Source organism: Apium graveolens, chromosome 2 (assembly GCF_009905375.1).
Source record: "Apium graveolens cultivar Ventura chromosome 2, ASM990537v1, whole genome shotgun sequence".
NCBI lineage: Eukaryota > Viridiplantae > Streptophyta > Magnoliopsida > Apiales > Apiaceae > Apium > Apium graveolens.
In genome coordinates, this window is record NC_133648.1 from 78,240,643 (window position 1) to 78,312,731 (window position 72,089).

Consider the following 72,089-nt stretch of genomic DNA (forward strand, 5'->3'; position numbering starts at 1 on the left):
AGTCTCTACACACACAACTGAAACAATTCCAAGTGTAGAAGTCTTGATTACTGTACAATCACTTCTAGGACTGAGGGAAGGGAGTGACAATTTGAGTGAGAGGCTGGGTTGCTCCCAGGCAAAAGGAGAGATTGAGAGCTCAAATATGCATGTTATTTCTTCCAGCATGGCAAAAGTAAGTGAGAGGAGTACCACCTTAGTAGGTGAAGGTGAGGGAGTGAGTTGTGTGAGCCAGGGGGAGCCCCTGATGCAAGAACATAGAGAAAATGAGAGAAAGGCAGGTACAGCAGATATAAGGATGGATCCAGCCATTGCTAGTGAGTCAATGATTGTGAATGATGCTGAAAAGGAAAGACAATTTCAGCAACATTATAAAGTTGTAATTGATAACATTTCTTTGGATGCTGACACTTTTACTCATCCTGTTTCAGCCTATCAAGTATTGGCTGCACAGGGCAATGTGGAGGCAGGAAAGGCACTACATCTAGTACATACAACAGCATCTCTTCAAAGGGACAAAACTGCTATTAACAAGATGCCTTCAACAGCTGGTGAGTCATTTGAAGAATTTAGAGTAAATTCTGATGATAATGACTTTGTTTCTTCTGATGGAAGCATGAACTTAGGGGGAGATGAAGGCCCTAGTTCTATTCCAAATCTACCTGAATGGGCCTTCACAAAGGAGTCTACAACAGGGCAATTCAATGTCTCCTTAGTCAAACAAATCAATACTATCAAACAGGCCATTCAGAAAACTTCTCATGCTGGTACAAAGGCTATCCTTATAGCTCACTTGGACTCACTGCATCTCATGAAGTTGCAGCAAGTAAGACAGAATCTGAGTGTGGATGAACTCAGAAAGGATATTGCTGACTTGAAATCCTACAATTCTGAAAAATTGGATTCATTCATGCCCTTTGGTACAATGCAGGACATTTTGTTGAGATTGAAAAAAGAATCACATACTGAAAAGAGGCTGGCCAAATTGGAAGACAGAGTTCAAGTTATTGAAGATTCTGTGGCCACCATTCTTCACAACCAACAATCTCAAACAAATCTACTTATGCAGCTGGCAAAAGCACAGGGCTTGACCCCTCTCCTTGATGATAACAAAAAGAGGGAGAGTAAAAGGGAAGGGGAAGGAGAGCCATCTACAAAAATCCAAATATCTAAAGTGCTAGTTCCTGCCATCACTACTTCTCCAATCATTCAAATCAAAGGAAAGCCTGATGGAATTGATTTAATCCAGCTAGCAGCAACTGAAATTCAAGTGAAAGAGCAAAGGAGGAGAATTGATGAAAGGATGCAACAGCTGTTTGGCTCAATACAAGATAAATCAATATCTGTGAAACATAGCACAAAGGTTGAACCAATCAATATGGAGCACAAGCCAGAAAGGAGAAATAAGGTTGGAGAGACTTCTTTCAAGAATCTAAAACCTATGGTTCTCAAGCCCAACACCAGATCCAGCAAGGACTCCACAAAGAACCCTCTAGACTTTGCTCAGATGAAAGAAGTGGACTTTCCTCTTCCAAAGCCTGATGAAGACAAAGTTTTGGGTACTAGCATCATAAAACACAAGGAGACCATGGATGAGGCAGTAAGGAGAAACATGGCTATTATCTTTAGAGAGGGAAAGAGCATATGTGTGATGCAAGGACATCCCAAATTCTCAATAGCCAAGAGGGAAGAAACCAAAAGGTTAAAGAAAGAAGCTGAAAAACTCAAGGCTGACAAAAGAGCATAAGCAAAGCTTGAACAAAAGCTAAAGTCAAGTCTAGTTGAAAATGAGAAAGGAATTGAAGTCAGAGGTGAAGACAAGATTGCAAACTTAGATGAGGTTTTTGGGAGTATATTTGGTGAAAGCATGGAGGAAAAAGAGGAATGGCAGAAGGGAAACAGAAGAAAGGCCAAGGCACATAGAAGGAGTGAAGGCAACACTGAAGAAACTAAATCTCTACCTTCCATACCTGAACCCTTTGTTGCTGATCCCACTATAAACATCCATGGTGAACCAATCATCCCAAAAGAGGAACCTATTGATTGGGACACCATCAATTTGCCTACCTTTTTAACCACTCTTCCACTACCAAAGAAACAGAAAAGAAAATCCAAATCTACACCTCCCCTAAACTCTAAGAAATTCACTCAAAAACATAAACCTAACCCTAAGCCACCCATTTCTAAAGATGATTATGTTCACATCTGTGACATAAAAGAAATTTCGGACATTGAACTCTATCTGGATGAGCTGGAGGATGTAAGGGGAATTGCTGCTTACAGACAGCTACCAGAGAGATTGGTGTTCAGATACAAAGGAGCTGGGGAAAGAACATGGCCTCTCTACAGGATTCTGAATGAAGGCTACTCTACCTTGATCAGAGTCTTTTCAGCCATACAAAAGGATTCTGGCTTTACCAGGACTGCCAAGACTGAAATTCTCAACAAGATTGCCAACATAAGGAAAACTTGGAGGGAGCCCAATGCTTTGCCCAGAACCTTACTCATTCAAGAAAGGGGAACTACAATTCACAAATCACCTCATTGGTTGATGGAATTCAGAGATGATAAAGGAGTCAGAAGATTTTTCAGACTTGAAGACCAACTCAAGATTGCCAGCAATGAAACTCTCAAAGAAATGCAATCTAAGTTGGATATCAGTGATGAAGATGAAGCTGAATTCTTCAGACAACTCCAACTCCAAATTGAGGAAAATGACAAAGGGCTAGGAAAGAAAATCAGGGATCAAAGAAGAAAAAGATGATTTGCTCAGGCTAGTGGAGCACCCTTGGAAACACTGTAAATCTTCAATTACCTTCTAGTACATACACTTTTGCAGCACTTTTAAATTTCTACTTAGTTTCAGTTCATATATTTGTTAAGTGTTTTGTTATCATCAAGTTAACCTTGAATTTATGTCTACAATTCTTATAGACATAAATAGGGGGAGATTGTTAGGAATATATGTGCATTAGTTTGATGATATGTTTAACAAAACACTTAAGTAGAAATCTAGTGTTTGTAGCCTCAACGGATAAGACCACTTTGGCTATCCGTTGATGGTGTAGCTTTACTTAGAAATAAGTCTAGTGTTGTAGCACATTTCAGTCTCTGAATTTGAGATATAATTCTTAAATGTTGAGGGAAATTATAAGTCATGTTGACTACTAAAGGATATGCAGATAGGAAGGCCAATTGTAAATATTTCATGCCTTGTAATTTTGTATAAATGAAATGGTGTCAACGGATAACTTAAAGACCTTCAACGGATGAGAAACAAAGCTTCAACGGATGTCTCTAAAGCTTCAACGGATAACATCCTTCAACGGATGAGTGCATCAACGGATAGAGCTTCAACTGCTAACACATCAACGGATAAAGCCATCAACGGATGAAGGCTTCAACGGATGTTCTGTTAAATAGCAGTTGACAAGTGGTAGTTGTACCTACAAACAGAGGCACATGGGTTGACAGAGACAACTGAGATGTGGTAGCCTATTTCAGGAACATCAGAAAAAGCAGCCGTTCTACTCTAGCATAAAGAGGCAATAGTCAACAATGCACTGGAGTAAAATGGAGAAGAAACAAGTGGAGAACTTATTTTATTATTGTACTTTTTATCTTTGTCTTCACTTGTAAACTTGGTGTTATATAAACCAAGTAGCAGCTAGTAATTAGAAGAAAATTTTTCCAGAGCTGTTTAGAAAAATCTTGAGAAAAAATTATCTAGTTTGTACTAGGATGCAGCTGTGATCAACTTCTTGAATCACAGATTTTCTGAAATACCATCTCTGGTGGAACAACAAATCCACCAGAAAAGTTTTTAAGGTTTGTTGTGTTCTGTACTGTTGTGCTTGAATATATATCTGTCTGTATTAGCTTAAAGCAATTCACACACACTTGTTTATTTTAAACACAAAGCCTTTGAAACTGCTCAAAACTTGAAAAAGTTTTGAGATTTACATTCAACCCCCCTTCTGTAAATCTCATTGTTAGTTCACTAGGAATAACACCTTTTAAGGTGTAACGGTTTATAATTATGGAATAAAATGACTTGTGTTACTTTTGGTATCCATCTCTGAGACTATAACTTGTGGTGTGTATGTGTGAATATTGTGGGGTCACAGTACTCAGTAGTTGGTTGACTGTTAAGATTAAGTATTGATAAGGGAAATGGAACTCGTGAAAACCCGAATCCCCGACCCCAGATTTGGGGGTGTTACATGTATTTTGGCAATTGTTTGTTGGTCTGTTAGTCTGTATGGAAGAATCACAACGACATAGTTTGGAAGCAACGAGGTGTTGGAGTCTCAGAAATAGTTCATGCCGCGTTATCTATCCTTAACTAATGGAAAGTTGTTCAAGACAAGAAATTTGACTCGTTCTTGAGTTTCATAATTCTGAAAGATGGTCTAGATCAGTGGCGCTCTCCCCCGTTAAACAGTGTTAAGGTCAACGTTGATGCAGCTCTTTTCGAGGATCCAAGTCGCTACAGCCACACTATTGTTGTTAGAGATCATTCAGCTCAGCTTGTAGAAGCCTTGTCAAAATGCTCCCTTGGCGGATCTTCCCTTGACTTAGCAGAAGCATTAGTCTCAGAGAAATAGTTCATACAGCGTTATTTATCCTTAACCAATGGAAAGCTGTTCAAGACAAGAATTTTGACTCGTTCTTGAGTTTCATAATTCCGGAAGATGGTCTAGATCAGTGGCGCTCTCCCCCGTTAAAAAGTGCTAAGGTCAACGTTGATGCAGCTCTTTTCGAGAATCCAAGTCGATACAACCACGGTATTGTTGTTAGAGATCATTCAGCTCAGCTTGTAGAAGCCTTGTCATAATGCTCCTTTGACAGATCTTTCCCTGATTTAGCAGAAGCATTGGGCATATGTGAAGCCCTCATCTAGATCAAGAACAACAATGTTTCGAATGTAATAGCTGAAACCGATTGTTTCTAGGTCCTGCAACTAATTCGCAGCTCCTTCTCCGGTTATTCATATATTGGGAGAGTTGTGAACGAATACAGACATCTATTGGAGGAGTTAAAAAAATCAGAATATAGTTCTTCGTTTTGTTAAATGTTCTGCGAACAAAGTAGCTCATTATCTTTTACAGCTGTTCAATAGCTGAACATAAATGGGATGTGGGGAATGTCCAACCCGCATTTTATTACGAGCTTTGTAAAGATTTTCAAGATTAATAAAATCTTTATTTTCCGTGCCAAAAAAAAATGAGGGTTACGTGTTAGTTGTTACTCTTAGACTATTGTTTTATAATGAATTATTTATCTTATATTTAAATTTCAGTATAGTAATATTTTACAATATTAGTTATGTTGTTATGTATTAATAGATGACTCTTAACCTTTCATATGGTTATCTTAATTACTAGCAACCTTTGGCTCTCCATTTTCCTTGTAACATCCATTCTACTAGCCTATATAAGGCTTGCTTGTACTTTGTTTATGATATAGAATAACAAGATGATCTCTTTCATTATAATCTAGTTCTCTCTCAATCTCTCTTATATATATATATTATATATAACACGTTATCAGCACGATTTTCTTATAAAATAAGGAGATCAATTTTACATAAGTGTTGAAAGGAGATCATCAAAGTGTAAATAGGTGTTGGAAATTCAAGAAGAAGAATGATTCTACGTTATTTCAGTTTGTCCACCAGGTAAGTACACTATTTTTAGTTTACTTTGCTTCGGTTGTAATTGGATGATCTTTATGTGCTTGTTATATGCCTGATTCTTGTATATTTTGTATCTGATTCATTATTCATCGGAATTTATTGAGTTTATACTCGTTGTAAAGGCTTTTTGATTATCTACAATCTTTCTTCTTTGCGTTTTTCCAAAATCTGCTTATAAGTATGTCAGAATCTGCATTTTGTGTAATCTTATTGTATGATTCAGGATGATATGCAGTGACTTCTAAAATTCATGTTAAATTGAATAATAGTTCAAATATTATAAGTCATACCATTCTGAAAATCTCTTTTTGATATCTACATTTTGTCATTACATTCCATTACCATATAATGCGATTTCGATGTCTTAAATATCAAAATACTATCATAATTAGGAGCTGATCTGATGTTACAGTCCACAAATATCTATTTTCTGAATTCGTTACTTGTTCATTTTCAACGAGCTTTACCATTATGGAAAGCTCCCGGAATTTTCTACATTTTTCATGTTTTATACTTTTTCAGATAAAATCATCTTCATAGAGTAAATTGGTATTCTTTGAAACTGATCAGATTTGACTTTATCATAATTAGTCATTTTATACAGTAGATTGCATTCGATGTACCATTAGCTTGAATTCAATGCACCATCATCATATTATATTATCATGCGTTTTTAAATATTAATGCATATGTGTTTTCCTTGCATATTTTTGAATATTGTCCGAATGTGCTTATTATAAAAGTGTTAACGAAGCATGCACACGAAAGAGAACCAATTTGAGATACAACAGAAATTCATGGGCATGATTATAAATTCATGGCCATGAATTGTTTCTGATTTTTTTATTATGTTTATTATGCATGTGAAAAATGAAATTTTGGTGAACTTCTAAATTAAGATATATCATTAACTTGATATTAATGTGTATTATCCTTTCTTTTTAGTAATCAAAATGTCGAATCTTACAAAACTTGAATTCAACGCACTTCATGTCACCGAAAAATATTATTTGATATGGATTCTTGATGTTGAAATCCATCTTAGTGCAATGGGCCTTGGTGACACTATAAAAGAGGGAAATAAAACCTCTGAACAAGATAAGGCAAAAGCTGTTGTGAATATGTTGTGTACTTGATGATTACCAAAACAAAACATCTAAGTAGATTTTACTTAGTGAAATAATGTAGCACTCGACGGATAAGAATTATAGTCCCGACGGATGACTCATTATAGTCCCAACGGATGATTAACTTATTATCCATCGAGTGAGTAGCTTATGTAATAATAAGTTTGTAGCACAGTGTTGTATGCACCTTTGTATAGAATCTGGAGTAGCATATAAGTCATGTTGACTTTAACTAGATATGCAGAATAGGTTGATTAACTGTACATAAGCAATGTCTTGTAATTCTGTATAAGTGAAATGAAGTCAAGTGCCAAAATAACTACCAACAGATGATTAACAAAGCTTCGACGGATGACCAAAATAGCTACCAACGGATGCTTAACAAAGCTTCGACGGATGATCAAATGACTATCAACGGATGTTTAACATAGCAGTCGACGGATGATCAATTAAGTCATCGACGGATGATCTGAAAGTCGACAGATGATCATATCAAGATTCAAACATCAGTTGAACAGTGAAAGCTGACACACAGCCATTGAGTTGGATACAAGTACACTGTGGAAGCCCATTAACTGGGTAATAGAGGACGAAAAGCAGCAAAGATCAAGACTGTTAGATTTTATATTTGTTCAGTTCTTTTGACTTTGTAATCTTGGTAATATATAAACCAAGAGAGTAGCAAATAGAAAAATAACTGAGATAGCTAAGAAACAACAACAGAGAAATCTTTGTAAGCACTATCTTTAGCATTTCCTGTGTTCTTAGCAGTTCTATTTTTTGTAAGCAGCTGTGAGCATTTCTGTACACAGAGTCCTCTCGATATATTAAATATATCTCTGGTGGAATTGTTTAAATCCACCAGAAAGTTTTTAAAGACTCTTGTTTTTAATTACTTATGTTTTGATTCATTCAAGTTTACATTCCGCATTGTGCTAATCAAAACAAATATATCCATAATCGAGTTGAACATTTTTATTTCAAGAAAAAGGTTCAAGAATTCCATTCAACCCCCCTTCTGTAATTCTTGCTATATTGTTAAGGGACTAACAATTGGTATCAAAGCAAGCTCTTAATCTACAAAGAGTTTAAAGATCAAAACAATTCAGCAAGATGAACAAGAAAGATGTTGGAGTCAAGATTCCTTTTCTTGATAAAGATAATTACCATCATTGGAAGGTAAAGATGCATCTTCATATGCTTTCTCAAGATGAGGCCTATGTGGACTGCATAGAAAGAGGCCCTCATGTTCCAATAAGAGCTGCAACAGGAAATGAACCATCTGTTCCAAAGCCAAGGCATGAATGGTCTGATCCTGATATTGAACAAGTCAGGAAAGATAAAAAGGCCATGAACATTATGTTCAATGGTGTTGATGCAGACATGTTTGATAACATCATCAACTGCAAGACTGCCAAGGAAGTTTGGGACACAATACAGATAATCTGTGATGGTACTGAGCAAGTAAGAGAAAATAAAATGCAGCTCCTGATTCAGCAATATGAGCATTTTTATAATGAAGAAAGTGAGTCACTCACTGACATTTTTAGTAGATTCCAAAAGCTATTAAATGCTCTTAAATTGCATGGAAGAGTCTATCAGACTAAAGACTCCAATCTGAAATTTCTCAGATCTCTTCCAAAGGAATGGAAACCAATGACAGTCTCATTGAGAAACTCACAAGATTATAAGGAGTTTACTTTGGCGAGACTGTATGGCATTCTGAAGACCTATGAGCTTGAGATAGAGCAGGATGAAAGAATGGAGAGAGGAAAGAAGAAAGGAGGATCCATTGCACTAGTGGCTGAACTAGAAAAGGAGAAGGAAGTGAAGATGGAAGCTGTGGAATCAACTTCAAAGGCCTGTGAAAGCAAGGGTAAAGGGCTAGCTGCAGAAAGTGAAGATTCATTGAGTCAAGATGACATGAAGGACATTGATGAGCACCTAGCATTCCTTTCAAGAAGATTTTCCAAGCTCAAGTTCAAGAAGAACTTTGGAGCTGCCAAGCCAAATAGAAACATGGTGGATAAATCAAAATTCAAGTGTTTCAAATGTGGCTTGGCAGGGCATTTTGCAAATGAGTGTAGAAAGTCAGATTCCAGTAAGAAAAGATTTGAGTCTGTGAATTATAAGCAAAAATACTTTGATCTACTCAAACGGAAGGAAAGGGCTTTTATTACACAAGAGAATGACTGGGCAGCTGATGGTTTGGATGAAGATGAGGATGTCAGCTATGTCAATCTAGCCCTTATGGCCAAGTCTGATGAAACAGAGACAAGTTCCTCAAGCAATCAGGTAATCACTACAAACCTTGCACATTTATCTAAAGCTGAGTGTAATGATGCAATAAATGACATGTCTACAAAATTGTATCATTTGCGTGTTACACTTAAGTCCCTCATTAAAGAAAATGCTAAAATCAAATAAAACAACTTGTTTTTTAGTGAGAGGAATAATGTGCTTGAGTCTCAGTTTGTTGAGTTTGAGAAACTAAAAATTGAGTGTAGAATTGCCAAGGAGGAATTAACTGAGTCCTTGAAAAAGGAAGAAATTTTAGAGAAGCAGCTCGATCGTGAACAGGAGGTGATTAAAGCATGGAAAACATCCAGAGATGTTCATGCTCAAATCACCAAGGTTCAAGGAATTGAGTCTTTTTGTGATGAAGCCTGGAAAAAGAATAAGGAGAAACTAGAACCTATTTTGGTAGATGGATTGTTGACAGATGTAGACTCGACGGATGATGAGAACTATCCGTCGGATAATAAAAAGTGTTATCCGTCGAATGATAAAAATCCTCATCCGTCGGCTGTGAGCAAACCCATTAGCAAAGCCAAATTAACCAAGCTAAATGAAAAGTATGGGTCTGTTTCTAAGAACTTTATTTCAGGAGAGTCAAGTCAAGCCAAGAAAGGGAAGAAGGCTAATGTTGGTCACATGACTGTCAAACAGTTAAGTGACAGACTTGAGAAGATAGAGGTAAAAACAGAGACTAAAAGGAAAAATAATAGGAATGGTAAAGTAGGGATTAACAAACATAATAACTACACACCTGACAAATATGCTCCTAGAAAAATCTGTGTCAAATGTGGTAGTGTAAATCATTTGTCTGTTAATTGCAAATCTGCCATGCCTACTCCCATGTCTGTTCAGCCTCAATTCTCTAACATGAATGTCATGCATCCCATGCCTGTTAATGCTATGCCTACACAGAACATGAATGCACAGTTTGCTAATATGCCATTTGCACCTAATCCATATTATGCTGCATACAATATGCCTCAAATGCCATTTAGCATGCCTTACTAGAATAACATGTTTGCACCAAGCATGACACTGCCTGTTAGCCATAACATGCATGATAATTCTGTTGCATCTAGTGGTTTCAAAGGTCCAACCCAAATGACTAAGGAAGAATCTGAAATTCCTAAGTCAAATGAGTTAAGACCTAAGAAACAGAAGAAGAAAGCTAACAAGGCAGGACCCAAGAAAACTTGGGTACCAAAATCAACTTGATTTGATTTTGATGTGTGCAGGGAAACAGAAGGAATCTTTGGTACTTGGATAGTGGTTGTTCAAGACACGTGACTGGTGATTCTACCCTGCTCACAGAGTTTGAAGAGAGAGCTGGCCCAAGTATCACTTTTGGAGATGACAACAAAGGTTATACTATGGGATATGGCTTGATTTCAAAGGACAATGTCATCATTGAAGAGGTTGCCTTAGTGGATGGTCTCAAACACAATCTGTTGAGTATCAGCCAGCTTTGTGATAAAGGCAACTCAGTAACCTTCAACAAAGAAACCTGTGTTGTGATTAATAATCAAAACAACAAAGTGGTTCTCACTGGTGTGAGAAGAGGAAATGTGTATCTAGCTGACTTCAACTCAACTAAAGCAGAATCTGTAACTTGTCTTCTTAGTAAAGCAAGTCAAGATGAAAGTTGGCTATGGCACAAGAAGCTATCCCATTTGAACTTCAAGACCATGAATGAGCTGGTAAAGAAAGAGCTAGTTAGAGGCATTCCTATGGTGGAGTTTACAAAGGATGGACTGTGTGATGCCTGCCAAAAAGGGAAGCAGATTAAAGCATCATTCAGGAAGAAACTTGATTCAGCAATTGAAGAGCCTCTACAACTGCTTCACATGGATTTGTTTGGACCAGTCAATATATTGTCAATCTCAAAGAAAAGATTTTGCCTAGTAATTGTAGATGATTTCTCAAAGTTCTCTTGAACCTATTTTCTAAAGTCCAAGGATGAAGCTAGTGAAATCATCATCAATCACATAAGGCAAGTTAACAATCATCCTGATTTCAAAGTTAGAAGAATCAGGAGTGATAATGGAACTGAGTTCAAGAACTATGTCATGAGAGCATTTTGTGAGGAAAATGGAATCTTGCATGAGTTCTCAGCAGCAAGGACTCCACAACAGAATGGAGTAGTGAAAAGAAAGAATAGATCTCTTATTGAAGCTGCAAGGACAATGCTTGAAGAATCAAAACTACCAACATACTTCTGGGTTGAAGCTGTAAACACTGCATGCTACACTCAGAACATCTCTCTGATTAATCAAGCAAGATGCATGACACCTTATCAATTGTTCAAGAACAAGAAGCCAACTCTGAACTTTCTTCATGTCTTTGGCTGTAAATGTTATATTCTGAGAAATCAAACTGATCAAAATGGGAAGTTTGATGCTAAAGCAGATGAAAGAATTTTTGTTGGATATGCTATTGGTAAAGCATATAGAGTCTACAATCTAAGAACCAACATTGTTGTTGAATCTATATATGTTGTGTTTGATGATAAAAAGATTGAAGGACTAAAAGATGGAGATTACCATGAGAGCCTCAAATTCGACAATGTTGAGATGGTCAGTGATGAAAGTGATGATGAGAGTGATCAAGAAATAGTGTATAAGGATAATGCAGACAAATCTACTACAAATGAAGCACAAAACTCAACATCCATCGAGTTACATAATGCTTCATCCGTCGGAAGGCAATCTGTATTATCCGTCGGAAGACAACCTGCCTCATCCATCTATACTCAAAATTCACCATCCGTCGGGTTATCAAAAGAAGCAGGAAGTCAAGGCAGATCACCCATAGAAAGCACCCCAATCTCAAATCAAAGATCCACAAACTCAGGGGGAGTTTCTAGCAATCAAAACTCAATCACACATCAAGACAACATTGAGGTCTCTTCATCTAGGGCTAATCTACCTCAACCAAGAAAATGGACAAAAGATCACCCCTTTGAACTGATTATTGGTGATGTTTCTTCCAGAGTTTAAACCAGGAGAGCGACTCAAGAAGAATGTATATACAGCAGCTTCCTGTCTAAGGAAGAACCAAAGAAGGTAGAAGAAGCCTTGTTAGATCCTGATTGGATTTTAGCTATGCAGGAGGAGCTAAACCAATTTAAAAGGAATAAAGTATGGAAGCTGGTACCCAAGCATACAGGAAAGAATCCAATAGACACTAAATGGGTATTCAGAAACAAGATGGATGAAAATGGCACAGTAGTAAGGAACAAAGCAAGATTGGTTGCTAAAGGCTATTGTCATCAAGAAGAAATAGATTTTGATGAAACATTTGCTCCTGTTGCAAGACTTGAAGCCATCAGAATCTTCTTAGCCTATGGAGCCCATGCCAATTTCAAGGTCTATCAAATGGATGTCAAAAGTGCCTTTCTGAATGGAGATTTGGAGGAAGAAGTGTATGTAAGTCAACCTCCTGGCTTTGAAGATCCAAATTTCCCAGAGTATGTCTATTATCTACTGAAAGCACTTTATGGACTGAAGCAAGCACCTAGAGCCTGGTATGACACTTTATCAAAGTTCCTTTTGGAAAATCACTTCACAAGAGGTACTGTAGATAAAACTTTATTTTTCAGAAATGTGAATGGCTCTAGCATACTTGTTCAAATTTATGTAGATGATATTATTTTTGGCTCTACAGATGAGAAACTTTGTAAAAAGTTTGCCAAACTGATGCAAAGCAAGTATGAAATGAGTATGATGGGAGAACTAACTTACTTTCTTGGTTTACAAGTTAAGCAAGTTAGTGATGGAATATTCATTAGTCAAACTAAATATATTTTTGATCTTTTAAAGAAGTTTGATCTAATGGATTGCACATCTGCAAAAACTCCCATGGCCACTGCAACTAAGCTTGAACTAAACACTACTGAAAAGTCTGTGAATATTTCAAGTTATAGAGGCATGGTTGGCTCACTTCTGTACTTAACAGCTAGTAGGCCAGATATAATGTTTGCTACATATTTGTGTGCTAGATTTCAGGTTGATCCTAGAGAGTCTCATTTGATAGCTATTAAGAGAATCTTCAGATATCTCAAAGGAACACCAAACCTTGGCATTTGGTATCCTAGAGATTCTGGCTTTGATCTAACTGGTTATTCAGATGCAGATTATGCAGGTTGCAGAATTGATAGAAAAAGCACAACAGGAACCTGTCAATTTTTAGGAGACAAGCTTGTGTCCTGGTTCAGTAAAAAACAAAATTCAGTTTCTACTTCTACAGCTGAAGCTGAATATATTGCTGCTGGCAGTTGCTGTGCACATATTTTATGGATGAAAAATCAATTGCTAGACTATGGTTTGCAAGTTGAAAGGATTCCTATTTTCTGTGACAACAAATGCAATTGCCATCACTAAAAATCCAGTGCAACATTCAAGGACAAAGCATATAGACATCAAGTACCATTTCATAAGGGAACATGTAATGAATGGTACTGTAGAATTACATTTTGTTCCAAGTGAGAAGCAACTTGTAGATATTTTTACCAAACCACTGGATGAATCCACCTTTTCAAGGTTGGTAAGTGAGTTAGGTATGCTTAATTACTCTTGAATTTATCTGAATTATTTTGCAAGTTGAAAAGTAGCCAGAAATTTAACTGATTTTTAGTCTTGGATGAAAATTTTGGCTAAGTCAAAATTTGCATCTCGACGGATGACCATTATCCATCGAGTTGAGTCATCCGTCGATATACAAATTGTAAATAAAAATCAATTACTTTTCTGGAGTATTTTAAAGCTCGACGGATATCAACTTATCCTCATCCGTCGAAGTGTCTAAATCTTAACTGTTAATTCCCTGAACATTATCCATCGAGTATACTTACAGTTTGTAAGCATTACACGACGGATAATGGGCAGAATTTTTACAGTTTTTTTTAAAACGGCTATTTTAGACAATTTCTATTGGGTAATTTACTTCTCTTTATTATTTTTATCAGTTGATTTTGAGTAAAGTATAAAAGCTTATTTCATTCTAATCATTTTCTTTTATCATTCTCAAATTCAACTGTATTAATTCATTCTCTCTCAAGCAAAAATTCTCTTTCTCTTCAAGCTTTTCTTCTCTAATAATGGCACCCGTAGTTAAGATCATGTCACAGACTGGGTTCATCTATGAGAAGAACAACTTCACTGCCTTGGTCAATAAGGGGATTCAGCAATCTGAAGACTATCATAAGATGATGGACTTCGTGCACAACTGCAAGTTAAGTTTTGCCATGCTGGAATCACCCACAATTTATTGTGAAGTTGTTGAGGAGATGTGGACAACAACAATCTACAACTCTACTGACAAAACCATCACTCTAACCATCAAAGGTAATGATTTCTGTATCAATAGTGATGTAATAAAAGCATGTTTCAAGATTCCTGATGATAATGTAACTGCACCACAAACTGACACTGATATTGTCAATATGCTCAATTCCATTCATTATCCACCTCCTACTGCAAAACTACCAAAACAGTTGCCTACCAAAGCTGCCAAAACAACTGCAATTTCTAAATTCAAATCAAAGAAAACCCCCTCTGGTATCTCTCAAAAGGTACCAGTTCAAAAATCTACCAAAACCAAAGAGGGGAGTGTGAAGGAGGGTAAGATAGGTGAGGGAAGGGGTGAACATCAAAGAAACCCCAAGGATAAGGTTGGAGAGTTGAGTGAATCCCGACCTAGCCACACTGCAGTTTCCCAACAAACTGTAGTGCTTAAAAAGGACAAAAGCTCACTTCTAGCTGCATCCTCCCAAAAGGATGTGGCTATTGAACAAAGCTCTCATCCAAGAGCACATGCCAAGAGGGTTAGGGACACAAGCTCACACCAAACTTACACTAGAAAGAAGAAATCCAAAACAACTGGGGATGCACAGGGCACACACTTAGTGCAAACTGGTGCTAAAGACACAGTCCCTGCACCTTCTCAAATTCAGATTGATATGGCTCCAATAAATGTGGAGTCACAGCCAAAATCTCTCATAATAGAAGCCACAGAAACACAATACTCACCAACTAACTCACTGGAAGTGGACATGATAAACACTTCAATTCCTGATTCCCCTTCTTTAACTCTGTTAGGGAAGCTAAAATCTAGTGCAAGTGAGCATCATCTTTTAGATGATTTGTTGGCTCACTTGCCAATTCTTTCTGATTCTATTGTGACATCTGTGCCTCAAATAACTTCAATCAACACAGAGTCAACAATAGTTTCTCTTCCCACCTCATTCATTTCTACTCTCTCGATGGATATTGCTCATCCGTCGAGTAGTGATTGTATCCCGACGGATAAGCTTAACAGCAGTTATCCATCAGATAGCTTTACCACTCACCCGACGGATATCACTTATCCGTCGAGTGTCTCTGCACAACTTCAAACTTCAATAATTTCAAGTGCAGAAGATTTGGTGGTAATACAATCACTCTTAGGACTGAGAGAGGAGAGTGCATTGAGTGAGAGGCTGGGTTGCTCCCAGGCAAAAGGAGAGGAAAAAAGTGAATCTCAGCAATCCATTCATTCAGGATTGGCAAAAGTGAGTGAGAGGAGTCCCACCTTAGTAGGTGAAGGTGAGGGTGTGAGGGAGGGGAGCCAAGGTGAGACCCTGATGCAATAAAAGAGAGAATATGAGAGAAAGGCAGGTACTGGAGAAATAAGGATGGAACCAGCCATTGCTAGTGAGTCAATGATAGTGGATGATGCTGAAAAGGAAAGACAATTTCAGTAACATTACAAAGCTGTAATTGATAACATTTCCTTGGATGCTGACACTTATACTCACCCTGTTTCAGCCTATCAACTGTTGGCTGCTCAGGTCAATGTGGAGGCAGAGCAGACTTTGAATTTAGTGCACACCACAGAATCTCTTCAAAGAGATAGAGCTGCTGTGAACAGAATGCCTTCTCAAGCTGGAGAGCCATCTGAAGAATTTGGAGTAAATTCTGATGATGATGACTCTGGTTCTTTGGATGGAAGCATGAACTTAGGGGGAGCTGAAGGCCCAAGTTCTGCTTTCAGTTTACCTAAATGGGCATGGGCAAAGGAATTTTCACCAGGGCAATTTGAGGTATCTTTGGTAAAACAAGTAATAGCTATTCAGCAGGCCCTTCAGGAAGCTTCAGATGCTGGTACCAAGGCTGTTATTCAAGCTCACCTAGACTCCTTACATTTAATGAAGATCCAACACTCAAGACAGAATCTCAGTGTGGATGAATTGAAAAAAGATATAGCTGACTTAAAGACATATAACTCTGAGAACCTGGATTCAATAATGCCATATGGTACCATGCATGATCTATTACTAAGATTAAGGAGAGAATCATATTCTGACAAGAAGATAGCCAAGCTGGAGAACAGAGTTCAGGTTATTGAGAATTCAGTGGCTCTACTTCTTCAAAATCAACAGACTCAGACAAATCTTCTTATGCAACTGGCTGAAGCACAAGGCCTAACTCCTCCACTTGATGATAACAAAAAGGGGGAGAGAGAATCAAGTAAGGGGGAGAAAGGACCAACTGAGGGGGAGAAACTTCTAGTTCAAATTAGCAAAGTAATTATACCTTCAATTACTATCTCCAAGCCACCAGTTGCAGATGGTATAGATCTTATAAATACAGCAGCAGCAAATTTGAAAGATGCTGATAAAGGAGAGTTGACTCTGATCAACTGGAAAAAGATTGATGAGGAAATACAGAAAAAGTTTCAATTAGTCAAGGAACCAGATCAGTCAGCCATCCGTCACTCTCATGTCAAGCCAATCAATGTGAATGAGATGAGCATGAACTATCTGGAGAAAGGACAATCTTCCTGCATCAAGACTACAAAGGCTGAGATAATTCTTAAACCAAGGGCAAACTATCCAAAGTTATCTTTGAAGAACCCTATGGATTCTGTGTATGAGACACCCAAGCCTGATGAAAAGAAGCTTCTGTCAAGATCTATTCTCCTCTACAAAGATCCAGCTGATTCAGCCTCAAGAAAGAGAATTGCAAAGATATTCAGAAATTAGAAGGAAATTTGTGTGGTAGCTGGACATCCACTATTTGCTCATGCAAAGGAAGAAGAAAAGGCCAGATTGAAGCAGGAAAAGAGGCAAGCTACTCTAGATGCAAAGAAGTCTAAACAAAAGAAAGAACAGTTTGCTATCTTGGCCAAGCTACAGGCTGTGAATTCTTCTCAACAAATTCCCTCTCAACCATCTCAAGCTACTGAATCAGAGAGGAAGATTTGAAAAACAGAAGAAATCCCCAAGAAAGAAAGAACTGGCTAAAAGAACAAAAAGAAAGTTGGATGTTGTTGACAAGGAATTGGAAGATCAATTTCCAAAGGAATCCACTCAAGCTGAAACTCAAGCATCAAAGCCCTCTGTGGTGTTTGAAGACATAAGGGTGGTGGACCCCTACAGGAATATACATGGAGAGCCTATTGTGCCAAAGGATGAGCCAATAGAGTGGTATAAATTACCAATTCCTAACTTCAACTTGCCAATTCTTACTAAGCCAAAAGGGACAAAATCAAGGGCAATCAAGAAAGTGAAGCTGTCACCTCTCAAATCCAAGTCAGTAGTCAAAGCTCAACCCAAGGTCAACAGGGGAGACTACTTGTACTTGTGTGACATCAAAGAATTCTCAGATCTAAACCTTTATCTGGAGGAGCTGGATGAGGTAAGGGCAATTGATATATACAGAAACCTACCTGAAAGGTTGATGTTCAAGTACAAAGGGGGAAGGGAGATTCAGTGGCCTCTTCACAGGATACTTCAAGAAAGCCAAGCTGTGTTGATCAAAGTCTATTCATCCTTCAAGAAAACTTTGGGTTCAATGTAACTGCAAGAAGATTAGTATTGAAGAAGATTGAAGAGCTAAGGAGTGTTAGAGCCAAAGATGCACTACCCAAAACTCTTATCATCCCATACACAGGGAGAAGAGTGCATCTAAGGCCCTACTGGCTGATGGAATTCATGGATGACAAGGGTGTGCGAAGATTCTTCAGATTAGAAGACTAATTGAGTATCTCTAGCAATGAGACTCTCTTGGAAATGCAAGAAATGTTAAATCTCTCAGAATCTGATGAATTAGAATTCCACAGACAGCTCCAGAATCAAATTGAAGAAAACAACAGAAAGCTTGGAAGAAGATCCAGACCTTCAAGAATCTAGAAAAATCTGCTCAGACTAGAGGAGCATCTTGAACTGACTGTGAGCCAAACCTTGTACATTTTTGTTTAAATTGAAGCACTTTCAGTTTTATCTGCTTATCTTTAAAGATATATGTTTAGGATGTTTTGTTATCATCAAGTATCTCTTAGTTTATGGCTACAATTCCAGTAGACATAAATTGGGGGAGATTGTTGTGAATATGTTGTGTACTTGATGATTACCTAAACAAAACATCTAAGTAGATTTTACTTAGTGAAATAATGTAGCACTCGACGGATAAGAATTATAGTCCCGACGGATGACTCATTATAGTCCCAACGGATGATTAACTTATTATCCATCGAGTGAGTAGCTTATGTAATAATAAGTTTGTAGCACAGTGTTGTATGCACCTTTGTATAGAATCTTGAGTAGCATATAAGTCATGTTGACTTTAACTAGATATGCAGAATAGGTTGATTAACTGTACATAAGCAATATCTTGTAATTATGTATAAGTGAAATGAAGTCAAGTGCCAAAATAGCTACCAACGGATGATTAACAAAACTTCGACGGATGACCAAAATAGCTACCAACGGATGCTTAACAAAGCTTCGACGGATGATCAAATGACTATCAACGGATGTTTAACATAGCAGTCGACGGATGATCAATTAAGTCATCGACGGATAATCTGAAAGTCGACAGATGATCATATCAAGATTCAAACATCAGTTGAACAGTGAAAGCTGACACACAGCCGTTGAGTTGGATACAAGTACACTGTGGAAGCCCATTAACTGGGTAATAAAGGACGAAAAGCAGCAAAGATCAAGACTGTTAGATTTTATATTTGTTCAGTTCTTTTGACTTTGTAATCTTGGTAATATATAAACCAAGAGAGTAGCAAATAGAAAAATAACTGAGATAGCTAAGAAACAACAACAGAGAAATCTTTGTAAGCACTATCTTTAGCATTTCCTGTGTTCTTAGCAGTTCTATTTTTTGTAAGCAGCTGTGAGCATTTCTGCACACAGAGTCCTCTCGATATATTAAATATATCTCTGGTGGAATTGTTTAAATCCACCAGAAAGTTTTTAAAGACTCTTGTTTTTAATTACTTATGTTTTGATTCATTCAAGTTTACATTCCGCATTGTGCTAATCAAAACAAATATATCCATAATCGAGTTGAACATTTTTATTTCAAGAAAAAGGTTCAAGAATTCCATTCAACCCCCCTTCTGTAATTCTTGCTATATTGTTAAGGGACTAACAAAAGCTATGATATTTCTTCGCCACCACATTGATGAAGGATTGAAAACTAAATATTTGACTATTAAAGATCCATCAACACTTTGGAAGGATCTCAAAGAAAGATATGACCACAAAAAAATGGTGATACTTCCTAAAACTCGCTATGATTGGCTACACTTGCGATTGCAAGATTATAAAAGTGTGAGCGAGTATAACTCTGTCATGTTTAAGATTACATCTCAATTGAAATTATGTGGTGAGAATATCACCGATAAAGATATGTTGGGAAAAAACATATTCCACTTTCCATGCAAATAATATGCTCTTGCAGCAACAATATCGTGAACGTGGATTCACAAAATATTCTGAGCTAATTTCTGTTTTACTTTTTGCTAAACAAAACAATGAATTTTTACTAAAAAATCATCAAGCACGTCCAACTGGCTCAACACCATTCCCTGAAGTGAATGCGGTGACTAATAATGAATATAGAGATAATAAAACAGTTGGACGTGGACGTACCCGTGGTCATGATTTTGTGCATGGTAGAGGCCGTAATCAACAAAATTCCCCCAACTTTAAAAGAAAGCCTTACTACCAGAATGGATAATAAATGAGGAAAAATTCGAGGGAAGTACGATGGCTAAAAGGGGTGAAAGTACTTGTAGTCGATGTGGAATGAAAGGTCACTGGAGAAGTACATGTCATATCTCCAAGCACTTTGCTGACCTATATCAAGCATCTTTAAAGAATGTTAAAACTAATTTCACCGAACAGAATGATCCTTTGGGGATTTCCCATCTTGAAGCACATCTTGGAAGTGATGATCAAGTTGATCTTTCGGCCTTTACTCACATGGAAGTTGTTGATTTATTTGAAGATGTTGATGTGAATATGCCTAAATTTGGTGGTGATGAGCCTGAGAATAACTAAACAAGGCTTTACATTGACTTTTGAACTATGATAATCATCCTTATCAGTTGCTTATATAATTTTTTTTTCGATAATGAAGTACTTGAGATGTTCTATCTCTACTTCTAATTTTATTTTTTTCGTGAAGAAATATGGACAGCAGCCTCTCATCATGTGTTATAAAAATAAGAAATCTTTTTGTTTGGCGAATAGTTCCACAACACATACAATTTTGAAAAATAAAGCATATTTTTCGTATTTAATATTAGTCAAAGCTAATGTAAATACAATATCGGGTGCATCAGATATAATTGAAGGCTCCGGAAGAGCAAGTATTGTGCTACCCAATGGTACATGTTTATTGATTAAAAATGCAATTTTTTCCACCCGATCGAAAAGAAATCTTTTGAGCTTTAAAGATATATGCCACAATGGCTATCATATTGAGACGACAAATGAACGTGATAATGAATATTTATGTATCACGACTATAGTCTCAGGGAGGAAAGATGTGATAGAAAAACTCCCATCATATAATTCTAGATTATATTATACTTTCATAAATCCAGTTGAATCACACATGACTATTAATACAAGATCTGTTGACCCGACAAATTTTACTATATGGCATGATCGTTTAGGCCATCCGGGTTCAACAATGATGCGAAGAATTATTAAAAATTCAAATGGACATCCACTCAAAAACAAAATTATTCCATTGTCCAAAGATTTTTCATATGTTGCTTGTATTGAAGGAAAATTGATAACAAAACCATCTCCTATAAAAGTTGGCATTGAATGCCCAAAATTTTTAGAGCGAATTCAAGGAGATATATGTGGACCAATTACCCCATCTAGTGGGCCATTTCAGTACTTTGTGGTACTCATTGATGCATCAATAAGATGGTCACACGTTAGTTTATTGTCCACTCGTAATGTGGCTTTTGCACGACTCCTTGCTCAAATAATCCGATTACGAGCACAATTTCCTGATTATAATATAAAGAAAATAAGATTGGACAGGGCAGGAGAATTTACATCCCAATCTTTTAAATATTATTGTATGTCTATTGGGATTGAAGTGGAGCATTTTGTTGCCCACACACACACTCAAAATGGTCTTGCTGAGTCTTTCATTAAAAGGCTACAACTAATTGCGAGACCATTGCTTATGAGAACAAATTTACCAACTACCTCCCGGGGACATAAAATATTACATGCGGCTTCTTTAGTCCGGTTAAGAACGTATTCTTATCATAAATATTCCCCAATACAACTGGTAAATGGTCAAGAACCAAATATCTCTCACTTGAAAATTTTTGGGTGTGCTGTTTATGTTCCAATATCCCCTCCCAATGAACAAAAATGGGACCCCAAAGAAGATTAGAGGTATATATTGGATTTGATTCTCCCTCGATTATAAAATATTTGGAGCCCAAGACTGGAGATTCATTCACGGCAAGATTTGCCGATTGTCAATTGATGAGACAGTTTTTCCTGCATTAGGGGGAGATAAGACAATATTTAAAAAAGAAAAGAAAGAAATTTTGTGGAATGCAGTATTCCTGTCTCATTATGATCCTCGAACAAATCAATGTGAACTTGAAATTCAAAAGATTATCCACCTACAAGAAGTCGCAAATAGATTGCCTGATGCATTTACTGATATCAAGAATGTGACAAAGTCACATATAACAACTGTTAATGTTCCTTGTAAAATTATACTTCCTGAAGAAGATAATAAAATCATGCTAGCAACTGAGTCTAAAGCACGCCAAAAGCGTGGTAGACCTATTGGATCCAAGGATAAAACTCCAAGAAAAATAAGGAAACTTGATAAGAAAGTTGGAATATCAAATGACATCATAAATTTGATCACTGAAGAGACGTCTTCCAAGGATGATCAAACACCTGAAATTGTTGATAATGAAGAGATCTCGATAAATTATGTCATTTCAGGAAAGTGGCGGAAAAGAAAAGAAATTGACATGGATGATATATTTGCATATGCAGCTGCACTTGACATTTTTTAGGAAATCGAGGATCATGAACCTAGATCGATCTATGAATGTAAAAGAAGAAATTATTGGCCAAAGTGGAAAGAAGCTATTGAAACAGAATTGAAATCACTTGAAAAACGCCAAGTTTTTGGACCTATTGTCTAAACACCTGCAGGTGTAAAACCCATTAGATATAGATGGGTATTTGTGCGTAAAAGAAATGAGAAAATGAAATTGTGAGAAATAAGGCACACCTTGTTGCTCAAGGCTTCTCACAAAGAAGGGGAATCGATTACGAAGAAACTTATTCCCCGATAATGGATGCAACAACATTCAGATTTTTGATAAATTTATCAATTCTAGAAGGGCTCCGAATGAATTTAATAGATGTTGTGACTGTCTACTTGTATGGGTCACTCGATAGTGACATTTACATGAAGATCCCTGATGGATTAAAAATGCCTGAAGCATATAGTTCAAGACCCCGAGAGATTTATTCAATTAAATTATAAAGATCATTATACAGATTGAAAAAATCGGGTCATATGTGGTACAATCATTTCAGTGAATATCTTTTAAAAGATGGATAGACTAATAATGTAATATGTCCATGTGTTTTTATTAAAAGGACAAAATTGGGGTTTACTATCATTACAGTATATGTTGATGATTTAAACATCATTGGAACTTCAGATGAACTCCATGAGACGATTGGATATTTGAAAAGAGAGTTTGAAATGAAGGATTTGGGTAAAACAAAACTCTGCCTTGGTTTTCAAGTTGAACATTTATCTAAGGAATCTTTGTCCACCAGTCTTTATATATTGAAAAGATTTTTAAACGGTTTATTATGGTTAAGGCATATCCTGTGTGTACACCCATGATTGTACGATCATTAGAAAAGAATAAGGATCCATTCTGCCCAAGAGAAAAGGGAGAAGAAATTCTCGGTCCTGAAGTTCTGTATCTAAGTAAACTAAAACATGTTTTGACATAATTATAAATTAATAGCGTGTTAATCTTGAAGTTTCAAAATGATAATTTTATTCAATCTCCACTAACCTATTTTATAAAGTTCTAACTAATTTTGCAGGCGGAAAGTGATAGGGAATCAAAAATTGAATAAATTAAGTGGAGATTTTCTTTTGCTATGAATTTAATTGGTGCAGGCAATTTTTAACGAGGCAGCATCACGTGCAAGAAATGATGATTAAAGGAATCCAACATATTTCTTTACAAAGGCATTTTTGAGAAATTAGTACACATAATCGGGATGTGCAGACTTCGAGATCTATGTTGATATTCATAGTCATGTCAAAATGAGGGGGAGATATAATGCGCTCATTATTACACGTGCTTAACACATGTACTCTTTTTCCTTAACTAAGATTTTTTCCACAGGATTTTTCCTAATAAGGTTTTAACGAGGCATGGTGTTCTTACGAGTCATCTAAGGGGGAGTGTTATGTATTAATAGATGACTCTTAGCCTTTCATATGGTTATCTTAATTACTAGCAACCTTTGACTCTCCATTTTCCTTGTAACATTTATATAAGGCTTACTTGTACTTTGTTTATGATATATAATAAGAGCATATGCACCCCTCAAGTCCATCAATTCATCGATTCATCAATTCAATCAATGGAGTTGATTACTATTCATGCTAGAATCACTTTTTTTCTTAATTTTTATACACCCACATAACTCCATCAATCCATCAATTACTATTCATCAAATAAATAATTATATATATATATATATCATAAATTAAATTTCATCTCAATTATTTAATGGTCCCACAAATAGTATCCAATAATACATTGCTGGATAATTTCAGATTTTTGATAAGATAGTGGATAAATTTAAATTTTTGATAAGATTTTCGTTGAATCACATTATGACACGTGTCATGATCTAGATTTATAGATAGAAAATTGTCTATAAATAATATTATGATCTTCATATTATAGTCATCTCAAAATCAATACAATCTTTGCAATATGAATTCATTAAAAAGATTATTGAGTCAGAGACAAAAATACAGACAAGAAGAGTCTGAAATTATGAATACCATGGTGACCGAAGCGGCGATGATGAAGGAGTTCATCGATACCCCAGATGAACCACAAGGGAGAGGCTCAAGACCTGGAAAATCTTCTAATCATCCTAGAGAAAGGCTATCAAGAGGAAAAAATCTCATGGCAGATTATTTCGTTGATCGTCCAATATTCAATGAGCATGATTTTCGTCGGAGGTATCGAATGCGGCCACATGTTTTCAATCACATCATGACCGCTTTTTGTACTCAAGATTCCTATTGGCATCAAAAAATAGATGCAATTAGATTATTGAGGTTGTTACCAAAACAAAAAATGACTGCTGCACTACGAATACTAGCTTATGGTGCAGCGGCTAATCAGTGTGCCGAAATATGTCGAATGGGAGAATCAACCACACTTGAGTGTATGAAAACATTTTGTCAACAAGTGAAAGGGCTCTTTGGTGAAGAGTACCTTCGTGCTCCGACACCAGCAGATTTACGAAGGCTTTTAACAAGGGGGAACAAAGGGGATTTCCAGGTATGATTGGAAGTATCGATTGTATGCACTGGGAGTGGAAGAATCGTCCAAGCGGGTGGGGAGGAGCTTATAGTGGTCAGAAAGGACGCCCTACTATCATTTTAGAGGCAGTCGCTTCCTATGACACTTGGGTGTGGCACGCTCTTTTCGGTGTGCCTGGAGCTCAAAATGATATAAACGTTCTTGGTCAGTCTCCCGTGTTTGATAAGGTCATCGGAGGAGATAGTCCAACGGTAGTGTTTCACGTCAATGGCAAAAGATACAACAACGCTTATTATCTTGCTGATGAAATCTATCATAGATATTCAACATTTGTAAAAACTATATCAAACCTTACCACTCAATCACAAAAATTGTTTGCTAAGAAGCAAGAGGCGTATCGTAAAGATGTTGAGAGATGTTTTGGTATCTTACAATCTCGATGGGCTATTCTTCGTCATGGTGCTCGAATGCACAAGCGTTCAACACTTAGAAGCATCATGATGACTTGCATCATATTGCATAACATGATAGTTGAGGATGAATTTGTGGAAGAAGAATTTGTAGAAACGGTAGAAGAAGATCTAATGAATCCAACAGCGTCACAGGTTTATGACGGGCCGGTAGATTGTAATGGAGTTTGAATTCCTTTTTCACCAGTACAAAGGGATGGAAGAAATCAACAAGCATTTTGGGATCGTATTGAGAACTTAGAATCGACTTATATCCATACAATGCTTCAAAATGATTTGGTAGAACACAACTGGAAAATAGAAGCCAGTCACTAGTTATATATGTCGAGTTGTTATTTGTTGATATGTACGACTTGAGCATTGAAATAAATTTCTTTTTATTGAATTTCAAAACACTGAACATAGAATTTTTTTAAAACAAATTACATAGTCGAATTGAAAAACAAAGTACATAGTTGAATTAAAAAACAAACTACATAGTTATATCTAATCATAATAATCATTGTCAAAGCGAGGAACATAAGAACCATCACTAGTAGTCTCATTCACTTGCTCCATGATCTCCGCCTTCTTTCTTTTAAACCACTTTTTGTATTAGGAGTCATTTGACTAGTATCCATTGTCATGATCTTCGTTTGCTCCCTTAATTCTTCAATAGCTTCGTGTTTTGCCAACCGTGCTTCTTTTCGTTCCTCTAGTGCATCAAGTTTTTCCTGTCTTGCTTCCTTTTGTTTCTCAAGTTCTAAAATCTCTCTCGACATTTGAAGGGTTTCCTCATCTCTTTTGATGTTCGCCTCCACCATCTGTTTCTGGTTATTTTGCATATTATTAAAAATAGATAAAGACATCTCTTCTTTTTTAGTCATACCTTGTTTTCCTTTCTTTTTTACTTGTTTGGACGCCTTTACTCCCATCGGTCGAACAGGACCAGAAGGACTTTCCGTTTCTCGATTAGAATCTGGAGTAATGAAACCTTCTTCATCAACGCAATCGTCGCTATTCAGATTGATTGGTGATTCCATTTGTGTTGGAAAGTTTCGTTGAAACGGAGGAGAACTAGTGGGAACGTCTACAAATTGAGGATGTGCTGCAACTGCTTCATAACAATCCCATTTGTCGAATGTTTTATTCATTTCCTTGAAATATAGTGCTTGAGCTTGAGTTATCTGAAAAAATAATAATTTTTGGATATTAATTTAGCACACAAAAAATATAAAATATATTAAAAAATATATTAAAAATTTTACCTCATCTATCAAATTGGTCCCGCTTGCACTATATCTACTAGCTTGATTCTTGGCATAATGCATTTTTTTAGCAATCTTTTCAGTGGTGCCCAATGCGAGTCAAGTGCAATTTTTGAACGAGGTTCAGCATGAGGATTCTCGGGAGTGCCACACCAATTTTATACATAATCTTCATGAATTCGCCCCCACAAATTATTCTTGTTTGAATATCTTCCGGTAATTGGATCGATAGATTGTCGAATCCAAGAAACACATAATTGCAGTTCTTCGGAGGGAAGCCAATTAGAACCCATTTTCTTAATTATAAATATAAATAAATCACAAAATTTATAGGAAAATATGAGGATAAAAATATTGATGTTGCAAATGAATGTTTAAGATAGCTATTTATAGGCAAAAAAAATGAACGTTGAAATAATTTATAGCCGTTAAAAGCTAAATAGCCGTTACTAGCAATAAGAGTAGCAAGACATGAGTTAAAAAAATCTCACAATCAGTGGGTCCCAGTAATTAACTGCCATTGCCTACTCCATCAGAAATCAATGCCCAGCCTAATAAACTGATGGGCCATCAAAATTTGATGGAGCAAAACTTAAACCGCTGCATACATTTTATTCAAAACACCATCAATAAAGTTGATGAATCAACTTTATTATAACCCCGGTGCATGTGCTCTAACAAGATGACCTCTTTCATTATTATCTCTTTTATTATTATCTAGTTATCTCTCAATCTCTCTTATATATATTATATATAACATATACTATATTATTTACATCAAATTTTGAGTCTTTGATCAAGTATCGGTTATGTCTACCTGGAGTCCAAATCAAAATTCAAACTTCTTCCTATTTAAAGATAATCAGTTCAAAATTTTAAATTAGATAAAATTTAATTGGATCATAGATTGTATTTTTTTAGCATTTTTTTAGCATTTTTTTAGCATTTGTATTTGCAAGATTGAGGAAAAGGATAAATATCACTTTTTTAGACCAAATAACATAAAATACTTATTCTTAAAAATTTATCACAGGATCTAATTATTAAAAAAAACATTATTTCTTAATTTTTTGAAGAAATTTATATAAATGGAATTATAGTGGAAAAAAAAACCAATACCGAAAGTACATTTAAAATAAATTTGAGTTGAAATATGAGTACGACGCCCTCTGTATTTGTTTGGTTCTTTTTATTGTCATCAACTCTCGTAGCTAGCTGGGTCAAAATCTAGGGAAGCCGTGACTGTATATTTAGCGACTATATACACCGTCTCGTGGCGGCGGCGGCGGTGGTGGTTAGGGAGAGGAGAGAGGAGAGAGGAAGAAATGCTGGAGAAGCCTACCGGCGATTCATCAAATGTCAAGCGCTATGCTCCTCCTAATCAAAGGTCTCTCTCTCCCTCCCTCTCTCCCCCCCTCTCTCTCTCTCCCTCTCTCTCTCTCCCTCCCTCTCTCTCTCCCCCTCTCTCTCTCTCTCTCTCCCTCTCTCTGTCTCCGTGTGTTTAGTTACGGATTGATTGATTGATTTAGAAGTGTGATTTTGATTTGCAGGAACCGTTTAGGTAGGCGAAAATCTGGCGGAGGAGGAGGTAACAAACAAACACTTTTTAATTATATATGTATATACTGTGATTACACATAATTGAATAGTTTTCTATCATGCTTTTATATATCAAATATGTCTTGTATTTGTTAAGTTTGTTTCGAGTTGGTGATTGTATAGAGTCTCTTAATCTTGATACGATATTTGTTTAGATATTCATTTTGCTTGGTGGAGGTTTTCGTGATTTTGATTGCTCTGTTTACCTATCGTGTTACATTTGTTTAGAGCTGAGTGAAGTTAGAATCAAATTAACACATCTCCACAACCAAGATAAAGAAAAGCAGTTGTTGGTGTGCTTATATCTAGGTTGTGGTGTGATGTGGTGTGTGATAAGCTTTCGAAAACATTAGACTTCAATTAGTTCAAAACATAATTGAACTCGACCTCGATAAACATGAATATTGCATTTTAGCTATTACATAAATTAGATAATCGTTAAATCAATAAACATATTTGAACTCGACCTCAACGTGCAATTGGGTAATCAAACTCAAAAAACTTGCCATTTGAATAGCTAAATATGTTTAAAAAATGCACTTTCGTAATTCAGTTTCAAAAAAACTTCTGCTGCCGTTAACGGTAACAAAGTCATCTGCCCAAAATCGCCCTCCCCCCAACCCTATCCTTTCTTTCTTAACCCAATTTTCTCGACAGTGAATTTCTCTGCAGATAATTCAGTCGAGAATCAGTTGAAACACTCCGTCTCTATTGTTCTTCACCTTTGGTGGGCCATAAGCTTTGAAGACCTAGAGTTCCAACCAGTGTTGTCAAATGCGCTACGCACATCGAGGCTCAAACCTCCATCGAGTGAGCTTCTTTAATTCCAGGCACACATGTTACAATGTTTTCTAGAATATATCATTTAGGTTTATATATAGATTTATTTAGGTTTATAACATTATCTATACTTAATTACTTATTAATGTATTAAACCACACTTCTAGGGCAAAAATAGCATAATTTGTACTTCATAAAATATTCAATCACATTTCCATGGTAAAAACAATTTTAAAAACTAACATCAAGGTTCAAAAAAGTTCATAGCTAAGTTCCAGCTTTCAACAATGCTAGTGGCAAAAAATCCATTCATCATTTTAATTTAGAAATCCTAATCCAAATCATTCTCACATCTTTTAGGGATTCTTTCAAATTCAAACTCTTGTTCTTCCTAATCTACTTTGTCCTCTATCAAACGTCTCTTACCTTAACTTGGACCTAAGGTTGATTTTGACTCCTGTTGATCTTGGGGCTCATTTTAATTGTGATCTAGAGTTAACAAAGGCTATCCGGAACCAGAAGCTTATGTAACATTTGTTCATGCTAAGCTATCATCGTCAAAGACAGGAATCAGGATCATCATATTCATCTGATTCCCCGTCTAGTCTTCCAAGTTCCAACCAACCACTGATTTTGGCTGGAATATTTACTTTATTTGGGCCTTAAAGTTTTAATTCTGTTTTGGGATATACCTGTTGGGCCTTGAACTGATTCAGTTACATAAAATCACAAATTATATTTCTGTTTGCTATATTTCACTGAAGTGTGTTTTTTTTGCGCTTCACGCTTCAAGACCAGAGGCGCACGCCTCTTTGAAGATGCTGCCCCTTACCTATAGTAATCAATAGGGGTGAAACCGAGTCGAACACCTTCGAGTATAAAACTGGTCAGATTCTACTCGAATTTTCAACTACTCGGTTATATTCGGCTCAGATTCGAAAGAATTTCAAATACTTTGATCATATTCGACTCGAGTTCGATTAATAATATTCGTTTATGATTCGATTCGATTCGAAAAGGTATCGAACTATTCGAACTACTCGCTCGGATCCGATCACTTTTGATCGTTTTGATACTAGCTTGATTCCCAAACAATAAATTACAAAATTTAAAAAGCTTACATGATGTTAAATTATATTTGAATAAATTTCATTAATAAATTTACATTTACATGGTTATAAATCCTACACAAAAATTGGTTGATGAAAATTAAAATCAAATGGTAGCATCTCCAGGCTAGAGACCTGTGTTCTTGTAATTATTTTAACTTGTAGTCTGAAGAATGCAACCATCAGATCTTCCCCGATTTTAAATCCCATAGACTATCACCTGAAAAAGAATAATTGCATTAGATTTTTATTTTTAGAAAAAAAGATCAACTAAAAGATAAAACATAATCTATTTTAATGGTGAAGAAGCATACTCACAATGCCCTCTCACTTTTCCTTAAACTGTGCAACAAGCTATTTAGCCAGAATGTAGTTAACTTGTACCTAAAAAAGTTATAAACCTAATATTACTTTACATGGGACATTGATAAGAATTACAAGAAGGACAATAAAAGTAAGAAGAGTACTTATCTGAGTCAATCAACGAAGCTGTAATCTGTTTTGTTGAAGCTGTGTGACCTTTACTACTTCACTGGTACAGAAAGCTAATATGCTGGGGCTGACAACTTAACACTCATAACTCTAACTCATCTTATTATATTACATATATTGAAAATTCAAATTCTAACAATACAAAAATTAAAGTACAATAGCAGAGCTATCCAAAACTACACACATTAACAAAACAAAATACCACCAAAATTATCAGTACCAAAAAATAACATAAAATCCAATCATCATAAATAATGTGCAGGTCTTAAATAAGAACATAAGTCTTAAATAAAGTACCATAAAACCATCAGTATACCAAACCAAATATGAAAGTAGGTCTCAAATAAGAACATAAAAACCAGGGTCTGAAAAATTAATATAAATCAAAGTCTGAAATTCAAATTTCTTGACTCCTGCATTCTTCGATTTTAATCCAACAACGAGGAGCTGGAGTAGCCGGATGAATCAGTTAGGTCACCTTTTTCATCATACTGCGATAGGCACACCATTATAATGTAATGCATTAGTAAGTATATATGTATATGAGTTAGAGACTGCTCAATGTGCAGATATCATACCATTGTACTAGGATTTTGTATTCAGCTCTAAGCCAATCAGAAGTGCAAATCAAGGCCTCAACAGTATTAGGTTTCAAAGAACTCCTGTATTGATCCAGTACGCGACCACCTGCACTAAATGTAGATTCAGATGCGACAGTAGTGATAGGAACAGAAAGAATGTCTTTAGCCATCTCCGACAACACTCTAAATTTTAAAGTATTACTCTTCCACCATTGCAGAGCATCAAATGACTCCCCTGCAGAGCATATATATCTTCCCTCCTCAAGATACACATCCAGATCAAATTTTAAGGGAGATACATGATCAATTCCTTGAGCTCATGAGTTAAATTCTGCAATACTTTTAGTCATGTTCAGACCTCCGGTGAGCTGCACCGCAGAAGCAACGCAACTCGTTGCCGGAAGAGAACCACTAGACTGCCCTTTGCAATGATTTGCAGCATAGTGAGTATACAATTCATGCAAGGTCTTGACAACTAAATCAGCATTTCTTTTTGCTTCTGCATCAATCAAATATATTTTAGGGAAACAGAAATGAATCAAATACATATTGTATCGCGGATCAAGCACAGATACAATAGCCATCAACAAATTACATTCTGACCAGTACTTGTCAAACTTGACCTTCATTTTCATAGCCATATTTCTCATAAATTCAGAATCATCAACACAAGTTTAGAGTAACAACTCTTTGATTTTCCAAATCTCTAGAAGAAAAATGTTTGAGATAGGATGCTCATAACCTGAAAAAACAGGGGTTGCCTCATGAAAGACTTCTAAAAAACGAATCACTTTCATTGTTTTTTCCCAATCATCTTCAGAAGGCATAGAACGAAATAAAGGATCCCTGTCATGATACCTTGGAAACACATCTTTATATAACAAAGCTGAATCGAGCATTGCATATGTTGAATTCCATCTTGTCGGGACATCTAACGTAAGCTTCTTAACATTAGACAATTGGCACTGCCTAGCTATTTCATAAAACCTGTGCAGCCTACTCGGAGAATCTTTTAAATACTTCACACTATCTCTGACATTAGAAATTACATCCCCTATCATGCCTAATCCATCCTGTACCATCAAATTAAGTACGTGCGCACAACATCTAACATGAAAAATCTTTCCACCAAAATACAAACGAATCTTTCAAATGCCTAACTGCAGAATCATTACTAGATGCATTATCCAAAGTAATAGTTGATATTTTATTTTCAATCCCCCAAGCATTTAGGCATGAAAAAATTGCATCGCTGATCATAAGACCAGTATGAGGCGGTGGAATATGACAAAAGTTAATTACCCTTTTCTGTAGTTTCCAATCAGGATCAACATAATGAGCAGTGATTGTCATGTAGCCTACGGTTTGGTTTGAAGTCCACAAATCAGATGTAAGGCTAATTGTTCTTATACCAGTAAAAAAAGCCGTTAATTTCTTTTTTTCAAGTGCATATATTTTTAGGCAATCGGCCCTAATTGTAACTCTTGACATAGGTTCAAACCTAGGGTTCAAGCTCTTTGAATACATAACAAAGAAAGGGTGCTCAACCATTCTAAACGGGTACTCATGCACAATTATCATTTTTGCCAAAATTTCCTTAACTTTTTCTTTGTCATATTTAAAAGAAGTCAGACTATTCAACTTGCCCTCTGGATCAACACTAGGAAAAGACAACACCTTCTGATTTGTCCCAGAAATTTTAGCCAATCTTATCATGCAAACATTTAAATGTCTAGCTAGGTGACTAGTTGAACCACTGGGTTGATGTGCCATATTCATACTACAATGATTGCACTCAATTTTCACTTCACCATTTTCTAGTACAGTTTTGGTAAAATCAAGCCATACCTTTGAGGTTGGCCTCTTTTTTCTAACTTTTTTTGCAACATCTTGAACAACAAGAGATGCCGATCCAGTGGATTGATCGATGTCCCTTTTCCGAATTGCTTCATTGGCTATTGGAGCTTCCTGAGTGTGAAAACCAGAATGATTCTGGTTTTGGTTACCAGTACCTACATATAAACATTAAAATACATAAATCAGAAATGCAATCGCCATAAACAAACCAATACGAACTGCTAACATTAGAAAAATAAACTATAAAATAAACAATAATTACCATTTTCAATCGGAGATGATACAAAATCACTACTCATGTTAAACAGGATGATTAGCTAAGCTTTTGAAATATCTTAATGGTTGTGTATAACTGAAGAGCAAAGTAGAATGTATTAATAAACTAGGATTATAATCTTTATATAGGCATGTAATATTGAATGAAAAAATAAATTAACAACTTGTACCTTTGGGATTGATTCGATTGAACAATCGACTGCCTTGATTCTTATATTTGAGCTCATTTTTTAAGCTAATTGATTAATCTGATGGAAAGTATCAGTGGCGGTGATGAGATATGGCATATGGGTGATTTGTATCCCTCTAATTTTGATTAAGATTGAGTCAATTAAAAAGATTGTTGAGATAATTGATATCTGTATATTAATAATCGATTTTTTTAAAATCAAAATCCCTTGATTGACTATCTATTTACAGCTAGGTGAATAAATGAATATTATCTCTTATATATTATATACATACATATATTCGAATCCGGTCGAACGAACCTGAACCGGGTATCCGAATTTAGACCGGGTATTCGAATAAAAATCCGAACAAATAGTGATATGGTAATATTCGACTCGAAATGTATTCGAATAGTCAAACATGACTCGAACTCGTTCGAATTTTATACAAATACAGGTAAGATTCGGTTTTTGACAAGTCGGATCCGGTTCGAATCCGGATTACTCGGATTCGTTTTCAGCCCTAGTAATCAACCCATTTCTATACAATCTTAAAATATAATAAGTTCCAACTAAAGATGGGTATGATTGATACAAATTTAGTTCACTTAATACGATACTGCTAAGATGGGTATGATTGATACAAATTTAGCCTAACATTTTTTTAGGGGCCTCTAGCCCTGACCTGCTTACACACATCAAAAAGGGCCTTCTAGACATTGGTAAACTTGTCTCTGCCAACATTATATATGATATAAGTATATGTATGTGTTATATATAGGATTCGAAGATCAAACAAAAATAAGCAAGTTCACAAATTTTCATTCAGTATGGTGACTTGCAGTCTTGAATGTGGAACATATATAAAATAACAAATCCATATCGTCGAAAAAATAAAAGAAAATAATATCATTATATTAATGATACTACACTGTTGTAAATAAAATATATTTTTGTATACGATATAATATTGACAAGAGAATACATCCGTACAGATGGATTGTCAAAAAGCCAATCAAATTTGATTGTTGAAATTTGAAGGTGAATCTATGGAGAAGTTCTCTATGGTGAACTGGAGAAACTCTTTTTCATGTCCTATTATTGTTGTTCGTATATATATTGGTATTAGATGTAGACTATGACTATATATGAATCTCTGTGTTTTGGTAAGCTTGTGTGATACGAATTCTAGGTAGAAATCATGTTTCTGTTATTGTGATGAAAGTATATGTATGATTTTAATAGATCCAAGAAATTGATTTAAGAAAGAAACAATAGGTCAAAAATTGACACATCACCTGGAAAAATCAGTTTTCCATCCATACTGTTAGAGTTTTTAATGGCATTAATCTGTTTGCAGTTTTTTTTATTTGAACACCCAACTGCAAGTTAAAGCTGAATTCAGCTACATCTTGGCCATTTACCCATTAGTTAATTCCTATTGTTTAATAAGCTTTCCACTTTTGGTGCAGAAAAATTAGAGCGGGCCAACAGCTATGCAAATGAAGGAGATAAGGCTCAGGTTGCTGCATCAAAAAAAAATTCTTCTGTGGATCGCAGAGATGCAAGCAGCAGCATTCCTGTGAATGAAAATGCTCCTGCAAGGTTGATATCTTTGCATGGATGTTGTGAAAGTGAAGCTTTTCGGCTTTTGAATGACCGTAAGTCTGCGAGATTAGTTGAATGTTGAAACTTCAGTAGAGTTTTTATATGCTATCTGTGCTTTCTTCCAGTCATGGTATGAATATCTTAATAGAGGAGTGCTGGCTTCTTAAAACAATATTTAGTCTATGGCATGCCTTAACGTGCTTTTTGTTTTATCTTTTGGCATTCTTGTGTTTGGATGCTGAAGGTCTTTATACTTTTCAGCTAGTGTATGGATACAAATCAACTTCCTATATATAGGGAATCCATAATTTTCACTTTGATCAATGACCATTAACTTGTATTAAGGACTTTTTTTTATAGAAAACATACTGTAAAATTTTTGGGGCCTGGGAAGGGGAAGGGGTCTGTTACCATATGAAGTTGGACATATTTTTCTAAACTAAAATTGTATAGTTTTATTGTTATTTCCTAAATTCTGTTATGCAATTTGCATTGCCAATTAGTGTGAGCTCTAGTATGGTGCAGAACATGGATGTTACTGTACTGGGCTATCCACCGTTTTCTCATCACTCCATTTATGTATTCTCGCAGGTTGGGCAGCTACTATGGATGCATACAACAATCCGTCAATAGATGCAAGCGGTGAGTTTAATGTACTTTGTAGTTTTCCTTGTTTTTAACTTTGACCTCTTAAATATTTATTTAATCATTTTTTATCAAATAAAACTCAAAAGGTCATTGAAATATGGGCTCTTTTGCATCAATACAGTGTGCACATATATTATGAAGAAAATGGTTTTTACTTTCTTGACTGTGGTACTTTTTGGTTGGTGCTGAAGACGTCTATATTAAATTAAATGCATCTTTGTCCATAAAGCCACTGTTCTAATAGAATACATATTCTAATCATCATTGTTGTCCTCTAATAAATTTAGCCTTTTGACTATGTTACTCGGACTCGGCTAGAAGTGCCCGACATGTACACGTGTCCAAGTATCGGACTTGGAATTTTTTAAAAAAATATACATGTTTTTGGCCTAATATAAGTGTCCGGGTCCGAGTGTCTATGTCCAAGTGTCGAGTGTCCGACACGGGTACTCGAAGGTAAAATGAAGAGTCCGAGTAACGTAGCCTTTTGAGAGATTATTTTTTATTTGTATAAATATTGGGAATATGGATGAAGAAGTGTGATCGACCAATAGCTTTTGTCTAATATAAAGGACTCGATGAAGTAGGAACAGGCTCTTGGTTTTCAAATAGTAATAACGTTAAAGTCTTTTGGATCAATGGGACTTTTTTTTTGGCTAGTTTGACCCATGCGACTTGCGAGCATAGCTAAGAGTTAGAATACTGAACAGAAACTATACTTTCTGCTCAATTATTTTCGTGACCGACCAACAGTTTTAATCTGTTGCTCTTATTTTTTGTTTTCCAGAAAGGCCAATAATGTATTCAGGAAACGGTGCATCAGCATGGGGTCATTTCAGACTTCCTCATCAGGTAAACTGCAGTTATTTTCCTCTTCCTTGGATGCGCACACGGCTACATTTTTAAACCTCACCTGTTGTTTCCTGTATGAATATATATGTATATGCCATATTTAAAGGTGATTTTAACCTGCCAGTATATGACCTTTTGGCTCACAGATGGACTTCTTGAACGAACTCAAACGTGCAATGTGGAAGGCAAATGGCAGTTCTAACACCTAACTAGCTGACAATCATAAGTCGTGGTGTACTTGAAGTTCCTGCTTGTTGTAACTTCTAGTATTCAAACAGCTTGATTGATGAATATGTTGTATGTTTCATGTTCCCAATATGATGAGAACATTACACAAGTTATATGTTGTGTAACAAATATATATAGTTTACTGATGTTCAATCAGTATAAGTTGTAGTAGAGAACTTTTTACTACCTCTGTCAGTAAAATAGAGTACTATTTTACAGTAAACAAATGGGTAGCATGACATTAAGAAAGTACAACATTAGCGGTTACATGTTGAGTCAACCATGGCTGTTCCGTTGCAATTGTGCTGTTATATGGTTAAATGTTTTCTTATTGAACAGCTCGGTTGTGATTTCGCTGGTTTAAGATGAAGTGGGTTTCATTTCGAACAAATAAGCGAGGCATTAGAGCTAATGTAAAGCACTGATATCAGGGATCTTTAATTTTGCAATGTGCAGTTGTGCATCATATTTTGAAGAAGGTATAAAGTTATCAACAAAGAAACAGAAAGTTATAAAGCTCTGTCTTGATTTACAGATTTAACAAATTATTCACGCCAAACAGGAATAATTCCTTGAGCTGCCAGACGCTTTTCAACCCAGAAGACTACATGTTTTGCTGTGATCTTCTTCTCGTCGACGAGAAACGGCTCAAGTGTGCTCACTTGGGACCCGTAGGATGATAAAGAAAACCCTTTTGGTCCTGGAAAAGTATGAATGACATAAGGACAGTCGGTATGTTGTAGTAAACAAAACTTTATTAACGGAGGGAGTACCTGCAGGAAGCTTACCTGTGAGAACTCCGTCAGGAAAGAATGCCCAGAATGAATAGCTAATGTTATTTTTCACGAACGAACCATCTAGCTATATTGATGCGAATAAAAGGGAGTCAGTACTCTGCTCCAGTATTGGAATCAAACTAGCTGCATAATACTAGTGAAGACGACGACACTGCAAATAGGGAAGTGATAAAAGTTGAGAACTAACTCTGTTGTCCCCGAAAGAGAGGTCTATTTGAGAGATGTCATGTTGAGTTTGAAGAATTGATTGAAGTGAAGGGATCACATCTTCCTCCATCATTTGAGGTAATGGCTTTGCTGGAGCTTTTGCCGGAGGCTTTGGCTTTGCCTCCTTTTTCTCCTTTACTTGAGTAGTAGCAACTTATGTAACCAAAAGAGAATTTTATATATCAGACCAAAGAATTAGACGCTTCAAATGCCTAAACCTCGCATAACATGTAAAGGTAATCTGAAAAAATATGAAATGATAATAAGCTAATTTGGTGCAAGAGAAGAGAACACAAAGTTACCAGTGGATGCTGATGATTCTTGCAGAGCAGAACAAGCCATATTCCGGTGGGTAGTGACTATTGTATTGAGCATCATCTGCGACGCAGGAACACAAAGTGTAAAAAACAAGGGGAAACGAAAGCAAGAAGAAAATACAACAATTCCATATGTTAGTGAATGCATGCACACACACACAGAAAGAGCAAGTACCATAGAAATGGAAGACGCGTATTTTGGTTTACAGCTCAAGCAGGAAGAGGAGGGGAAGATAACACTGCTTGCTGCACTACACCTTCCGGTTGTTGCCATTCTATTTTACCGGAAAACAGGGTAACAGATAACAATTCTTATCTTTTGTAGTTTTATAAGGCTTATGCTACGAGGACTGAAAAATACATTAATATGTAAGTAAAACGAGGAGAGTTAAGAAGGTTTAGTTTAACAGTGAAGATGGAAGAAAATGAAGCAAGAAGAGGAGGCAGTGGTGACTGGTGAAGAAGAAAGAACATCCAGCAGCTGCATCAGCTTTCTCATTTATCTCATCCACACACTTGTTTCCACTACTACTTCGCCACTCATTTTCCAACTTAATTCAGCCCTCCTCCTCCTCCTATATTATTATTTTTTTTTATTTACTAAAATATTTATATTTATGTTGGCCCCCCATGTTCTTGTTCTCCATTTTGGCCACAAACCCAATTTCTATCTCTCCATCCATATTATTATTATTATGAAAATAATATACCACAATTTATTCTTATTTTTCTCTGTCAAAATCATATTTCATTGCCTACAAAATTTTACAACAATTCTGTCCGTCTTCAATTTTAGTTTCATGTTACTTTCATATAAAAATAAAACAATACATGCCCCAAATTTATCTTTTTTACCCGATAGAGTGAATGATGTTTGATTTAACAAGAACATGCCACACAAGTCAAAATTCAAATGTATAGTACAGATGTCATGTCCCGACTCCTAACTCGCACACAGCTACAACAGTCACGTACACAACCAGTCGAGACTAATCTAGTCCTAACAGTATGATCTTGGAGAATCCCAACACTTGAGGCACATCCCCAAACGCGTGATAGAAACAACTGTCATTTATCAATCATGAGCACAATCGGAGCACGTGCCAGAAGAGATCCTTAGAACATTTCTCAACCACTTCTATTCTGACACGTGTAAGGCATCCATCCCATCCAGGTTTCCTCCGCTCCTAAAATCAACAACTATGATTCAAATGTACCAACCCCAAAACTCTATCAATGGGCTATACATAGCTCAAAAAGGTAAGGTTTTGAGGTTAATCACTCTCTCACACTCATATACACATACAGCCACCTTTTGTTCCGATCTATCTTCATCTTTGCCAAAAGCGAGTTCTTACTCTCATACCGGAGACGTCGCGGGACCCAAACCCCCCTTTCAGTGTTGCTTTGTAGGAACCCCACCACAACTACACCACCACCACGGCGAAGGATCCAGGCACGGCGTTGAATGAGCAGCCCCGCCACCCGGAGTTATCACAAATGGATGAAAAAAAGGGTTAGTATGAAGATAACATTTGATGGGGCTATAAGAAAAAAAAAACTTGTTTAACTGAGGCGAGCCAATTTAACTGAACCCCGTGCACGCAAAAATAGTACAAAACAATTTTCCAAGCTAGCCAATTTAACAGAACCCGTGCACTAGAGCTAGGAGTGAGCATTTCCCGGTTCAGAATCGAGAACCGAACCGAACCGATCAAAAATTGCGGTTTCAGTTCGGTTCTTCAACAATTCGGGTCCGGTTCGGTTCTTGTTTTTCCAAGAAATTTCGGTTCTCGGTTTGGTCTGGTTCTTAACATACTAGAGCCGTAAGAACACCGAAACCTATATAAATGAATAAATACAAAAATATATATAAATATATATATATATATTACATATTATATTTTCTTATTTATAATATTTTGATAAATTTTAAGAAAAATATGATTTTTATTGTATTACTCGTTTCTTTAAGTATATACGGAGTTTCAAATATTTTTATAAATATTTTTCTTTTTCTTATATATTAGAAAGTAATCGAATTTAAAATGATCTTATCACTAATAAAAATCTTTTTTTTACTAAGTTACTCTTAATAAATAATCAAAAATAGTCAAAATTTAAAAAGTTTGAATATAAAATAATATGCAAAATAAATAAATATAAAATAAAATATAACTTCGGTTCTTTCGGTTCGGAATGGAACCTTCCGATTCGGTCTTACATCTCCGGTTCGGTTCTTGAAATATTGTTATTTCGGTTCTCGGTTCTTTAGGTTCAATCCGGTTCTGACCCATTGCTCACCCCTAACTAGAGCCGACAATTTCGTACACGACACGATAAGTCGATAACACGACACGAAAATAACGGGTTTGGTTTGACATTTTTGGTACACGAACATGAAAATATATGAATGAATTTAGTGTCAGTTTTCGGTTTATACTTGTGTACACGACACGAAACAAAAGTACATGAAATAGTTAAAGGTTTCCATAAATTTATCAAAATTATATAAATATATATATCTTACAATAATATTTTACATATAATATTTATAAAAAATAGATTTAACATAGATTCAAATTTAAAATTTATAAGATTTGACTGCACTTGAGCCTTATGACTTAAAACTCAACTCGTGCAAACTTAATATTTAAATATATACTTTATTTATCTTTATTTTTATTATTAATTTTAAGTTACACGAAACACGACACAAAACGTACACCAAATGAAATGAAGGTACACGAACACGAAACAAAACGAATCCTTAACGGTTCGGGTTGGGATTAGACATTAATGACACGAAACACGAAAATACACGATACAAAAATACATTAAACGAACGAATTGCCAGCTATGCACACAAAAATTGTACAAAACGATTTTCCAAACTATTGATTTGAACCGGGATAAAGCTTTCTTGCTGAAACGCAAAAATTCAGTCCACGTTATATTAACCAATCTGCTAAACATGACACTTAAATCTGGCATGTAGCCACGTGAAATAACTAATTTATAACTTCTCCTCAGAGATACACTGTCCATTAACTCTGCAAAATCAAGATCTCAAGTACATTGGTCTTTTAATAGTTCATGTCAGGTGCAGTGGCTGCTATACTCAACCAATCAATCTATACATTGTTTGAGGGTTCAGCATTGTTGGAGGGTTGAGAACTGTTTGAGGGCTGACTTTCCTCTGGATTAGATTGTTTTCTCACAACTTTTGCGAGTTGAATTCCCACAGAAGGACCCTTATTACTTGTACTCTCCTGGCCAGCACTGTTAGCTGCCGTTTTCAACAAATTCTTCTTCTTTGCCTTTTGAGCCCAGCCAACAAGCCCGACTTGTATATGCTCATCAAATATGGACTTCTTGAAATTTGTTCCCATCTTCATTGCCGACATGAAAAAGAAAAGCGGTAAATATATGTTCTTCATACATCAGGCAATCAGAATGATAAACAAGGACTGCTAAGTTACCTGTGTGACTAAAGCATAAAGCGGCAGAGTACTATAACTGCAGAGTACCTGAATGAATACCCTAAGACAAGAAAAACACAAAGTTGTGTATAAATATATCTGTAAAAAGTCAATAATTGAAAAAGCAAATAAATGCATTTGATATGATAACATGTATCACAATGCATTACTTCTTGACCACTAATATACAGGATCATATGACTTACCCTATAACAAGTCTTGGAACTATAAATCTGACTTGTCCCATAATGCAGGAGGTAAAGCCATATTGAACCTACAGGTGTTTACAGTGTATAGCTTTAGTATTTCAAGAAAACAACTTAATAAAGTGTCTCTTGTAAAGATCAGCTTACCCATATCCAGAAGAAAAATGCTATCTCAAAAGCATTCTGGAAGAGTATGAAGTGTATTAAGAAAAGAACAATCCTGGGCCGATTGAACCAAAAATGATCATCTGATGGATGCACTACCAACTCCCCCTCAATAGCTATATGTTTCTCAGCAACTTCATGAGCCAACTGCGAGATTATGTGCTCTAGCTTAGTTCCCACGGCAAGTAGTAGCTGAAAGAATCACAAACAAAAAAAGTAATGAACAAGTTAATTTATGACTTCCTGTTGCACAATTTATGACTGAACAATAAGCTGCAGCTCGTACAATCTATAACCCATATGATGATATTATTTCAAATTAAATTTGCTTAATTGTTGATACTGATAAACTACTCGGAAGAATTTTTTTCATAACATGGTTTTGTAGAGAGGTGATTGACTAAAGTACAGTTACAACACAATCATTACAGGGTCACATCAATAACAGCTTCAGGTTAAAGTGAAAACCTGTTTCTTCAATATAATAAAGAGTGATGCATTTTTAAGTCAGCTAGCATCGATATAAAAATATATGAACATAAGGTTTCTATTGGGACCACTTACAACAAATGGAACAAAAGCGATCCAAAAATATGTATGCCAGCCTGTCAACAAGATAAAATGTTATTAATTTTGTTCTAGTCATGTAGAAGGGCAAAAACAGATATAATTTCCCAGTGTCAAGTGCAATGACTAATTTGGAAGGGAGGGGAAGAAATCTAAACAGCAACAAAATTCTTTCAAAAAGCGTAGAAGCAAGAAGCATACCATTAACATTGAGCAATAAGAATACGACCACAAAAACCCACAAGTACCAACTGCAACAGATAAATTCAGGTAAATAGCTGCTGGTCAAGTAGTTAACGTTGAAAACATTTTAACGAGGCTTCACGCCAGTAAAATAGTAAAATTTTACTCACCTAATGCCTACAACTTTCTTGAAATCATCTTCCAGTGCCCGTATCATATATTTGTGAAAATTAAATTTCGGGTTTCCCTTGCAATGTGACTGTGGCAGGATTGTGCACAAACATTAAAGATACTATTTAAAGTAAACCTCTTGTTCCAACAATACATTCTACTAAACACTTGAATAATTTTATCATCTGTGCCAGTGCTACACACGCAGAAAACTAAATTTCTTCTTTAAAAATATTAAAAGAATAGGATTCACCCTTTTCGGATACTTACAGTGATGAAACCGAGTCGAAGTGCTACATAATCTGTTTTGGTGACAGATCCATAAAATTGCTTGAAAAATGATTGCTGAAACATTTAACAAGGAATGTATTCAGTTGTGACCTTGCACTCATGTAGTTTAATGAAATCAGCAGTATAATGGAGAATAAATAAAGGAATAGTGAAATTAAATAATTTGAATTAGCAGAATTATAGACAATAAAGTTTAAAGAAATTCTAAATGTCTTTCATCAAGCAGAAGTGGTTGTAAACACTTTCATCAAGATTGTATTAAACCAGTCTCCAAATTTGATCATGTAATTTACTAAATTATAGTAAGCCTCCTACCATGTCCTGATTCTGGTAGATGATTCATCTACTTGAGGATTTCAGTAAATAAATCATCATCATGGCAGAGATTTTTGCCCATCTGGTGAAATTGAAACTGTGTGTTGGTACTCTTGTTTCCTACGGTTTTAAAGAAAGAGTGCTAACCTATTCAATACTAAGATGAAGGGTAGGATAGGAAGTTAGTTGACTCTTGTAGTAAACTCACGAGATAAGGACATTCTCACTCCTCAAAAAATTAAATATATCAACATTAGTCAGAATAGAGATTGACAGTATTATTTTCTAATGGCTCACAGATGTAAACTGAAGAGGAAAAAGCTTACCAGCCAACCCTTGAAGAACGAGCGTTTACCAATACCCAGGAAACGTCCCCTGATAAAAGCATGTTGATGGACATGAGTAACCTTTGGTCGTAGAACTGCAAAAAATACATATACGATTAAAAGCAGCAAGCAAAGATGGAAATTCAGAAAAATTAAATATTTTGTCATCAAATGGAAAAAATTGAATGGAGCCGTATCAAATATTTGAAACCAGTCTAAATTAATTGAAAAGCAAGAACAGTATATACAAATAAATACAGCAAAGTTCATCAACTTTTCAATAAATAAATGAAGAAAATCGAGGATTAGAAGACCATTTGCTCCAGTTATTTACCTTTATCAGTGTCAAAACTTTCTTGTGCAATGGAATCCTCCCAAGCCTTCCATTGACGAATCTTCATCATGATAAAGAAAATACAAAATAGGAGTTACATTTAACAAAATTCCTCCAGAAAAAAAAAGTCAAAATGTATCATTTAAACCTACCTTTGCACCTCCAAATACAACAGTCAGAACAGAAAAAGTGACGTGTACAATGGCCAGGACAAAGATAAAGATATGCAGGTGATGCAGACCTTCAAGAGGTAACAATGGAACTTTACCCTGTAGACAGGAAAAGGGAGAAAAAATAAAAAGAGAAACAATAAATTCATGGCACAAACATGTCCGATGTTCAACATTGGAATTTATCGATGGACATAACGGAATAATAAAACACTTACCTTTGCAGCACAGTAACCTTCCTTTGCTGCTTCCTCGAGCAAGTGGCGCAAATGAGAAGTTGTTTCTGGCTGGGAATGAAAGGCATTCTCTTCACCAGGTTTACCAGATAATGGGCAGGGAAGGAGGTGTTCTGTTAAACTTTCTGACACACAAATTTTGACGATAGTGCCTTGGAATACAGTAAGAAGTAGTGAGATAAACCCCAACAGCATCAATTCTGCAAACAACCTTAAATTCATCAGCAGAGGTAGTCATAATTACTTCAGAATACTAAACACTAAAAGAACATTTTCTTACACCATATAATTTAGTAAGAACTGGTGGATGTAGCCTCTAACAATCAACAAACTCGACTATTGAGGCCTTGTCAATAGCCTAATGACAAGTCCCCACACCCTCTTGGCCAATTTGAAAAGTAGACAATAGTTCGAATTGTGGCTTGACTAGCTTCTAGTTCTTCCCACATACTTAAAAATGTAATATATTGGAAAATAAACACACAAACACACACAAAATATGTACATATAAATGTAAAAATGAAAAGGTAACCTTCTTTAATTTTCTGAAGTGCTTCAAAGAGGGGCTTCTGGTTCTTCTTTTTCAAATACTACACAAACCAAAATGGGCACACACCAAAATCAGCAAAAATAATACATAATTCCCACTGATTACCATTAACCGAGAAAACATACAGTACAAAAATGACTAGAAAATAATCAAGAAAAGTAAAAAAGAAAGACACGGAGAGAAAGGAAGGGGTGTAATATATATATAAAACCTTTCCAGTATAATGAAGTAGCCTTTCAACGGCGAGAGAGATACCAACGATGACAGTACAAACGGCGGCCACAACCCACGTGGGTGTATACTCTAATGTCCCTTCATTCTCTCCTTCCCCTCCAGACATCTCTCCCTCTCTCAATCTCTCTCTCTCGATTAATCAGTTGTTACTTGTTGGTGTACTTAGATTTATATATATATGCAACCCGACCCAGCATCTATATATATATATATGTATCTATAACTGCAACTGTTAATCTTCCTTCGTGTGTGTGTCTGAATTTATATATGTAAGAATACAGAACATTTGATGCAATGAAATTTCAAAGTGTTTAAGACAGTGGTCTCTCTCGGGTTTGTACTTTGTCTCTGCGTGTTTTATCATTTATGTGGGAATTTAGCATTAAAAAAAATAATTTCTTATAACAGCTCCAACAAGTTAGTTATTTAAGATTATAAACTCAAATTTAGGGAATATTATAAAAAATAGAGCTCCAACAGCATCCTAATACTTTCTTAAAAAATTAGGATCTTCCCCTCATGCCTTATTTATAAGTAACCACTAATGAATTCTTACGTTCATTTTAATGATAAAAAATTCAATTATCTCTCTTTCTCCATATCAAATGCATAACTAGAGTTTGAATATATTAATAAAATATTATTATGATACACTTGTAAAGAATGTTGTTGGAGTTTATATATAATAAAATATCCTAAAACATTAGGATTCATTTTTATAATAATATTTTTAAGGAATATGTTGGCACTCTATTGGAGTTGCTCTTACAAATGGGGTACCACAAGGTTAGGGAAATCGACCCATTTTTTAAAAAAATTGCCTAAAAATGGTTGAAGGAATTTGTTTAATTTAACCGATTTACAATAAATCGTTGAGAAATCATCTCATTTTTTAAGGATTGTTCGATAAATTTAAAATTCATGCCTTAGCCGAAATCAAATAGTTCCGATTTTCAAAAATAGATTAATTATGGGACCATCCAATAACAAGTGTTAAGATAGGGCACCGCTATATATATTTGTTTTTTTATTGGTTTATTCTCCACCGTTAATCAGAAAAAATAACACAAAAGTCCGTTTAGAAGATGAAACAGACACATGGGGGGGGGCAGTTAAGGAAATAAATTATTTAATATTCTAAATTGAATTAGTCTACTTTATATTAGGCGAGAATTGATAGTAGTACAAGTGGACAAGCCATACATGTGACTCCCGAGGAGGAAATATAAATATATAAAACACGATAACTTCCTTGTACAAAGTAAAGTTCTGGTTCTCATTCTTCTTTCATTCTTTGTACAAAGTATTACGGGGCATCTAATTAATGTTAAAAGAAAAAATTAAAAATATTTAATCTAAATTTTGACAAGTTATTTAAAATTTAATAATATTCAATTAAAAATTGTGGGCTCGTTTCTCCTTTCAAGAACTTTTAAGTTCATCTTGTTTCTTCAAACTCCTTCCTTTGGGGCTTAATGACTTTGAGCTTCAAGGCATCGGTCTTCGTTTTATTGGCTTTCACGTACAGCTCCTTTTCAACTTCTTCGCTTTTTTTTAGATTTTTCTTTATTATTCGTTCCTCCAGCGTAGGGGATGAGATCAACTGTCTGTCTCATCAAACTCAGTTTCCAGATTCCGAGATGGGATTACTGGTTGTTTGGACAAATCAGAGATACACAAAAATTAGATTCGGATCAAACTTTAACAAATCTTAATTTTTTGAAATCAGGTGGGGCTCTTTCTAAATTAGTAATAGGTCGCCCCGGATTTCGTTCTAGGCCCGTTTATCACCTCCGATAATAATATACATTTTTCTTCTCTTTTTTTAATTATATTTGCAAGTTTGGTCTTTTTTATATACGTGCACACTTTTGTCTGGATTTTAAAACAAATTATTTATATTATATCATAAAATAGATTAATTTTTTTTTTTTTTTGCGTAGGTAATCCGCAGCCGCTACCCTTTGGGTGCGCACTGGGTAAACCCTACGGGTTCACGTAATAGTCTGCAAACCACATGAACCAAGGTAAACCGCATTTAAGCGACAGGTTCTGACTCAGGAGACATAATCATAAATTCGAATCCCACCAAGAGGTTAGTTTTCCTCTCTTTAACCAACTGAGTCAACCCTTGCGGGCTAAAATAGATTAGAATTTGAAATTTATGTCTCGATAATTTAATCTTAATATTAATAAAAAGTATTCACGTATAAATAAAACATGTGTAAATATTGGTTTTTTAAAGAGTTTGATTTGAAATTTTGAACGTTTAATCAAAATTTTATTTAATTATAAAATAAATTTCAACAAGACTTAATTTTTTCAAAATTTTATATAGATATTTATTACAAATTACCATAAATTTTGAGTTTTTTGAGGTCTAATTGGGTCGGGCCGAATTTTATCCGGATAGGGCTGCGCTCTTTTCCAGAACAGATTTAGATTCGGACTTTAACCGGATCGGCTCGGGTCGATTTTTTATAAAAAATATGTGACCTGTTGAGGTATACAGGTCGGATGGGATCGGACCCGACTTTTTTCGCATGAATTTTTTTTTCAAATTTTATATGAATCATATCGAACGGACTTTTCAGATTCGATTTTTTTATGCAAATGTGGTCCTGGATGGAGGATCATTGACCACATTTTTCATTACTATTTGTCATTGTGAAACTCTCATAATTAATCTCGTGTTTTCACATGTGACACCAAATATTAAAATCGTGATATTGACCAAATATTTTGAATTATCGTGTAAACAGAAAAATTTGAGGGTTTATCTTTACAATTTATCTCAGATATAAAATAAATCAACCTATTTTATGTAGATTAAATGGAGACGAGAGTATAAAGGTTTTACGAGAGTGTATGAGTTTTAAAATAAATGTGTAAAAAATACAAAAATGTTATATTATGTTAACGTGTCTTCCTCGTGATCCAGTATGTTGTTGATTATCGAAAAAATTGGACGTGATCTTTAACCGGTCCAACAACCTAGTCATTGGTCTCCGATACTTGTTGTGGGTGTTTTCATGAATTTATAAATATACGTATATATAAACTATTTGATGAAAAAAAGGTCCAAGTGTTCGAGACAGGATTTTTAGTTAAATTTGAAATTTGTGCGTGTTTTATATTACAAAATATGAACCATTACGAAATACTCTCTTCGTAGTCTTTTTTGCAAAAAAAAGTATCTCATAATAATTGTCCATCTTCCTGTCCGATATTAATTTATGAACCTTCTCCTTTTTTATAGTTTTTAATGCAACTTCATTCCACTCATTTATTAAAATAGTGCAGTAAATAAGAATGAACTTTTTCTGGAAAAAAATTAAATTTAAATTAAATACTTTAATACATGAATATTAAATTTAAAACAGGAATATTGAATTACAAATTGTTAAAAAATAATTAAAACCCTAAATTAATATTCTAAAAATATTCAGGAAGAATGTCGTGGATACTAGATTAAACGGCTAAGCATGATTATATGATCAATATTCACTTGTTATTTACAGCAAACAAATCAGTGGGTCCAGGTAATAATGAAATACTAATAAACTATAATATCATGAGCGAGAAGAGAACAAGGGTAGTTCCGTATCCACACACATTTTTGCGGAACCGCACTTTTCAAATATCTTCATATTCTTCTTTACTCCTAGTGAGTGAGCTATCAATTTTGTGACACTTGTTGTATATTTTAAATTATCTATACTATTTATATTAAAAATACGTAATATTAAAATTTTAGCTGTTCATCCTCCCATCACTTAATTCAGAGTTATCAAAATAAATTGATAAAAATTGCTAGATATAATCTTAAAAGTTATTATTAAATGGATATAATATTCGAATTCCACCGACAACATATTAAATATATAATTTACAATATATTATGATAAAAATAATCGTGCATTACATGACTTATTACTTAAGTCAGTACCATCAGATCAAATTGATGAGAATTATTAGATATAATTTTAAAAATTATTGTTAAACAGATTTAAGGTTCGAATCCCACAACAACATATTCAATTTATAATTTATAATATATAATAATAAAAAAACGTGCATTACACAAGTTATTATATACTAATATTAATTTATATTTGATGCAAAAAATGTCAAACTTCAGAAGAATCGTATATGTGAACGTAAATACGTAAGCCCGGTACACTGTTGTCTTTGAGGGCGATGAACAATCTGCAGATTTATTGTTTATCAACTTGTCACCCTAAATTAGGTATTCCATTCTACCTCACTTTGCTATTTGTTACAATGGATCATCACAAAAACTCGAAAACCATTCAAGTTCAGGTATTAAAAAAATATATCACCAATTAACCACAATTAAATTAATAAAATTCATATTTATGTACTTTAAATAAATTTATAACAGACCTAAAAAAATTAACACTATCAATCATCATTTTTACGCTAAATAATTAAAATATATATAATCATTTTACATTTAACAATTTAGTTTACTTTATTAAACTTGCATCATAACATGTAGACATGTATCAATCCACATTATGTGCCATGTTTTGACCAATATATAGTTAAATTATTCAAATTTTAACCGCAAATTATGTATAATATATAATTAAATATAATTTAAAGCTAGTATCATCAAAAAATATATCTAATTATCTTTTAAATGTATTTTTTTATTTTCTTAAAATAATATATCAAATTATCGTAATTTTAGGTCAAAACTTGGTCAATTTGACCACATATTAGTCAAAACAAGACACATTATATGAGATGAAGGGATAAAATATTAGTTAGTTGTAAAATTATTAAATGCAACTGTTATAGGATTGTTGTTGTGTTATATTTTTGAGAACCGAATGATTTCTAAATTACAGGTGACACATTCTGTTATTATATATGACTAAATATATGAACCTTCATGCATTTATATTTATGAGATAAAAATAATATTGATTGTGAAATAAATAAGCGCATTAATTAAATCTGTTTATTAAGACTCAACAATTAGAATTGGGCTAAAAGGGCTCACTGATCAAGGATTTATTATTAAATTCGTAGGTCATATATCAGCTCAAGTTATGATTGAGAAAACAAGTTCAAATCAGAATCAAACTCTCAAAAGAGTAGCTCTCAAGGCACACAGTTCTATAAGGAAGCAAATCCCTACATTCTAGGACTCTAAAGTCTATTCTAAATCTGAGACTTGTCCATCATGTCTCCTAACCCTAATCCAATTCAAGACATCTCATGCCTATATAAGGGGTTTCATCCTACAAATCAAAACTACGTTTTTTGAGTTGATCCTTAGCATACAGTAAGGTACGTAGCCATCTTGTGAAGGCAGGTTGGGTCACGAAACACAAAAGCAATCAAATAGAGTCTTGGAGCTCACAAACCCTAGCATTAAATACACCTTAATTTTTCACCCATAACATTTAGCGCCGTTTGTGAAAAACGATAACAACCATGGTACTCACACAGAGTAGAAACAACTTTCCTGAAGGACCACCCGCTCGAACTACCAACATAATCTCATATGCCATTGAGATTCCCCCCCAACTCAACTTACTCACATGGGACAGTGAATCCTTCGATTCCCCGATCTGAATGTCAGCCACCCCTAGCTTTGGGGGCGAACCTTCAAAACCCAAATCTGAATGCTCCTTTAGGAGCACAATCTGCGGGTTTTGAGATGTCAACCATAGTGAATCACATGCCTATAAACCCCACTTATGGGATGCCAATATACTCAGAGGCTGGAGGGAGTAGCCACCCCTACCACCTCGATCACAGCCTTAGGACGACCCTAATTATCTTAGAGGTCTGCAGCCAACCAACAATGAAATAGATGTATCCGGACCCTATACAACTGAGAAGAGTGGAGAGTCAACTAATGAAGATGCCCATTACATGAGGAGAGATATAGAGCCCGTTGGAGACAGGCGCCTTGAGTCCGTTGGAGGCAGGCAACCCGAATATCAAGAAATTCAAGGAGTGGCATCCCAGACTTTCAAAGAAAAGATACGTGTTCATGAGGCAAAACTTTTAAGGCTAAGGAGAGATATGGAGAGAAGTCAGGTTAGACACCCAACGAGGGCCAACCGAGCTAGGGGAACTAGAGGAACTACTCAAGTCATCGATTTGAAGGAAACTCCTAGAAGAAAATCAATGGATGCCCCTCGGGAAAATCCGTTTGAGTTGCTTCCCCTCGGAGACCCAGACAATCCAACCCCGACTTTCACGACATAAATTATGAACACCCATATCACAAGGAAGTTGAAGATGCCGACTATAAAGGCCTATGATGAAATGGGGGATCCATCGAATCATGTCAGGATCTTCTCTAATGCACTGTTGTTGCAGCCCGTGAATGATGCAATCAAATGTCGGGTTTTTTCTCAAACCTTATTAGGCATGGTCCAAAGGCGGTACAACTGCTTGCCACCAAACTCAATTGGATCCTTTAGAGATTTAAGTCAAGCTTTCATCAAGTAGTTCTTAAAGCGGGAAGGTGCATGAAAAAAGCTCTGTTTCTCTCATGAGTATAGTGCAAGGGGCAAATGAGTCTCTTATAGACTACTTGAATCGATTCACAAAGGAGGCCTTGAAAGTCCCCGATATTGATGATAAGGTAGTGATGATAACTATAACGACTCGTGTATTTTTGAATTATTTAAATATGTTAATTATTTAAATATGTAACTATAGAAATTATTAAATAAATAAAATAGGTGTATTGGTTTTGACCGCTATGTGTTGTTTGATTAATAGTTATCTGTGATTTATGGTATACCGGGTTGTCCGCATGATTAATTATGGAGTTGTATTGATTTATTTCTAATTTCAAAAGTGGATTTAGTGCAAATTTATTTGCATAAATATTTGGAAGGTCTCTAAAATTGTTTTTGTGGTTTTATAATTACATTAATTATTTTTAGGGTTTTATAAAATTGAGAAATCAATATTTTATCAATTATTTATCTTTAAACGATTTTCTGATTATATTTAATTGTAAAATCTGTATTTAATTCCAGAATTCTTCGAAATTTATGAAACTCATATTTATTTAAGTTTGAAATATTTTGAGAATTTTAAAATTATATTGGAAATTTTCGGGATTAATTTCATTATCCTGTCAATTCGTTTAATTGTTAAAAGCGGGTATAAAGTGCGTTTTAGAAATTATTTTAAATTTATGAAATTTACGTTTTTATTTACTTAAGGATATTTCTAACATTTTAAGTCTATTTTCATGATTTTCTGAGTTTGTTTTAAGGGCAACTCGGCTCGTTAATTGTGAATTGCGGGTACGAGCTGTATTTCAAAAATGCTTTAAAAATTATGAAAATTTTATTTCGTTAGTTTTGGGATTTTTAGAAAATTTTAAGATTGTTTCCGTGATTTTCTGAATCTGATTTAATACAACTCGGTTCACAAAAATCGAATTTTGGATTAAAATTCGGGCTTATAAGCAATAGAGGGACACGTGTTGGGATTTTGTTAAACTACAGATACGTGGCCGTTCAGGAGGAAGGAAATAAAATGAATGATACAATAATGTTAATAAAACACATACACAGCATCTCTCCCTTTTCATTTTATCTCTCTACATATACATCTCTCTCGATCTTTCTTCATATTCCCCTTCAATCTCTCCTCATGTTTCCCTTCTATTTATGTTCTGTATTTTCTGTCTTCGTCGTTGTTCTTTTCCTAGTGAGGTTCTGCTATCGCCGCCGCCGCGTTGCTCCGGTGAGTCCGGCCGGCTGGTGTCTGATTACCTTGGCTTCTCGTTTATGCTGTTATGCAATTGTATTTCCCTGTATATATCTGTGTTGCAGTGCGTGTGTGTGACTATGTGTGTGTAGTGTACTGTGTATGCGTGTGTCCAGGTGGTGTGTGTGCGTGTTAGTGGCGCGTTTAGCGCGTGTGATGGTGTTGGTGACTGTCTTGTTGTTGGTTCGGTTACTGTTACAGTTCATTTCAATATTTTATTATTTTTGCAGGTTGTGGTTGATTAATATCCGTGATAAAAAAAGAAGAAGAAATGAATTTTATACGGTAAATATTTCGATTAATTGGCGAAGTTTCACGTTGGAAACCCGAGAATTAATCGGGTACCCGTGAAATTTTGTCACCGTCCGCGATAAATTTCGACGAGCGGACGGTGGACGGTGATGAATTTATTCTGAGTCCTAATTTTTATAAAATAAATAAAATAAGTTGTGTAATTAATTTCGTATGGGAATGGTTGTGGAATTGTGAAAATTGGATTGTGGTTTGTGTTATTGACGTCGATGATGTTTCGATGGGTAGTCCGATAAACAAAGGGGACGCTGTCCGATTTCCGGGAAATCGAACTACGGAAATACGAGAGCGTATCCGAGGGTTATCGGGACGTCGAGCGAGTATAATTAAATACATATATGTATATGTAGAACCTGATTGTATGTTGTAGTGAAACGTTTTGCCAAAACCAATAATCCTAATTTCGTAAATTGACGAGTATACGTATTTTCTGAAAATGAACACTGGATCGATTTCGAGAATGTGTACCCTAATTGTTGTCTGTGTTATTCTAATATGAATAATTACGAGTCGGGTTTGATTATCGTTGGATAAGAATTAGTATCGAGGATATGTCAAGCATACCTAGACGTCTAACGTAGGGTATTTCAACCCTGTAGGTCATAGTCGGGAACCTGAAAGTGGACGATGGACTAAAGATAACCTAGTGGTCAGTCGACGAGCTCAGTAGAGTTTCAACAGAAAGACTTAAGTATCAAAGTTAAATCCAATGGAATCTAGTGACTTGAACGTTAAAACTGAGCGATAGAGTCGACTCAGAATTGATCAGTAATAGTTATAAAGCCTGTAAGGCAAATATTTCTGAACTTTTCTTCAAGATATATATTACCAATGTTTTCGAACTGTTTCGTAACATGTTGCTATTATTAAACATAACTCCTGTTGTATAATGCATGTGCTTTAAACTATTTACCCTTGAACCCTGATTCTTTCTTGATCTTGAGTTGTAAGCCTTATTCTTTGCAAACCATCCTTTGTTTATACACTATTTCGGAAATCCCAAGGACTAAATCGTATGGATACCTCAGATACCAATCCACATAAATATGATACTACTCCCCAAATGTTTAATTACCAAACACCAAACACTGGAAGAAAATTGTTTGAAAACACATGAATTTTTATATCCCAACCAATCCTTATAACAGCAAAGAACTATACCTTGAAAAAAAATCATTACTGAACTAATACCTGATGCTTTTACAGAATGAAAACTGTTTCTTTTACATATCGAGATATACCCTTGTGATACTCATGAATCGCATTACGTTTTATACCAATGCTTTATTACTGTTGATTATGATCTGGCTTATTGAATTTCATTGTTTATTATATTGAATTGTTTTAGAATTGGATAGTTTTCTTTATGTGGACCAGATTCGTGGTCAGACCAGATTCGTGGTCGAATTAGGCCAATGTGTGCCTTGGATCCAGTTCGTAAGAGCAGAGCTGTGTGCTTCACTCGGGGTTAGTGCGTGACTGATCAGCAACCTAACCTTGGTTTTCAAAACTTAAAATGAATATCCAATTCTAATGACTAGTTAAAAAGAAACTTGATTCCTCTGAATCATCTCATTTGATCATTATTTAACCTCAGTTATCGTTATTGTGACTTGCTGAGCTAGTTAGCTCACTCTTGCGAATCTTTTTATGTATTCTACAGTTAAAAGGAATACGGTTGATAGCGAGGTTTCCCAGTTCAATATACGAGCTAGGATTCCAGATTAAGTTGGATCGAGCTAGCATGAGCTTATGGCGGTAGTGAGATAGTAAGATTGTAAGAAAATTTTTATCATCAGTTGTAAGTTAAATTAGTTGGGATTTGGTGCATTGTAATAAAAATTAAGGTTGTGGCTTGTTTTCATACTTAAACCTGTTGCGATCCTTGGTTACATAGAGCAGGGTCATTGCAATTAATATTTCATATACAGGTTGATATATTGTGTTTGTGTTGTGGACCCCAAACTTCTGACTCGGGTTTGGAGGGCGCCACAGGTTGGTATCAGAGCCACAGGTTATAAGTCACTGAAACAAGCCTAGATTATCAGGATTGGGTAGAGGGTTAGGATTAGAAATAGGAAATAGAAAGATAAGACGGCGTGAGGATGAGTGCGACTATATAGTAGGTCTCCGACACGGTTCGTGTTGCGATTCGGGATTCTTAGCTTGCGATGTGATTTCCAGACAACGGCAATGGTAGATCCTGATTTCCCTATATCATCTGATCGTTTGGAGCTTCTCGTTCAAGGATCATCATCTTCTTTCAGATTGGATTTGCACCTTGTTCCTCCACCAGCATTAATGGTACTACCTTCTGTTATAACAGTTGCACCTCTTCAAGTTATTCCACGCCATTCTACCACCTCTTGTTATGAGACTACCTATTTAAAAACTTCCATTTGTTTATTCTTGTTTTACTGGACATTCGGTTGTGAGCATATCTCTTTAGTTTATCCTACATCCTGTTCTATACCCTCGGTTTAAAACTTGTCCTATGAAGCAACAGTACCTACAAGGATGGATTCGGGAGTTACAGTAAATGGTGAGTATTTGAGATATAAGTAAAAGTGAGAAGGAGTTTGGAAAGAAGATTCACGTGCCTCGGAGGATAGCTGTTACCAGATTAAATGGAGCTACTAGTAAATAGCCCACCCGTGATTTGTTGTGGGATGGGTTAGATGAATTTTGAAAGAGTTAGAGAGAAAGGTATAAATCTGGAATATTTATAGAATTAAATGATGGTACTATGATAAATGTGATATGAAAAGTAGTGATATGATGTGATATGAGCAAATTTTGGTTCTATGAAATAGATTTGTTGATTATTGGATAGTCTGTTCCATTTAACGATTGCAAAGTTGATAACGGGAGTATTACCGGTATGGAAATTGTAATGTGAAGCTACGAATATAATAACATATAACAACACTTGAAGTGAACGTCGATTAAGGAAGGCAAATGGACCCAATAAAGGGGAGAAGGTAGATTGAAGTAAATGGACCTTTATATGATCGTTCCATTAATTTGATACCTTGTTATAGGTCGGAAGGACAACAACCAACTCATATAGTAAGGACAACCAGGTTTGTGATTTTCCAAACTTTTAAACAAGTTTTCAAAAAAAGATTTTTCTTTACAAATTTCTAAAAGCCTTTTTCGAATAAAATGATTTTTAAACATTGGTTGCCAAGTTACTACTTGAGTTTCTTGTTTGTTCGAAAGCCCGGATCACTTGGAAGGATGATGTTTCAGACTTAGTATTGCTAATTCCGAGAACAAAGTAACCCGTGATTATGAAGAAGCTGATTATTCCTATCAGTAAGGTGTAGATGTTGTTTGACAAGGTTAATAACAGAATTCGTGTACGGAGTGATTATTCATCAAGTTGCAGAGACCATTAAAGTTTAAAAGAATTTATCGATTCAAGAAGAGCCTGGGCGTGATCGAAGAAGATTGGAAAGATTTCCAGACCTCTCTAAAAGCAGAATATTATTAACAAAAGGATCGTTATGTCAAATGGTACGTGGTTATTCTAAATTAAAAGAGGAATCTCGAAGTTACCTGGTAGGAACGCCATTATGATCGAATTGTTAAGATATTATACGTGTAAGTGCGATGTTAAAGACGCAAAACTTAGCAAGTAAGAATTCATTATAATGCTTGGTTTGTGGAAACATTTCAGCGGACTTTCTAAAGTTGTTATATGACGCAATTGGGATATGATCGAATGAGCTCGAAAGATGAATACAAATGAAATGTGGATGGTGACCAATGGTATCGTTCTTGCCTTCAATATTACAACATATATTCCTATTCAATTCCTAAAAATGTATGAACTTCTTTTCTTAAATAAACTCTTTGCTATGATATCAAAAAGAAGGATATTGCATTCCTTTCAAATTTAATTGTTTCCTCAAGTTTTGCTTTCTGATTGGGACAAACAGTGTTATGGTGAGACACTTTATCGGAATGACAAAGAGTCGGGTGGGACGCCACCTAATCATGTGCTGTATGCCAAATGGTATGAAAGACTGGCCATCTTAAGTACCAATGTGGTTGTCTCATTCATATTCAAATCCTTGTTTCTTCTTTCTTTCCAACTCTAAATTTTGTTGAATTGTGAATCCTTCTAGTTGCTTCGTTGTACTGTCGTTCTTTTTAAAAGTTTTTCAAACAGAAATCAACGAATTATGGACCAAGCGGACAAAGTTCCATCTACTTCTCATGCATGGAAAGCAAACAAGGGCATATGGCGAGAATTGCAAATCACTAACCCAGTCAGGGATGCACTAAGAATCAAAGGAATCTACTCCAATTAGGATACGTCTTCGAGAACGAGAATATGCGACTTTCCTGTGAAATATGTTGTTCAGATCACAGACGTGACAACATGGATGACGATGGTAAGTACCTTATGCGTCAAAGTATTAAAAGATGTGAGAGAAACTTAATTGTTTATCTCTCAAGGTTTTGTTGATGAGATAAATTACCCTGTTGAATTGATAAGATTATGGTTAAAAGGATTAACAAGTCAAGAACGTGTAGTTGTTAAATAAGTAAGTACCAATGATGGAATTGAGGTTTCTGGCAATAAGTTGTGAAGAATTGATATCATTTGAGATAAGAGGATTTGACATTATTCTGAGGAATGGATTAACTATGGAAGCATGATGCCCAAACGAACAATCATGATGAAGAGATAGTCCTGAAGACGTTAAATGAGAATATGATGAGGCATAAAGGAAAAAGGAAGGAAAAAAAATTGGTTAACGATGATTATGATGATCAAGATGTGAGTATTACGGTAATTATAAGATAAATAAAAGTTAGAGGCAACCAAAATTGAAGATTTTATAGTAATTAAAGAGTTTGAAGATATGTTTCCAGATAAGTTATCAACATTTCCTCCATATAGAGAAATGAAGCTCGCGATTGACGTAGCACCTGAGACGAAGCCAGTGACCAAGGCCTTACATAAAATGGCACCAGTTACAAGGAGGAAATTAGCAAAGCAGATGTAAGAAATGTTAGAAGAAGGAGCGATTAGACCTAGTGTACCCCATAAGGTGCACTAGTATTAATTACTAATAAGAAAAATGGAAGTATGAGGTTACGCGTCGACTAGCGAAAGCTTAACAAGTTTACTATCAAGAGCAAGTATCTGGTACCTTGACCCAATGATTTGTTTAATTAGACGAAGGAAGTCAAGTACTTTTGTAAGATCGATTTAAGATTTGGTATTTCACCAATTGAAAATTAAACCTATGGATATATCAAAGATAATTTTCAGAACTAAGTGCTGTTCCCGTATTGTCATTTGGATTAACCAATATACCCGTAATATTTGAACTCGATGGAAAAAAAAATCTTTAAGGAATATTTGGATAAGCTGTAGTGTAAAACTTAAAGTCAACGGAGGACCATGCATTTAATGATAACTGAGAAGTTGGAAAAGAAAGAAGTTGTATGAAGTATAGTTATTAGTATAAATAGTCAATGAGGAGAATACCAAGAGAGATTCAGTAGAAATTAAAGTTACTATGAATGAAAAGAGACCAGAAACACCAACAAAAGCAAGAAGTTTTATCATAGGCCGGTTACTGTCGAAAATTGGTGCAAGATTTCTTGGAAGTTGCAATGTCTTGGACGAAGCTGACCAGGAAAAGCAAGAAGTTTATACGAAGTAGAGAAGGGTAAAGAAAGTTTTATAGAGTTAAGTGAAAGAATGGTTACAGCACCTGCTTTATCATTTTGAAAGTATCAAGTAGATTTGGTAGTTATAGTGATGCTTCTCATAAGGGAATAGGATGTGTGATGATGCAACACAATAAAGTTATTGTATATGCACCCAGACAACCGAAATCTTATGAGCAGAAGTATCCTACTCATCATTGGAGCTAACAGTAATAATAATTGTTTTGAAAAAATAGGGAGACATGATATGTATGGAGAACGGTGTAAGATCTACGGACCATAAGAGTTTGAAGTAAGTATTCACGAGGAAAAAAACAAATGTAGTGGCAAGCAATAAACAAAAAGGAGAGAACGAACATAGAGACTACACCAGAAGAATTAACTATAGGATTCTGGAAGTTGGAATTGGAAGCTGAAGTTTATAATCCAAAAGGAAGAAAGATGGATAATGTGACCTTTCAGTTGAAGTTGTGAAGGGAAAGATAAGATGTCAAGAGAAGATAATGGATCACAATGTTAGTAGTTAATAAAAGGAAATTTATGCGCCCAGGAGAACGATCACGATATCTCCAGGTTTTCTTCCAGCACTTGGATGCTACAAGTAGAAGAATTAAGAAATGAGATCCCACAAGGAATTCACAATATTAAGTATTTAAGTTATTGAAGAGATGCCATGATATATGGAAATTTAAAGAAAAATAGTGATAACTAGGTATAAGAAACGAATTTCAAAATAAATTGGGAAGTATTGGACATACCAAAGAATTAAGGTGAAGTATCGGAAGCCTAATAAACAAGGCAAACCAAGGAGTGGTTTTACAAGAAGCGAATCGTAAAATGTATCAGTAAAGTTGTTGGAGAAAAGGAATAAAATTATGAGATTATGTATTGATTAGCGGGAGTTCAACGAATAAGAAGAAGTGAGACCCTATAAAAGAATTGACTACTTACGAGACCTAATTCAAGCAATATATTATATCTCAAGGATTAACTTAAGATCCAACCTGAGAAAATATCAGAGATTACGATTAAAGTGAGTTAAGAGCATTGCAAGCTCTGGTGATATAATGTGAAATGACAAGTGTATCAGGTGGCTATAAGGAATTAAGGAACGTGGTGTATAAGGAGTACTTGGATAAGCAAACTGTATTTATTGATAACATCCTCAGCTACTCAAGGAATAAGAAAGTCTGCGTGGAATGCCCAAGGATTTTTCTCCAAAGATCAGAAGGAAAGCAACTATACATTGAGTTTTCAAGAATGAAATTTTGACTAAGGTTAACAAAAGATTCTGAATTAATCCATTAACAACTACCTAAGCGAAACCGTATGGTAACAAATGCTTTATGCAGACAGAAAGGATTGGATGTAATTAAAACCACCAAGGAGTTAATAAACGATTTGGAAAGAGTGGAATCTGAAGTTTAAATACTTAATGGTGATAATACGTGAATCTATAAGATTACTTTTCAACCTTAACAGATGGAAAAGAATAAGAGATGTTTAAATGTTTGGAAACCAAGTTGAAAACGAGCACCGCCTATCATCCTTAAACAAAGGGTCGGAATGATAATGCGATTCAGGAACTATAAAGTATGTTGAGAGGTTGAATTTTAAGGAAACACTGAAATGATCATTTATCAACGATGTTAGCTTTAGAATGCCACTTTACCAAGCTTCATATGAACGCAAGTGTAGGTCCCCATTTCTATTAAAATAAAGTGGGAGAAAGAAAGTTGTCAAATTCTAAGTTAAATCGGCACACCAAGAGCCTAGTAATATTGATTGAAGCAGCTCGGAGTAGACAAAGAAAGAAGGCGAAATTGTATTGAGAGAAAGTATAAGTATAGATATAGGACCAGTAGTGTTAGTAAAAGTGTCGTCTTGAAAGAGATTGGATAAGTTTGAGTAGAAGGGACAAGCTAAGTCCTAAAATTAGTGAACCATTCGAGGTATTTATAAATATAGACAAAGTTGTTCATGAGTTGATGTTACCGTCACAACAGTGTGTACGTATAGTGTGTTTGACCTGTTAAAGTTAAAAACGATAAGTATCTGATTTGAATTAAGTAATTGATCAGGAACCAATGGGGCTCTTGTCCAAGTTTATTTTGCATATAGTGATCATTCCAAACTCTTGATCGTTAAAGGCGAGTCATTGGAAATGAGTGTATATCTATAGTCAGTACGTTCGAAATCCTCGAGTAAAAGAGTCTACTTGGAATCTAGAGTCAGATATGCTTGATAAATATCCTCACTTGTTTAGTTAAACCAGATTCTGAGGACATAATCTTTTCAAGGGGGGAAGGATATAACGACTCGTGTATTTTTGAATTATTTAAATATGTTAATTATTTAAATATGTATCTATAGAAATTATTAAATAAATAAAATAGGTGTATTGGTTTTGACCGTTATGTGTTGTTTGATTAATAGATATGTGTGATTTATGGTATTCCGGGTTGTCCACATGATTAATTATGGAGTTGTATTGATTTATTTCTAATTTCAAAAGTGGATTCAGTGCAAATTTATTTGCATAAATATTTGGAATGTCTCTAAAATTATTTTTGTGGTTTTATAATTACATTAATTATTTTTAGGGTTTTATAAAATTGAGAAATCAATATTTTATCAATTATTTATCTTTAAACGATTTTCTGATTATATTTAATTGTAAAATCTGTATTTAATTCCAGAATTCTTCGAAAATTATGAAACTCATATTTATTTAAGTTTGAAATATTTTGAGAATTTTAATTATTTTAGAAATTTTCGGGATTAATTTCATTGTCCTGTCAATCGTTTAATTGTTAAAAGCGGGTATAAAGTGTGTTTTAGAAATTATTTTAAATTTACGAAATTTACGTTTTTATATACTTCGGGATATTTCTAACATTTTAAGACTATTTTCATGATTTATAGAGTTTGTTTTAAGGGCAACTCGGTTCGTTAATTGTGAATTGCGGGTACGAGCTGCATTTCAAAAATGCTTTAAAAATTATGAAAATTTTATTTCGTTAGTTTCGGGATATTTAGAAAATTTTAAGATTATTTCCGTGAATTTCTGAATCTGATTTAAATACAACTCGGTTCACAAAAATCGAATTTTGGATTAAAATTCGGGCTTATAAGCAATAGAAGGACACGTGTTGGGATTTTGTTAAACTACAGATACGTGGCCGTTCAGGAGGAAGGAAATAAAAATGAATGATAAAATAATGTTAATAAAACACAGACACAGCATCTCTCCCTTTTCATTTTATCTATCTACATATACATCTCTCTCGATCTTTCTTCATATTCCCCTTCAATCTCTCCTCCTGTTTCCCTTCTATTTATGTTATGTATTTTCTGTCTTCGTCGTTGTTCTTTTCCCGGCGAGGTTCTGCTATCGCCGCCTCCGCATCGCTCCGGTGAGTCCGGCCGGCTGGTGTCTGATTACCTTGGCTTCGTGTTTATGCTGTTATGCAATTGTATTTCCCTGTATATATATGTATTGCAGTGCATGTGTGTGACTATGTGTGTGTAGTGTACTATGTATGCGTGTGTGTAGGTGGTGTGCACGCGTGTTAGTGGCGCGTTTAGCGCGTGTGATGGTGTTGGTGACTGTCTTGTTGTTGGTTCGGTTACTGTTACAGTTCATTTCAATATTTTATTATTTTTGCAGGTTGTGGTTGATTAATATCCGTGATAAATAAAAAAAAGAAGAATTAAATTTTATGTGGTAAATATTTCGATTAATTGGCAAAGTTTCACGTTGGAAACCCGAGAATTAATCGGGTACCCGTGAAATTTTGACGCCGTCCGCGATGAATTTCGACGAGCGGACGGTGGACGGTGATGAATTTATTCCGAGTCCTAATTTTTATGAAATAAATAAAATAAGTTGTGTAATTAATTTCGTATGGGAATGGTTGTGGAATTGTGAAAATTGGATTGTGATTTGTGTTATTGACGTCGATGATGTTTCGACGGGTAGTCCGATAAACAAAGGGGACGCTGTCCGATTTCCGGGAAATCGAACTACGGAAATACGAGAGCGTATCCGAGGGTTATTGGGACGTCGAGCGAGTATACGTAAATACATATACGTATATGCAGAACCTGATTGTATATTGTAGTGAAACGTTTTGCCAAAACCAAAATCCTAATTTCATAAAATGACGAGTATACGTATTTTCTGAAAACGAACACTGGATCGATTTCGAGAATGTGAACCCTAATTGCTGTCTGTGTTATTCTAATATGAATAATTACGAGTCAGGTTTGATTATCGTTGGATAAAAATTAGTATCGAGGATATGTCAAGCATAGCTAGACGTCTAACGTAGGGTATTTCGACCCTGTAGGTTATAGTCGGGAACCTGAAAGTGGACGATGGACTAAAGATAACCTAGTGGTCAGTCGACAAGCTCAGTAGAGTTTCAACATAAATACTTGAGTATCAAAGTCAAATCCAATGGAATCTAGTGACTTGAACGTTAAAGCCGAGCGATAGAGTCGGCTCAGAATTGATCAGTAATAGTTATGAAGCCTGTAAGGCAAGTATTTCTGAACCTTTCTTCAAGATATATATTACCAATGTTTTCGAACTATTTCGTAACATGTTGCTATTATTAAATATAACTCCTGTTGTATAATGCATGTGCTTTAAACTATTTACCCTTGAACCCTGATTCTTTCTTGATCTTGAGTCGTAAGCCTTATTCTTTGTAAACCATCCTTTGTTGATACACTATTTTGGAAATCCTAAGGACTAAATCGTATGGATACCTCAGATACCAATCCACTTAGATATGATACTACTCCCCAAATGTTTAATTACCAAACACCAAACACTGGAGGAAAATTGTTTGAAAACATAGAAATTTTTATATCCCAACCAATCCTTATAACATCAAAGAACTATACCTTGAAAAAAAATCATTACTGAACTAATACCTGATGCTTTTACAGACTGAAAACCGTTTCTTTTACATATCCAGATATACCGTTGTGATACTCATGAATCGCATTACGTTTTATACCAATGCTTTATTACTGTTGATTATGATCTGGCTTATTGAATTTCATTGTTTATTATATTGAATTATTTTAGAATTGGATAGTTTTCTTTATGTGGACCAGATTCGTGGTCAGACGAGATTCGTGGTCGAATTAGGCCAATGTGTGCCTTGGATCCAGTTCGTAAGAGCAGAGCTGTGTGCTTTGCTCGGGGTTAGTGCGTGACTGATCAGCAGCATAACCTTGGTTTTCAAAACTTAAAATGAATATCCAATTCTAATGACTAGTTAAAAAGAAACTTGATTCCTCTGAATCATCTCATTTGATCATTGTTTAACCTCAGTTATCGTTATTGTGACTTGCTGAGCTAGTTAGCTCACTCTTGCGAATCTTTTTATGTATTCTACAGTTAAAAGGAATACGGTTGATAGCGAGGTTTCCCAGTTCAATGTACGAGCTAGGATTCCAGATTGAGTTGGATCGAGCTAGCAGGAGCTTATGGCGGTAGTGAGATAGTAAGATTGTAAGAAAAATTTTATTATCAGTTGTAAGTTAAATTAATTGGGATTTGGTGCATTGTAATAAAAATTAAGGTTGTGGCTTGTTTTCATACTTAAACCTGTTGCGATCCATGGTTACATAGAGCAGGGTCATTGCAATTAATATTTCATATACAGGTTGATATATTGTGTTTGTGTTGTGGACCCCAAACTTCTGACCCGGGTTTGGAGGGCGCCACAATAACATTGAAACAAGGAACCAATGATGAGTTCTTTAAAATGTCATTGTCCAAGCGGCCACCAGAAAATATGTTGCAGCTCCAAAGTAGAGCATGAAAGTATATCCAAGTTGAAGAAAGTATGAAGAAAACAGTAGTGAACAACGATCCCACCGGTGGCAAGAAGCGGAAGACATATTGAAAATACAGTGCAATGGACAAATACCTTAGGGTTGACAAAGAAGCTGATTCACCACCCAAGAAAGAGGAACCTGGACAAAAGTTTACCGAGTATGCTAGACTGAATGCTCTAGGAGTCAATCTTGATGGAAATCGAGAGAGATAGAGATGTTAGCTGCCCAAAACCCCTGAAGGTTGATCCCGCCAAGCTAGATAAAAGCAAATATTATTGATTTTATAAGGATGCTGGCCATGACATTGATGAGTGCCGACAACTGAAAAATGAAATTGAATTCCTTATTCGAAAAGGAAAATTGAGTAAGTACACTAAAGACGGAGAATGAGGAGAAAGAAACAATAATGGAAGAAGAAACTTTGACGATCGTAGGAGGGATCAAGATGATCAGGGCCGAAACCCCCAACCACGAGGACTAGTTATTAATACGATCTTTGGAGGACCAACAGCTACCGGCCTTTGTAAGAACTCAAGGAAAGCTTACGCACAAGAAGTCATGCATATAGTTGGAGAAGCCCCGAAAAGGGCCAAGATTGGAGTAATAATGGCCTTCGATGATTCTGATTTGGAGGGGGTCAACTTTCCCATGACGATCCCCTGGTCATAACTCCCATCATAGGGAATAATCCATTAAATAGAGTCCTTGTAGACAATGGGACATCTATGGATATTATACTTTATGATACCTTTATAAGGACGGGGTACAACGATTCTCAATTAACCCCGACTGATATGTCGATCTATGGGTTTGCTGGAGTCGAATGTCCGGTTGAGAGGATAATTAAACTGCCTCTAACTATGGGGCAGGAGCCGAGGTAAGCTACAAAGATGTTGAATTTCCTGGTGGTTAAGGCATGATCAACATATAATGCAATCATGGAAATGATAGGTATACACGCCTTCAAAGCGGTCCCCTCATCATATCATTCAGTTATTTAGTTTCCAACTAGAGATGGAATAGGAGAAGAGAGAGGATACTAGAAGATGTCAAGAAGCTGTTATGTAGTCTCGCTGAGGGCGGATGGAGCCGGGGGGGGGGGGTAGGTTCTACCAATTGAAGATATGGATGTTCGTGAAAATGATGAGAATCGAGGAAGACCGGCAAATGATTTGATCCATGTTCCTTTGGTTCCCAAAGATCGTTAGATAGTAACTTTTGTTGGAGCATCATTAGAGGAGCCCCTTAAAGGGAAGATAATAAGATTCTTGCAAGAGAATAATAAACATGGATTCTAATTAAAAGACCGTAAAGCAAAAGAAAATGAGTTTTGCCCCTAAAAGGAAGGAAGCCATCAGACAAGAAGTTGAGAAGCTCTTAGAGGCTGGTTTCATTGAGGAGATATAATTTCCGGATCGCTGGAAATTCCTGTGATGGTGGAGAAGGCTAATGAAAGGTGGATAATGTGTGTTTATTTCACCGATCTGAATGATGCATGTCCGAAAGAATATTTTCCCATCCCAAGAATAGACATTCTGATAGACGCTACCATGGGGCACGATATGCTGAGTTTCAAGGATAGATTCAGCAGATACAATCAGATCAAGATGCATAAGGGTGACATCCCCAAGGTATCATTTATCACTGAATTTGGTGTATTTTCCTACCTTGTTATGGCATTTGGTCTCAAGAATGCAGGAGCCACATACCAAATATTGGTGAACAAGATTTTTAAGGACCTTATTGGGAAAACCATGGAGGTTTATAATAGGGATTCGGGCACAAAACGCAATGAAAAAGCTTTATAAAATAAAAAAAATTGAATCCCTACCGCATGATCTATGTATAACGATTGGATAATTAGGGAGAATAGGATCATAACCTTAATAAAGCTTTTCGTATGATAGTAATAGAAGTTATGATCTTGATGAATCATAACAGCCCTCCTTGTAAAGATCTGCTCTCCAAAAATATTCACACGAACGTACGATCATCCAACGATCACCGAAGCCGGTACTAGCCGATTAGATTGCCTCTTTCCCCCTCCCCCCCTCTCTCTCTCTCTCTCCCTCCCTCTCTCTCTCTAGCCTCTCTAAAACATAGAGCCTAGGGCTTTTTCTTAAAAATAAATATCACAAGTCACCCAAAAACTATACATCATAATGTATATATATGGGAGAGATAATAAGGTTCAACCCTAAACCTAACGGGCTTCTAAAAACAACCCATTCTGATTTCGGGTTTTTATTACTATTAAATTCGAATTCTAATATATATATATAATTAATCAAGTCTCACTTAATTAATTTAATAATTAAATTCAAATTAATAATAATAAAAAATTTAAATCCATAATTTAAATAACACTCCATTTTAAACGTTCTTTGTGTGTGACCCTTTAGGTTATTATTACGTTGGAAATAATTTTATTTTCTAATAATAAAATTATAAACAATGAGTGACATCTAGTAATACATCATTGCTACCCAAGTAATAATTATAATTGATGATTCAATTAAAGCTTTCGTGAATAATGTATAATGTAATATAATCCCTTTAGCCTTATATTATAGATCAAACTCGAGGCATGCATTGTGTCATCCTCTGTTAACGTTTAATCCTTGTTTCCTTGATCAAAGAGTAAACTATTAAACAAATCAATATTTGAGCACGACCATGCATATTATAGTCTTACTCAATCAAGAGGCCAAAATATCACTCCTTGATATAAGATGGCTAAATCTCATCTAGATCATTCATATTTCTCATAAAATTCATAATATACCCATTGTCTACTTTTATTATTACTCGGTCAAGGATAACTTTCAATAGTATCAAAGTGTATTAATTCTCGTATAAAAATATAATGATTTTAGGTCTAAGGACCAATACATTATTATCATTGTGAGAATAACTTATGACACTATAAATATATAGTATCTCACAACGGGTCAATCCAGCACCATGTATCTAATACATGTGTGTAAGTCATATGTCATAGCCTATTTGTATATTCGAGGATTCAACTCAACTCAAATAAGAATGTAATAAGTAAATAGTGGATCGACCGTCAAAGAGATCTCGCAAAGTAATATCTGTCAAAGGATTCAGAGACAATGTTCATCTACAGACTTGAGGAGTTAATTCACTGGAAGAAGTTCAAGAAGTTGATCATGCCTCAGTGATAATAAATCAAGATCGTGGATTTAATCAAGTGACAGAGATCTCGTCAGGGTATCATTAAATTACAAGGATTTAATCTGAAGAAAATCAAAGTGTCAGAGTCAAGACATGAAGAAACGTCACGGAAGTTAGTCACTCATGAACCAGACAGTACATCGAGTGTCAACGTTGAAGTGGTGGAATTGATTCATAATTTTCAGTGATTTTCAGAAGATTTGCAGAAGAATGGTTGCTGCTCAAGACAATAATTAATTCTCTATTAATTAATTAAGTCATCTAATTTAATTAAGAAAATAAATTATATCTGTGAAGAATAATTTATTTATTAATTGAATTAATTGATTAATTAATTCTGATTTAATTCTAGGAATTTTAGGAATTTTCAGAAGTTTAATTGGATTAAATTTAAGCTTTAAATCAGCAAGACAATTGAAAATGAACTAGCATGACAATCAGGATTGTCATACCGATTGTCATGCTAGGCCATTTTACATTGTCTCACCGAAAGTCACTCTAGGAGGATGATTGTCTTGCTAGTTCATTCTGATTGTCATTCTAGTTCATTCAGATTGTCTTGCTAGTTCATTCAATTGTCCTACCGAAAGTCATACAAGCTTAAAGGATTGTCATTCCAATTCAATTAAATCAGCTGTTGATAAATAGAAGCAGAAGTCATTTTAACAAAAAAAAAACTCAATCAAAGACAAGAACAAAAGAAAGCAGCCGCCTCTGAAAAATATCATCTTTCATCTGCAGAAATTCAAGATCAATTTCTAGTTTGTTAATGTTAAATCCAAACCACTAGAATTATTTATCTTGTTCTTGTGTAACAATCTAGCGGATTAAAATCCCTAGAACTTAATCTCAAATCGCGTTTAGCATTTGATTCTAATTATTGCAAAAATAGAAAAAGTTCATGTTGAATTTATTCTAGATTTGTGGTAATTGATTTGAGATTAATACCTTGTAATCGATACAGTTGTTGTAACACCTTTCAGGTTTAATAATATTTTTATTTAACTTGAATTTTGTTTCACATTTTTTATTCCGCATTTTATTCGATTATTTGGTAACGTTTGTATTCAACCCCCCTTCTACAAACACATTGGGACCCAACAATTGGTATCAGAGCCTTCTGATTAACGAACAAATCAAGATCCTAGACTTTTGTGATTTTTCAACTCCTTGAATTTTTATTTATTCAAAAATTCATAATGACTTCACATAAAGTTGGAACCGTTAAAATTCCACAATTTGATAAAGAGAATTATATCATGTGGAAGAAGAAGATGCTATTATTTTTACAAGTTGCAAATCCCAAATATTCAAACATGTTAAAGAAGGGTATAAAAACTCCGATGGTTATTGAACCGGAGGTAATAATAGATGGTGTGTTGACTACTGAAGCTAGAACCTATCCAAAAGAGCCTGAAGATTTTACTCCTGCTGAGAAGGAAGAAGCCTCCTTGGATGCCAGCCTTCAATTAATATTAATTGATTCCCTTGATCCCCTGATGAACAGACATGTGATGAACTGTAAAAATTCCAAACACATGTGGGAAACTATTGAGGTGATTAATGAAGGCACAGAGGAAGTTAGGGAGAACAAGTTGGAAATCCTAACCTCTGAATATGAACATTTCAAATCAAATCCAGGAGAAGGAATTACTGAAGTGTTTGAGAGGTACAATGCGTTGATCAACAACCTGAACATCAATGGAAAGTATTATTCAATCAGGGAGGTCAACAAAAAGTTCCTTTTAACACTGCCAGCTCATCTTGAACATAGAATCACTGCCATTAGAGAAGCTAGAGATCTGAGTGAGATTTCTTTGGACAGGCTCTATGGAGTGTTAAAAACCTATGAGTTGGAGCAGATTCAACAGAAGGAAGTCTACGGGAAGGATAGAATGGTCAGCACATCTACTGCACTTGTAGCTGAAGGTCAACAACAACAACAATCTCAACAGTTAGAAAGAATGGTACAGTTTTCCAAGGGTGAGGAAAATGAGTTAGTAGCAGAATATGATCCTCCTACTACAAATCAATCAAGTGATGATTTTTATTCCTTGGAAGAGCTGGAGCAATTGGAAGATGAATCAATGGCCCAAATTGTCAAGAGATTCTCCCATGTCAGATTCAGGAGGAATCCCAAGCTTAAGTACAAGTCCAACTACAACAAATTCCAGAAAGGTGGATCTTCATCCTCTAACACCAGCAGTGGTGGGTACAAAACAGGGATGGTTGATCGAAGCACCATTAGATGCTATAACTGTAATGAGTTGGGACACTTTGCCACAGAATGTAGGAAGCCAAAGCAAGTAAGAAAGAACTCTGAAAGGGCTTATCTGGCAAAGGGAAGAAGCTGGGATGATACTGACAGTGAAGATGAAGATGAAGGAAATCTTGCTCTTATGGCTATTGATGGAAAAGCTTCATCGTCAAGAATAGAGGTAAAACTTTCTGATGCTGAAATGGTTTATCATCTAAGAGGTAACTTAGATTGTGCACGTCGTGATAATGAACTGTTAAGTTTACAGATCACAGACCTTGAGAAAGAGGTCAATGAATTAAGACTTGTGCACATTAATCAAGACAAATTAAAAGAACAGGTATCTTTTCTAGAGAATAGAGTTGACTGTTATAGAAAACTCGAAATTATTCTCAAAGACAAGATCACCGGTCTTGAGACTAAGGTTAGAGCCTACTTCAATTCTTGTTCGAAGGCTAAAGAGTTCTACAGTAAGCAAGCTGTTAATCAAACATCTGGAATAGGTTATGATTACAATGCTGCTATTGGAGAATTAGGCATAAACTCCCCTCCTCATGTCTGTGCTAAAGGGAGGGAAGTACCACATGTGCTTAAGGGTGTTGATGAACCCCTCTATAAAGCATCAATTGCTGAACCATTTGATGCGACCTCTTCTGTTATTCAAGAAGAAATACGTGCTGAGGATCATGCTTATGAGAAGATTGTTTCCAAGTCAAGTGAGTCGAAAGTTCCAGTCAAAGTTGTGAAAGCAACTGAGACTAACTCAGACACACATGAGTTGGATAACAATAATGCCATGTCTACCATGCATAAATTGCCTGCTGTTAATCACTCTCATAAAGCATGTGGTGTTGCTAATTGTATGTCTTGTGCTTTTAATATGATGTATGCTTATTTTAATGGTAAGCATGTGTCTAATGATAAGACTACTCCTCGTCAGTATGTGAATAACAAGAAGCATGATAGGTCTAAGACTGCTAGTCCTTCTAAGGCTTGAAAGGAGACATTTGTGCCTAAGCTTAAACAGAAATTTGTTAAGGCTGTTTACAAGGTCAAATGTTCAGTCATTGAGAAAGTTGAGACAATTAAAATTAAAAATGTTGTTTTGCCTGATAAAGGACAGTTCTACAAGTATGCCGGGCCCAACCAAGTTTGGGTTCCGAAGAAGGTCTAATCCATTTGTAGTGCAGGGCATTAAACAAGTATAACCGGTAGTGTGGATTCTTGACAGTGGATCATCAAGGCATATGACCGGAGATAGAGCCCTGCTATCAAATGTGGTTGAGAAAGCTGGCCCCATGGTTACCTTTGGAGATAACAGCAAAGGTTTATCTGAGGGATATGGCTGTTTGCAAGCTGGGAATGTTATCATTGTAATTTTTGTATATTGTGCTAGGTTATTATCAGGAAGCAGTATCTAACATATAGCACCAGTGACGAGACTTGAGAATATTACGACATATCAGACACCTGCTGCACATTACACTTGGAATTGTACTCTAGTAAGATGTGTACAAGTG

General features: G+C 35.4%; 5 protein-coding genes across 7 annotated transcripts; 3 read left to right on the forward strand and 2 right to left on the reverse strand.

Moving 5' to 3' along the window:
- The first annotated feature begins 24,513 nt into the window (after positions 1-24,513).
- LOC141690907 (uncharacterized) lies at positions 24,514-25,026 on the forward strand. The gene has a single exon (XM_074495664.1). The coding sequence runs from the start codon at positions 24,514-24,516 to the stop codon at positions 25,024-25,026; it is 513 nt and encodes a 170-aa protein (XP_074351765.1).
- LOC141690911 (uncharacterized) lies at positions 25,023-25,643 on the forward strand. The gene has a single exon (XM_074495670.1). It carries the CDS (start codon positions 25,023-25,025, stop codon positions 25,641-25,643), a length of 621 nt encoding a protein of 206 aa, XP_074351771.1.
- Positions 25,644-27,881: 2,238 nt separating this feature from the next.
- On the forward strand, positions 27,882-37,105 carry LOC141707555 (uncharacterized). Of its 2 annotated transcripts, XM_074510771.1 has the most exons (7): positions 27,882-28,106; positions 28,270-28,307; positions 28,976-29,128; positions 35,056-35,244; positions 35,783-35,833; positions 36,627-36,691; positions 36,838-37,105. In XM_074510771.1, exons 1-7 carry the CDS (start codon positions 28,045-28,047, stop codon positions 36,898-36,900), a joined length of 621 nt encoding a protein of 206 aa, XP_074366872.1. In that variant the 5' UTR covers positions 27,882-28,044; the 3' UTR covers positions 36,901-37,105. The 2 variants fall into 2 exon arrangements, with proteins under 2 accessions (XP_074366872.1, XP_074366873.1); XM_074510772.1 differs by lacking the exon at positions 28,976-29,128 and having other exon boundaries at positions 27,889-28,106.
- Positions 37,106-37,328: 223 nt separating this feature from the next.
- Positions 37,329-38,802, reverse strand: LOC141707556 (uncharacterized). The gene is made up of 5 exons (XM_074510773.1): positions 38,416-38,802; positions 38,226-38,301; positions 37,904-38,076; positions 37,708-37,780; positions 37,329-37,619 (listed from the first exon to the last, which is right to left on the reverse strand). The coding sequence occupies exons 1-5, from the start codon at positions 38,512-38,514 to the stop codon at positions 37,465-37,467; spliced, it is 576 nt and encodes a 191-aa protein (XP_074366874.1). The 5' UTR covers positions 38,515-38,802; the 3' UTR covers positions 37,329-37,464.
- A 2,413-nt stretch (positions 38,803-41,215) lies between these two features.
- LOC141707557 (MLO-like protein 1) lies at positions 41,216-45,827 on the reverse strand. 2 transcript variants are annotated; one of them, XM_074510774.1, is made up of 14 exons: positions 45,448-45,827; positions 45,219-45,276; positions 44,669-44,886; positions 44,433-44,549; positions 44,281-44,341; positions 43,947-44,041; positions 43,285-43,359; positions 43,014-43,102; positions 42,862-42,911; positions 42,658-42,698; positions 42,076-42,285; positions 41,929-41,996; positions 41,723-41,783; positions 41,216-41,632 (listed from the first exon to the last, which is right to left on the reverse strand). In XM_074510774.1, exons 1-14 carry the CDS (start codon positions 45,574-45,576, stop codon positions 41,375-41,377), a joined length of 1,530 nt encoding a protein of 509 aa, XP_074366875.1. In that variant the 5' UTR covers positions 45,577-45,827; the 3' UTR covers positions 41,216-41,374. The 2 variants fall into 2 exon arrangements, with proteins under 2 accessions (XP_074366875.1, XP_074366876.1); XM_074510775.1 differs by lacking the exons at positions 45,219-45,276; positions 45,448-45,827 and adding an exon at positions 44,967-45,150.
- Between the last annotated feature and the right edge of the window lie 26,262 nt (positions 45,828-72,089).

What these genes read in the sequence shown, in the direction of transcription:
- LOC141707555 (XM_074510771.1), top strand. Translation starts at nt 28,045, where the DNA reads ATGCTGGAGAAGCCTACCGGCGATTCATCAAATGTCAAGCGCTATGCT. An exon ending in TCCGTCAATAGATGCAAGCG is followed by an intron (nt 35,834 to 36,626) that starts GTGAGTTTAATG and finishes TTTGTTTTCCAG; the next exon opens with AAAGGCCAATAATGTATTCA. An exon ending in ATTTCAGACTTCCTCATCAG is followed by an intron (nt 36,692 to 36,837) that starts GTAAACTGCAGT and finishes TTTGGCTCACAG; the next exon opens with ATGGACTTCTTGAACGAACT.
- LOC141690907 (XM_074495664.1), top strand. Translation starts at nt 24,514, where the DNA reads ATGGTGACCGAAGCGGCGATGATGAAGGAGTTCATCGATACCCCAGAT.
- LOC141690911 (XM_074495670.1), top strand. Translation starts at nt 25,023, where the DNA reads ATGATTGGAAGTATCGATTGTATGCACTGGGAGTGGAAGAATCGTCCA.
- LOC141707557 (XM_074510774.1), bottom strand. Translation starts at nt 45,576, where the DNA reads ATGTCTGGAGGGGAAGGAGAGAATGAAGGGACATTAGAGTATACACCC. An exon ending in ACTTCAGAAAATTAAAGAAG is followed by an intron (nt 44,887 to 45,218) that starts GTTACCTTTTCA and finishes GGTTGTTTGCAG; the next exon opens with AATTGATGCTGTTGGGGTTT. An exon ending in CATTTTTCTTCTGGATATGG is followed by an intron (nt 41,997 to 42,075) that starts GTAAGCTGATCT and finishes AAACACCTGTAG; the next exon opens with GTTCAATATGGCTTTACCTC.
- LOC141707556 (XM_074510773.1), bottom strand. Translation starts at nt 38,514, where the DNA reads ATGGCAACAACCGGAAGGTGTAGTGCAGCAAGCAGTGTTATCTTCCCC. An exon ending in ACGCGTCTTCCATTTCTATG is followed by an intron (nt 38,302 to 38,415) that starts GTACTTGCTCTT and finishes CCTGCGTCGCAG; the next exon opens with ATGATGCTCAATACAATAGT. An exon ending in TCTCTTTCGGGGACAACAGA is followed by an intron (nt 37,781 to 37,903) that starts GTTAGTTCTCAA and finishes GCATCAATATAG; the next exon opens with CTAGATGGTTCGTTCGTGAA.